The sequence below is a fragment of the Balaenoptera acutorostrata genome, chromosome 8 (genome assembly GCF_949987535.1).
Source record: "Balaenoptera acutorostrata chromosome 8, mBalAcu1.1, whole genome shotgun sequence".
NCBI classification, from domain to species: domain Eukaryota; kingdom Metazoa; phylum Chordata; class Mammalia; order Artiodactyla; family Balaenopteridae; genus Balaenoptera; species Balaenoptera acutorostrata.
In genome coordinates this window covers 88,756,920-88,829,008 of record NC_080071.1, presented here as the reverse complement: position 1 = coordinate 88,829,008, position 72,089 = coordinate 88,756,920, and the positions used below count along the sequence as shown (strand labels likewise).

Here is a 72,089-nt window from a genome sequence, read left to right as displayed (position 1 = left end):
ACAGGGATGCATCCATCAAGAATCTATGGCCTGGGCTTCCCTGGTAGCACAGTGGTTAAGAATCCGCCTGCCAATGCAGGGGACACGGGTTTAAGCCCTGGTCTGGAAAGATCCCACATGCCGCGGAGCAACTAAGCCCCGTGTGCTACAACTACTGAGCCTGTGTGCTGCAACTACTGAAGCCTGCGCTCTAGAGCCCGTGAGCCACAACAAGAGAAGCCACCGCAATGAGAAGCTCGTGCACCACAACGAAGAGTAGCCCCCGCTCACCGCAACTAGAGGAAGCCCGCGTGCAGCAACGAAGACCCAACGCCGCCATAAATAAATAAATTTATTAAAAAAAAAAAAAGAAGAAGAAGAATCTATGGCCCAAGTGGTGTCCATTTGCAGCTCTGCCGTCCTGACGGGGAGGGAGTATTACTGAGCCAGGGTTAAAAGCACAGTTCAGCTGAGCTGCCTTCCTCTCCTGCAGGCTCTAGAACTCTCTCCTGCGTGGTCCGGCGTGCTCTGGCCCACCCTGTTAGTGCATGGATGTTTGATTGCCTTCTGCCAAGCCTTGGCATCCTCTTCCCCATCTGTCCGAACCTCAAGCTCTGAGTTCTGAGTCTTTATTAGCTGGTACATAAGAAAGACTCATGAATCCTCAGCAATCTCAGTGACCTTAACAACATGGTGCATCATCTTCCTGCGTCTAACTGGAGGCCCCATCTCTGCAACCTCTCACAGCTCTCGCCTCCCTATGAGGGATGAGGGTCCTTTCCTGGGAAGGGGTACTTCAGCTCCTGCCAGGCATTCACTGAAGATGACAACAGCCACGACATTCCCTGCTTAATACAGCTAAATATCTATTCAGCCAGCATGTTCCTCCAAAGCCATTGGGCATTGTGGCTTAATTACGTCTTAATCAAGGCTGCACAGTTACCTCAGGAAACTCAAGTGTTTCTAGTGGGTGTGGCTTAAAGATGACAGGTAGCTTCATCTTTAGACAGTCTATGAATTATACGGATTTTACTCAACGGGTTTCCAAAGTCGGTTTTTATGTATTCCTCTTATACACCTTTGCTGCAGAATCTTTACTTCCTGCTTCTGCCTGCATCCATGGACCACCGCCAGCTGATTTCTTCCACATGAAGCAGGTTCCGTGGTGCAGATCTGGACTCGGCTTTCACATGGGGGTGAGTGAGTTGCTACTCTTACAAGGATGGCGTTTCTTAGCAACAAAGGATTGTTTGCCCTGTTGCCTGTCAGTCGATTCTCTGCCTGCTGCTCTCAGCTCAGTTTTTTCAATCTAATCTTTGGCAAGAAGTATCGCTGATAACGCTGAAGCTAACACGTTCTTCGCGTCCCTGCCTCCCCCCCAAGAAAAACCAACTAACCAAAGTAACATGTTGTAAGACTATTCTAGTTGCAGTACTGATTCATAGAATTCATCAATATTATTTAATATTTTATACTGAACCCCAAATGTGCTTGTTGTTTAGTGCCTGGAACAATTATAGCCAAGAAAACTTAATATAATATAATATAATGTAATGTAATGTAACATAATATAATATAATACATATACTTTACTTTTCACTTCTTTCTTTTACATTTTATTTTACTTCGCATTTCTACTGGTGCAAGTAGAAAATTATATTTTTCTTGTGCTCATTGACTGTTCATATTTCTCATCCTATGATTTGTTCAGTTCAGGACATCTGCGACCTTTGTCAGTAGAGATAAATTGTCTTCTGGACCACCGTTAACCAGACAGGTAAGAAATTGTAATGTTTTACAATAAAAATATACTCATGCATTTCTTTAGGTAATTAAAAATTATATTTAAATACCCAATGTCACTAAGAAATCAAAAAATTCAAATTAAAAAGATAGCAGGATTTTTTTTTTTGTCCATCAGGGTGGCAAAATTGTAGAGATTTGTAATCTCCAGGGCTGGTAAGCAGTTGAAAAATGAGCATTCAAGTAGGCTCTAAAGTGATATAACTAGTGCAACCTTTTAAGAGAAAATTTGGCACTATCTATCCAAATTCAAGTGTGCTTGCAATGCAACCCTGACGTTTCTATTCTAGAAATCTATTCCACACAAACCCTCCCCCATGTACACAAAAGGTGGGTGTTCAAAGGTGTTCACTGCAGCATTTTTATTATACTGAAAAGTGGGAAAGACCCTAAATGTTCTTCAACAGAGAGTGAATGTCTAAGTAAACGCTGGTGCATTTGTAGCATGGCGTAGTTCCATGCAATAGAGTTTTTAGCAATGATGGAAATGTTCTATATTTGCTCTGTCCAGCACAGTATCTTTGTGATTGCTAAGCACTTGAAATGTGGTAAGCACAACTGAGGAACTGAATTTTAAATTTTATTTAATTTCAATTATCTTAAATTTAAATAGAAATAGATCCCAAGTGGCTAGTGGATACCATAGTGGACAGCATGGGTCTAGAAACAACCATTCAGCTACTAAAAAGGAGATAGATTTATAAGAATGACATGGGAAAAGACAAAACATATTGTTAAATTTTTTAAAAAGCCAAGGGCTGAACGATTTTGTACATAGTATAGGTCAATGTTTTCCCAAATATTTGCATAAGCACAAATATATGTAAATAAACACATAGAAAGTGTTCTGAATAATACACATTTGCAATATCTGGAGAAAGGAGTTGAAATGAGAGCCACAGTGAAGGAGACTTTCATACTCGACTCTGTGTTTGCATTTTATGGTAATGTAATTTGTGCCACTTGGTTAATTTTTTAAATAGTTTCAGAAAATCAAGAAAGATGTAAGCAAAATTGAATAAATAAACTATAAGGCATATGCAATATTTTGAGTATATTCACATGGTCCTGATTCAAGGTCTATTTCAAATGTCCCATCGCCCTGACATCTTCATTAACCCATTCAACCAAATCTATTCTCTCTCCTTCAAACCCCACAGCCCAGCACTTTCCCCAAGGCCCCTGGCATATTCTGTCTTAGTTGCCCTCAAGGCTACTTCCCCGCAATTAGTCTGTCAGTTTCTTGAGGGTAAGACTGCGTCTTCCCCGACTTAGTCACTGTACAATCTCCCTCATACCTAAGCACAGTGCCTTACATGTAAAACATATAACTTAATTATTCATTGAATTGGATTTTGAAACAGTCCTTTATGGAATCATTACTGATTCTCTCCTTTTAATAAATATTCTTTTATTTCTAGGATTATCATCAGTACCATTTTCCTGGGCAAATTTGTACATCTCTGGCTGATGAGCTCAGCTGGTTAGAGCTCTGTGCTAACGAGACCATGACCCTGGTTAGCACTGCCCTCTTAGTTCCATGGCCACAAACTGCATCCCTAATTCCAACCAGCTGTCACCAAATGGCAGTTGTGTATAATAATGAATATCAGATGGGAAGGCTGGAGAGATCAGTCTAAAACTGTCACTGCTATTGTAGGTAAAGAGATGTATTTACATTTACATGCTCTATTAGGGTTGTTTCTGCCTTGTCTGCCTCACTCATTTGACTGTAAACCTCATAAGGGAAGAAGATGTAGCCCATACATCTCTGTATCTGCTTCAATGCCTATCATTCCTTAGTGCATGTGTTCAGTAAGTGATTACTGAATTGAATTTTACTAAGAATGAGTGTTTTGCTAGTGGTGTATTATTTTAATACATGAGGTCAACTGGAAAAACAGCCAGGGAACTAATGCTTTCGTGTACTTTCTATGTTACAAGGGCCACAGTAGCCTTTTGAATCTTTACTCTCTTTAATCTGACAACAGCATGATAAATTATTCCATCACTATGTCATAAATAAGAAAAATGAGGCAAACAAAGTATAAGTTCAAAGACACCTAGATAATGAAAGAATGAAGTAATATTTAAACTAATTAATAATCTAAGCCTGTAAAAGTTATCATTATGATATAAAAACACTCAGTTTTCCAAATCCAGCTAACCCTAACTTATAACCAATGTACCTCTATTGGCAATGACCCAAAGTACCATAGTGGAGTCAACACAGCACGTGCAAGTCTTAAAAACAATCAACTGCATATGAGGTCATCGGATTTGAATTGTGCTATAATTCACTTTGACTTTGTATAACCATTGCCTGAAATTACAAGACTGTATAATTGAGAGGCTCTATATCCTTAAGATAGAAAAGGCAGACTCAAAGAGGAACGGGACCACCTTTAAGACCACCTTAATAAGTAGTGTTGGAATAGGATGGCTTCCTTTATAGGATTTAGCAAAACCAAATATGGGAAGACAAGTTTTGTCTTCCTTTTACATCGGTTTCAACAGAGGAATGTGATATGATCCATGTACACAGAAGGTCTTGAAAACTAAATTGACCTCTAGATCCAGATATCCAACAGCCTACTCTATATTTTCTCCAATTTCCACAGGCCTCTTAAATCTAAAATCAAATTTAACATCTTTCCTGAAAAATCTGTCATGGTAGGCAGGATAATGGCCTCCCAAAGATATCTACATCTTAATCTTCTTGGAACCTATGAATTTTACCTTACATGGCAAAGAGAACTTTGCAGATGTGGTTAAGTTAAAGATCTTGAGATGGAGGGATGATTCTGGATTATTGAGGTGGGTGGAACATAAGTATGAGGCTCCTTATAAGAGGAATGCAGGAGGGTCAGAGTCAGAGAAAGAGAAGTAATGATGGAAGGAAAGGGTAGAGTGATGTAGAGCCATGAGCCAAAGAATGTGGCAGCCTCCAGACACTGGAAACACCTGGAAATGGATTCTCCCCTAACATCTCCGTAAGGAATCCAGCCTTTTCATCCTATCTTCAACTTCTGACCTTCAGAACTACAAGAGAACAAATATGTGTTGCTTTAAGTCACTGAATTTGTGGTAGTTTGTTACAGCAGCCATAGGAAACTAATTTGTCGTACTCCTTACACAAGTCAGAAAAGCTGCGGGAAACAGACAACTCATTCAAAAAGGGTAATTGAGGACAGCTTAATAAAGAAGCCATTTTCAAGAGACGGGCACAGTAATAGAAGATCAACAAGGAAAGATGATGTACCCTTGCATGAGCAATGTCAGGGAGCCATAGCTCTGCCAGACTGAAGACGCAAGAGGTAGTTCCAGGCACCCAGAGTGCAGCAGGAAAGGGCTTGCAGCTGGTGTCAGCTTGCGGTCTGAAGTGGAGGGAGCCAAGGAATAAACACCCTCCGCGGCTTCCTCTTCCCACCCTCTGATCTCTGTTGGTGCTGCCCCAGGGCCAAACCCAACCAGATATCACAGGGTGATGGAGCCCAGTTGAAACATCCACAGAAATCAACCCTACCAGGCACAGATTGGAAAGGGAAAGAATGGGAGAAGGTACCCAGCCTTCTACATTCTGGATCTTGGTGAATGGTTCCACCATCACCCAGACATTCCCTCTGGCATCCAGGAGTCACCTTGGACTCCCCCTTTCCTCTCCTTCACCAAGTGCAGATTCAGCTCTTTCAGGAAGAGTCAAGGTCCACAGGATTTCTTTTATCTCCCATGTGGCTCTCCTCAATGAACTTCCCATCAGAGCTAACCACTGACATGGATAGACAGTTATGATTTGCCTCATGTATTTCTTTATGTCATTCCTACATCATCCCTAAATAATATAGAGCTCTTTTTTTTTGTATGCTTTACACTTTATAAATAAATGATAAAATAAAAAATAATATCTTACTGGATATAATATTCAGTAATTTGCTTATTTTTGTACACATTTTTGTTTTATATAATTGCATAAATCACATTTATGAAGTCCATCATAAATATATAAACATATATACACATATTCATATGAACATATTCCTAAGGGTCAGACCTAGCTATTTTCACTGCTGTACAGAATCTCTTTGTGAATTGTAAGGGGTGATATTTATCATGATGCCCTTAAAGGAAAGTGGCTTGACTTCTCAAAGCACTAAAAAAAAAAAAAAGAAAAAAGAAAAGCTGAGGTATTTGCAAAATCTATTGTAACCAGAAGCAAAAGGAAGAAAAACAAACACTGAACAGCAGGAGGTGTGAGTTGAGTTTTACCACTAAAAATCACTTTATCTCCCTTTGCACAATCCAATTGCATTCCTAAGATTCTGCATTTTCACTAAAGACACACTATAATTCTTCACTTGAGAAAACTCACATTTATCCCCACTGCTTGGAAAGTTTACAGGGTGATGAATTTGAAATATGGAAGCACTCTATAGCAGAAAATTAACTAGTAATGTTGCCAGAATTCAGAGAACTTTGAGCAATATAGCTAAGGCAAGGAAAATAATTTTATGAGGAAAATAAGCTGAATTTATAGGCCCCTTTCCTTACTTCCTTCAAGAACATAGTAATTTCAAACGATATATGTTTTTCATGATTATGAAACAAAATAATGCTTTGTGGGAATTTTAGAAAATATATTAAAATATTAAAGTAAAATACTCTCCCCAAAATAGCATTATATAATTCCTTCCAAAACTTTTCTATAAACACATTTGTTTGAGATAGGGGGCATTCTGTCAGTTACAACTTTGTTTCACTTGGATCTTTACACATGGCATTGTGATAAGCATGTTCCCGTGTCATCAAATACTCTGCATAATTTTAAGTCAATGGGGATAAGAGAGATGGCTTAATAAATGACATTGGGACAATATATTAACCAGTTGAAAAATAAAACTCGATCACTAGAATTCTCTCCTTAATTCAAAGTAAATTCTAGAGTATACAAAAATTAAGTATTAAAAAATAAAAACATCAAAGCACTAGAATACAGCTTTAGGTGAATATTCATAATTTTGAAGTGGGGAAGTATTTTCTAAGAATGTCATAAGACCAAAACCTTTAAATAAAGAATACAGTTTGAATATATAAACATTAGTCGCTTTGTGAAGAAATCATGAGCAAAGTCGAAAGAAAAAATGACAGAAAGATAAAATGTTTGCAACCTATCCGACAGCGAATGGGTCAAGATGCAAAGAACACTGACAATAAAAATTAGTTAGATGACTTGACGAGTCACCAAAGGATAACTACAAACTTTCAGCATGAAGTGGTTCAACTTCACTAAACAAAGAAAGGCAAGAAAAAAAGGGAAATACTTACCTGCTACCAGATCGCGTATGGTTGATAACACTGATTAAACGCAGCGTGACAAGGGTGCTGGGAAACGGGCGAGCTCATGGCTGCTCACCTTTCATTGGCCAAAGTGAGTCACATGATCACATCTAATTTGAGGTGGGCAGGCAAGTTCAATCCTACTACCTCTAGAATAAGAGAAGTCAGCAAGTTTATCAATAGCCCTAACGACTGCTGTATTAAGTGTTGGAATAGTTAGAGAATTTTTATGTTCATGTTTGTACTTTTTGTACTGTTATTTTATTTTTACAATTAAATCTATCTTAAAACAAAAAAGCTAGTGAAATAGCTTCATAAGCATAATTTTAAATATTTTTATAAGAACCCATTGTGTGGCTATATCAGAGTTAGTAACTCATTACCTTATCTCAGACATTTGTATTTTTCTAAAGGTTTTACTGTTATACATAACACTATGGTAAACATTTTATTGCAAAATAGCTTTACTTGTATTGCATTAGAATAAATTGCCATCAGCAGAACTAGTGGACCAAATAGCATGAACATTTTCTGACTTTCCTTGTTTTCTTATCTTTTGCACAACAAAATATAAACTTTGTGAAATAAAATGAAAAAGCAGTGTAGTTTTATGAACTTTAAGGGTAATTTTATAAGAACTGGGGGAGGGGCAAGTAAGACACACTTAACAGACTTCCATCTTAACTAAGAAATCAGATCATTCACGTGGGAAGCAGGCCACCCTGAGGTCCTATCTCCAGTCTGCCACCTCTTAGGTACTTACATTACTTTGGGCCATTTATTAAATCTCCTGGAGCCTCAATGTACTGACTACAAAAGAGAGATTAAAATGCCCACCATTCAGTGTCCTTCAAAAGATGAATGGATAAAGAAGATGTGGTACATATATACCATGGAATACTACTCAGCCATAAAAAAAGAATGAAATTTTGCCATTTGCAGCAACATGGATAGACCGGGAGGGCATTATGCTAAGTGAAATAATGGTTACCAGTTGGTGGGGTGGGTGGCAATATAGGGGTGGGGGAGTAGGAGGTACAAACTATTGGGTGTAAGACAGATTCAAGGATGTATTTATTGCACAACACAAGGAATATAGCCAACATCTTGTAACAACTGTAAATGGAAAGTGACCTTTCAAAATTGTATAAAAAATAAATAATAAATTAAAAGAAAAGAAATATTCCATTTAAAAATTAATTTTAAAAATGCCCACCATTCAGTGATGTAAAATAAATACTTCGGAGAACCTATTAACATGCATTACGGACCTGCTGTATAATTGCCTTATGGGAATTGTTCCAGCTACTTTTGTTGGTATTTTAATAATATTGGTTTAAGCTTCTGTTGCCAAGGATGGAGAGAAAAAGGTGCTATGAGCTCTCCTAGACAGAAGAAGAATTAATAAATTGATTAAAGCACATTACTGTGTGCTTTTCAAAGCAACCTCCGTCTCCACTCCCCTCTAAAGCCCAGGGGAGTGAGCCTGTGCTGGAGAAAGGATTTTGAAAGGGAAAAGGGTGGTGGGTTTAAGACCTGCAAGTGTCCAAATTCATCCTCCAGCAAAGATAGAAGTCATTTTCTCTAACTCAGTGGTTTTCACCTGGGGTGTTTTTACCTCTGGAAGGCAGCTTTCGGGGTTGATATTAACACCGGCATCCGGTGGGCGGAGACCAGCGCTACTGCTAAGCCTCCTACAAGCACAGGACAGCCTCCCTGAAGAGAATTATCCCGTCTAGATTGCCAGTAGTGTCAAGGTTAAGAAATCCTGCTCGAAATTGATGTATTCTAATATTTAATTTTATTTTTTCTGCTTAGCAACATCTCTTTTATCTACAAGTTTATACTCCCATCCTAATAATTTATAATTTTGATTAGATGTCAGTTGACTATATTTCTTCTAATTGGTTATAGAACTGAAGGTCTTTACTGGCAATGAAATTTTAGAAAAACTTTAGAAGTTAAACAAAAACCAAGTGAAAAAAATGTAAATGAGGCTTTGTTTAATAAAAGGGATCAACTTGTAGTTGCAACCTATTTAGAAAATAATACCCATGCAAACACGGTTAATCAAAAAACATATAATTTGGACAAATCTATTCTCAGATGAAATGTCTATGTTTTAAAAGCTTTTATCACTTGAGAAAAAAAGAAAAATGTCAATAAACTAAGGATTTATCTTAAAAATCTAGAAAAGGAGGGGAGTAAAAGCAAAACTCTGAGGGAAGAAATGATGAAGACAAAACCAGAAATATCTGAATTACAAAAACAGTAAAAGTGTTAAATAAATCAAAAATTAGTTATTTGAAAAGGGCATGGCAATATGTAAGTTACCCAAACTTAGATGATCTTAAGATAACGTCTTGTGCTGGATAAAATTTCCAGGTCCCCCTACCTCCTCAAATTCAAACCCTGAACATTTGAGGAAAGACCCTGAAATCTGTATTTTATCAAGCACTCCAGTTGATTCTTATAAATGGGCAACTTCAGGGAATCCTGAAAGTAACCACTCTTTAAAAAGGCTAATCAAGAAAAAAAGGAGAGGAAGCCCAAATAGAGAAGGTTATGAATGTAAGAGAAGTCAGAACCATATTTATGGAAAAGACTTTAAAAGTGTGAGTGAAATGTCATCTATTACAGGAAAATCTTTTTATTATGGCTCTGACCTTTGTTGCTATTTCCATTCTGATGATAGATATTTTGAATCTCCTGAATTTGTCCTCCATGACCTCTATTTATCTCTATATATTGTTCACTTATTTATTTATCTAGTTAATTTTGCTTTTCTTATTAATCTCTGCAGACTTTTCCTCTGAGAATTTTGGAGGCTCTGATCTAAACTTCCGCACTTCCAATGATTTTTTTCTTTGAATTCAGTGGTTGTACTTTTCATCAGAAAACCTTCTTTCCTGTTCTCACACCATTCTATTCACAGACACAATATCCACTGAGAACGCAAATTAGGGAATCTCCAAAGCTTTCTTTCTGGTTCAAGAAGCCTATTTCACACCCAAGAATTAGGGATCATGATGAAGAGGGTGTTTGCTCTGAGTCCCTAGATTGATCCCTTTTGGAACCAGCAACTCCTTGCAAATGTCCAGTTGTATTTCTCAGCTTGCTTATCATGCAGGGAGTTCTGTCTATATTTGGGAGCACTGGTAGTGGAGTGGCTTCTGGAAGAGTTGAGGACACACTGTGCAGGACACTGCTGGAAGTGTCTAAGTCCAGATAAGGGAGAAAGGAAAGCCATGACTTACCATGCTTTTTATATAGGTCAGAGGTTGCATTACCTATGGAGGCTTCATGGCTGCACCAAAGACTTTCTTTGCTGAGGAAGGCAGGTCACTGCCCACTTCTGCAGCTGCCATGAAGCCTCTTGATAGCAGCTGGGGGTGACAGCACCCGTGGTGTCAGGGTGTCCCTGCCTGCACCTGGAGACACTGTTGTGACGAGAGCCTCCAGTAGCCGTCTGCTCTGGAGCTGGACTACCTGTTCCAGGACACTCGCCAGGAGGGAGGCTGGCTCCCCATCACCGCGCATGCCCCCGCCCTTGCCTCTCTTCTCTGCAGCACGAGCCACAGGGTTAGGTGGAGCCCTGCCATTGCCTTCCCAACAACGGTGGGGCCCACAAGTCCAGCAACCTGCCCCATGCCCTCCATCTGGTTTCCATCGCGTGACATTTTGCAGAGATCCCATGAAGTTCCTGGCATACTTTTGAAATGCACAATTCCTGGTTTCTGGTGCTAATGCATTTTCTTCTCTTTTGGATTATTTTCTTTTTAAAAACAAAAATTATTTATTTATTTGTTTGTTTTTATTTTTGGCTGTGTTGTGTCATCGTTGCTGTGCGCCGGCTTTCTCTAGTTGCAGCGAGCGGGGGCTGCTCTTCGTTGCGGTGTGCGGGCTTCTTGCTGTCCTGGCTTCTCTTGTTGCGGAGCATGGGCTCTAGACACGCAGGCTTCAGTAGTTGTGGCACGTGGGCTCAGTAGTTGTGGCACGTGGGCTCAGTAGTTGTGGCTCGCGGGCTCAGTAGCTGTGGCTCGCGGGCTCTAGAGCACAGGCTCAGTAGTTGTGGTGCACAGGCTTAGTTGCTCCACGGCATGTGGGATCTTCCTGGACCAGGGCTCGAACCCGTGTCCCCTGCATTGGCAGGTGGATTCTTAACCACTGCACCACCAGGGAAGCCCTGGATTATTCTCTTGATTTAAAATTGGGGATGGAGGAAGGAGGAGGAGACATGTTAAATGCATATGCTTCGTTCAGTGTTTTAACTGAAAAGTCCACCGCACTCTACTCACAGGAAGTTTTCTTCTTTCTTGCTAAAAATTGAACAGAACAAGATAGAAATGGCGCAAACATGTTTCTAAGGAAGCAAGATCTGAAATGTCCTGTGCCTCAACCCCAGAGAAGCAGCATCCGGAGCTGTTGGAAGAAGCCAAGGACCAACAAGCCCGCCCCTCTGAGATGTGAAGCTCACTCTTCATGCTCCCACGAGCCTTCTTCCTACCTTTTTGAGGACAGTCAGTGGGAAGACTGTCTTCTCACAGTTAGACTCTTTAAACCAGACAGCTTTCCACTAATATTTCATTTTAGAAGGTTGAAATCTGGTTTCACAGGAAACTCATTCCACAGAGACTTTTCCCTTCCACTCAGATCCAATTATTGGAAACAAAGATGTACACAGCACCTCCTTTAAAAAAAGGAAAAATAGTTCAAACTCGGGGGCAGCAGAAAATGAAACCACAGCCATTTGTCAAAAGGCCCATTAAGCCCATTATTTTCTGAAAGGACATCTTTTGGCAGCCTTTTGTCAGTTCCAAATTTAGAGGTGCTCATTCAGGATGTGAGAGTGGAAATGATGAAGTTAAGAGAGGCTCCACTGATGCTCTTTTTAAGCCAACCCATGTGTCCTCATCAGGGGGATGCAAAATTCATTAGGAAAATGAGGTCTCCTTGGCTGAAAGCTGCTCCCTCTGTTCCCATTACCATCCGCACCTCTCAGAACCACTCGATGACCTGCCTGCCCCAGAACACCTTGTAGCCCCACAGCTGGATTCTGACTGTAGTAGCTGTAGTGACTCCTGAAGCACTGCCGGGGCCACTCCTGGCTTTTCCTCCTGGAGCTCCAAGGGATCCCTGTTCAGTGCCCTTCTCTTCTGTCCTCAGTCCCTGGCTCCTCCACCTTTCCTGAAGGAGAAAAATAAGGAGTGAGGTCATTGTAACTCACAGGGCTGGAGAATCTCTATCCTCTTGATGGGAAAGCCCTTCGCTTTTGCTCCTTCTCCCAGACTGTTGGTCTCTGATACACATAGCCCCTCCAGCATCATCGCTGGCGTTTGCAGGCGGGAGCCTTGGAGTTGGAGCCCACAGTTTTGAACACCTAATCCACAGCTTCCGCTCTGAAAGACCCTTGAAAAGATAACTGACTTCAGAATGTCTGACTTACTTATCCAAAGGGGCAATTGTGAGAATCAGAAAACATTATTCACGGAACACTGTACTGCGTTGAATAATATCCTCCAAAAATCCATGTCTACCTGGAATCTGTGAATGTGACCTTATTTGGAAACAAAGTCTTCGCAGGTGCATTCAAGTTCAGATGAGGTCACACTGGATTAGGGTGAGTCCTAACGCATTGACAGGTGTTGTTATAAGAAGAGGGAAATTTGGACACACACAGGGAGAAGAAGGTCATATGACAATGGAGACAGAGATTGGAGTGATGAGAGTCGCTATTCCATAGGTTCAAGGCCAGGGAATGCCAAGGATTGCTGACAACCATCAGAAGCTAGGAAGAGACAAGGAAGATTCTTCCCTAGATCTTTTGGAATGAGAACAGCCCTGCTGACACATTGATCTCAGACTTCTAGCCTTCAGAACCATGAGAGAATAATTTCTGTTGTTTAAGCCACCCGATTTGTAGTAATTTGTCATGGCAGCCTTAGCAAACTAACATAGACACCCTTAGCATTGTACCTGGCAAATATTCCGCACACAATAAACACACAAGTTTTTTCAGTAGCTAGCAATGTGTCTGAAACATAATAGGGGCTCAATAAAAACTTGTGGAATGAAATGAGTAAATGTTAAAGCATCTCTTTGAAGTATATTTTAAGAACATATATAAGAATCTCTTTCTAAATTTAAAGAGACTTTATGCAGAAAAAATGTTTATACTAATATGGTATTTAATGTTAGAAAAATTTTAAATAAAGTCCAAGATTAGCATAATAATTAAGCAAATTATGGTACACCCATATGGCAGAATTACGTATAGAAATTTAAAACATTAAAAAAGATTGTAATAATATTATGGAATATTATTGTAACATAAAATGTATTATTTTGATCTCATAAAAATTTTAGCATCATAGAAAATAAGTTATGGTGAAATAAAATGAATACTATAACTATGTTAACTTATATTAAAATATATATTAAAAGGCTGGAGTAGTTAGTTATCTATGGGTCATTGTAAGTGATTGTTTTTCTTTTTTGTATGTTTCTTTTCTATACACATTTGCTACAGTGAGTGTGTATTACATTTATGATAAAGAGAAACTTTACCTTTAAAAAAACAACTCAGGTAGCAAAATAAATATATAGATAAGTTATAGCATATAACCCCCTACTATTCCTTTTGTTGCAGCACGGATTTTGCAAACTACAATAACATGTGCTTCTGTCTGGTAACAGCATTTATAAAATGAATTACTTGGGACCAAGCTGGTATCTGCAGAGTGAAGAGTAATCGTCGATTGGTTTGAGAAGGCATGAGTCTTACAGAGAGCTGTGTTCCCGTGAAACGATGACCAAGGCTCTGCCTCAGCTGGAAAATATATTGATAAGTTGTGTGGAATCAATCAATCAGTAAGTCCCACGTTAATGGTCATCGTGTGCCTGTTATTGTACTAGGAAACCGTAAGTTGAAAATAAACTGAACCAGAGAATTCTAGAATTTAAAGAAGAATCAGTGGTCAGCCAATTCAACATCCTACCCAGAAAATGAATCTTCTCTACAATGAAGCTAGTGGGGCATTGTGATAGAACATAAATTTGGTGCCTCCAATAAAGTTAGTGTGTGCACATCCTTATGGGTTTCCTCCCCTTGAACTTGCTCTGGCCCAGTGACCTGTTTCAACCAGTAGAAGGTGGAGGAAGTGACACTATGCCAGTTCTAGACTTAAACCTTAACTTCTCTTTCGTCTAGGGGAAGGCAGACATGATGTAAGAAGTCTAACTACCCTGTGACCACCAATTTGGGAGAAGCCAGCCTAGCCATGTGTAGCAGCCACGTGGAGGAGAACCGAGGCCTCCAGCCAACAGCCCCAGCTGTGCTTCTAGCTGACGACCAGGACCAACCTGCCAGCCCTCAGTGAGGCCACCTTCAAAGTGGATCCTTTGATGCCCCATGAAATGTCCGTACCTAGCCCTGCTCAGATTACAGAATCCTGAGCAAATCAATAAAATGGTGGTTGTTTAAGCCACTAAGTTTGGGGATAATTTGTTACACTGCAGTAGATAACCAAACAGACATCTAGTCTCAGCTCAAACTCTTCTAGGAACAGGAGACTCTGTGCTTTATAAAGTAATTCATTCCATTTTTTAAAATAGCAATAATTGCTAGAACATTCTTTTCTACATTTAACCCAAATCTGCCTTCCTATCATTCACAACCTGTCTCTATGGAGAGTAAGTCTACGTCCTCTTGCATGGCAGCTCTTCCAGTGTCTACAGGTAATCATGACCGTCACTCCCTACACCTCCCACCCTCATGTTACTCCCATGCCTGAGGCATGCATACAAGCCTTCTCTTTTTAGAGATAAACATCACCAGCTCCTTCAAGTCCCATTCTTTCCTTAAAAGCTCAAACTCTTACAGGTATATCAGATGCCATCTAGAAGCGCACAAGGGAGTTTTCTTCACTTTTAAGAGAACACCAGTATTTCAGGCCATGGTTTGCTCAGAAATATTTTGTCAGAAAATTACTGGTTAGAAAAAATATATATGAATTATTATTTATGTTTGCTGCAAATGCAACCAGTAAAGAAGATGAGTGAGGTTGTTATCTATTTAAGGCAGAGAACTCTCTTTGAGTCGTTTGGGTTGCTCTCAAAAGGCTTCAAAACCCGACTGTCCTTATGCAGACAAAGATTTTCTTTGATATGGCAAGTCTGTTTCTAAGTTACTGCTGGAAACAGGCTGTGACGCTGGGAATTCAATTATTGACCCAACTTCATGGTCAGTCAGTGCTGGTGACTGTACCACAGCAGACATATGGAGCTCTACATTTGCGATGAGATGGCCAAGTGATGGATGGATGTAGCCAGTGTTTCTCTGGTCCTTGTTCAAGTAAGACTGTGTGTATTATAAGAAGATGACACCTTAGCCGTTTTAAAGAGTCAATATAAGATGGAATGGCATCTGGGGGCAAAGTGAATGCATATTATTGCTCCAGATATTTTTTCCCTAAAGCATCGCAGAATTTCCGTATTGTACAGAAGGGTCTATATGGGGAGGATTGCCTGGAGTCATACAGCTGGGTTTGTCCCTCCAGCTCTGTCACTCCTTGGCTTTCTTACAATGGACTAAATTATAATACAAAATCTCTCTGTGAATTAATTTCATCCTTTATGAAATTGAAATAAATACTTTACAGCATTGGTGGAAACACTGACAAACTCTCTATTAAACATGTTATAAATAATAAAGTGGCATATAAGTATAAAGGTCACTGCGTGTCCATGTAGACACCCTTTAACACACTAGACCTCTTCAAATTCCAACGACCTCACCAACCATAAATTTGTTTTCTACATCTGTGACTCTATTTCTGTTTTGTAAATAAGTTCATTTGTACCACTTTACATAGGGAACTCTACTCAATACTCTGTAATGATCTATATGGGAAAAGATTCTATATAAGAGTGGTTAACTGATTCACTTTGCTGTACATCTGAAACTAACACAACATTGTAAATCAACTATACTCCAATAAAATATTTTTTTAAAAAAAAGAATAACCCTAACAAAGTTGTAATCCTCTCAGCGTCAGTATTTTCTGGAGTGGCTCGTGGGGTAGTGAGTGTTCATGCGTTGCCTCTAGGTTTTGGCTTTTCCATCAGGCAGCATATGCATCTATAGCAGGCTTCTTCCACTCTTTATACTCTGATGAATCCCACAGTTTTACCTCTGTCCCAGGCTGAGCCCCTGGCCCTCACTCATTTGACTGGCCACCCCTCATCCCTACGTGGATGGCCCCCAGCATCTCAAACCCATCATGTCCCTGAACTCAGACTCCTGACCTTCCTTCCCAAACCTAGTCTCCTCCAGTCACGTTTGCCAGAAAAGACATAAGACACCCAGTTACATCTGACTTTTATATCAACCATGGTGAATATATTTTTAGTATAAGTAAGTCCAGTGTGCTATTTGGGACATACACTAAAAAATATTTATTGTATATCTGATTGCATGGGACATACTTATACTAAAAAATTATTTGCCAAATATCTATGCAATCTGATAGACAGGAATTTTTTAGTAAAAGTGCATCCCCAATATCATATGGCAAATACTTATAAAAATGATTCACTGTTCGTGTAAAATTCGAAGGTAACCGGGTATCGTGTATTTTTATTTGCTAAATCTGACAAGCCTACCTCCAGAGTTCTCAGCCAAGGGAGGGGCACCTTACCTACCTTACCGTAAATATTCCATTAGCTCCCCATTGTCCTCAGGACAAATCCTCAGTCTGGGCTAAGGTCCTCCACAATCGGCTTTCTTCTTTTTTTTTTTTTTTTTTTAACATCTTTATTGCAGTATAATTGCTTTACAATGGTGTGTTAGTTTCTGCTTTATAACAAAGTGAATCAGTTATACATATACATATGTTCCCATATCTCTTCCCTCTTGCATCTCCCTCCCTCCCACCCTCCCTATCCCACCCCTCTAGGTGGTCACAGAGCACAAGCTGATCTCCCTGTGCTATGCGATTAGAGAAATGCAAATCAAAACTACAATGAGATATCATCTCACACCGGTCAGAATGGCCATCATCAAAAAATCTAGAAACAATAAGTGCTGGAGAGGGTGTGGAGAAAAGGGAACACTCTTGCACTGTTGGTGGAAGTGTAAATTGATACAGCCACTATGGAGAACAGTATGGAGGGTCCTTAAAAAACTAAAAATAGAACTACCATACAACCCAGCAATCCCACTACTGGGCATATACCCTGAGAAAACCATAATTCAAAAAGAGTCATGTACCAAAATGTTCATTGCAGCTCTATTTACAATAGCCAGGACATGGAAGCAACCTAAGTGTCCATCATCGGATGAATGGATAAAGAAGACGTGGCACATATATACAATGGAATATTACTCGGCTTTCTTCTTATTCTGCTGTTTCTCCGCTGTGCTCCACCCCCAGCCCCCCACCATGCACCCACCAACCCCCAAGCCCACTGGACTCAGTGTCCCTCGGGCACAGAATTACTTCCAGGGTCTCTGAAATGCACACACACTCATCTCCATATTTGCATCTTGATAGTGGATAAAGTTTACCCATTTCCAGATCTTTGTTAAACTATCTTAGATAGTGGACTTCTTGGAGCCCCCAGGGCAGGGACTTCAGGCCCCTGGGAACTAGCAGCAGAGGGGTTCCTGTGTGATTGAGTTGCTACTGCATGCTCTGTAACTTTGTACATGACTCCAAGTGTGCATGTCTTCATCAGGATTGTGGGAGGCTAGGACCACCGTGGGAATGTGGCTGTGCAGCTGGATCTTGGCTGACTGTGGCCTGTGACTGTTCCTCCCTGACCCTTGGATTGTGGCTGTGTGATACTGCCATTAGCACTGGATGACTGTGAAGTGGTGAGAGCCAGCAAGAGGGAGCACGATGCAATGGCTGAGAACACTGGTTCTCAAATCCTGACTTTATAACGTACTAGCTGTGTGACCATGGGCAAGTCTCTTAACATCTCTGGGCCTCAGTGTTCCCATCTATAAAATCAGAAATGTTAGTTGTCTCTAATTCTTTTCTTTTTTTTTTTAAGGATCTGTTAACTAACTTTTATTGTGGTAATCATTTTGTAATATATACATATACCAAATTGTACACCTTAAACTTACACAATGTTTTATGTCAATTATATCTCAATAGAGCTGGAAAAATAAGTTTTTAAAATGAAAAGCAAGTTTTTCATTTTGATGAAAGCCATGTTATCACTTTTTTTTTCTTTCACGGTTTGGGTTTTTGTGCACTGAAAAATCACTGTCTAGACCATGATCACAAATATTTTCTCCAATAGTTTCTTCTAAAAATTTTATAGTTCTAACTTTAATATTTATGCCTATCATCTACTTCAATGAATTTTTATATATCGTGTGAAATGTACATGAGCTTATCTTTGGGAAGCAACAAGAATACTGCCGGGCATGCCGCAAATGGTAACTTTCATGTTTATATCACTTCTAATTTTTCTAGCTCTGATCACCATGTATTTTGTTTGGCTGTTAAATTTCTATCTCTCCCCACTTTGGAAAGATTTTGGTGAACAGAATTTCTTACTCACCTTTGTATCCCCAGGGTCTGGAGGAACTGAACACATAGAAAGTTCTCAGTAGATATTTATCCTAGCTGCTGAGATGGCTGCAGAAACTTGCCTTGCAGATTATAGAATTGCTTTTCAAAGAAAGAGATCTTTAAGCTGCATTTGTAGGGATGAAAGGAGCTTTCCAGACAGAAACGGGTGATTAGAAACTCAAGAAGAGGAAAAATCAGAGAAGGGCCCTGAGAAGAGCACGGTGGGTGCTGCTGTCCGTTTGGGATGGTTTCGGAAGCAGCGTCGGAAGCACGGGAGTGGTCCTCTGGGACTCGGATGTCCACCTGCCAGGAGTGGCCTTGGTTGTCCTGCAAGCATCAGCCAGTCCCTGCGGGATCTGAGGCAGACGTGAGTGTCAGGGGCGTTACCTGGCTGAGTGAGGAGATTGTACCGAGGGAGGCAAGTGTGCAAACAGGGAGAAGAGCTAGGAAGTTGCTGCAAAGGAAGAATTGAGAGATGTCGGGAATCAGAATCCCGCCGCCCAGGGCAGGGAAGGCCCCGTGCAGTACTGCACGTCACGGAGGGTGCAGTCCCCACACCCGGTGCCAGGAACGGTGCCCGCTGCAGGGAAGGGCCGGTCCTGGAGAGAAAGGGCACAGACAGGACAGTTAGAGCGACGGGGAGTGGTGGGTTTAAAAGGGGACTCCCGAAGGACCGAGAGCCTCGAGCTCTGGGCTGTGATCTCCTTGGGTCTCGGAGTCGCCTACATGTATTTATCTATCAGGGCAGAGTTGGCAACAAGATTCATAAAGCCTCATTCCCAGACTTCTCTAAGCTTCTGACTTGTGGGTTCTGGTTCAGGGGACCACAAGGAGAGTCACAAGGGAAAAATGAGTGAAGTCTGAGGAACAAAAAAGAAATGAGATCAATCCTAAGGGAGACTTAATGTCTTCTCCTCCTCTTATATCCAAACTGTGCGTGACAGCATCCCTCGAGAGGTGGCACTGCCTCCAAGAAGGAGGGACCCCCATGCTGCTGGGTGTGGACCCTGTGCTGGCCATCATTCTGGATGCTGTTATAACTCAGGGTCCCCTTCGTCTCAGTATTAGCCTCTGAGAGGAGTGCCATCAACCCATTTTACAGATGTGAAGGCAAAGGTGCAGAAAGGCCACGTGACTTGTCCAAGGCCACAGTGCTCATAAGTGGCAGAGTCACGATTCAAAATCAAGCCAACATTTGCACTACACCATCATATAAGGAACTGCCTTGATGACCCTCTGCTCAACATTTCAGAAGCTAGAGGTCTCGCCCAAGGCCATCTTTCCCTTAAGTAATCAAAGCCCCAGAGGCTTTCAAGGCTCCCAGGCTCCTTTGCATTTATAGTCACCTCCACAGAGAAAGTCACATAGACTCGGCCAAGGACGTGGCCAAGGTCATAAGAAGTTCACCATGTAGAGCCGCAGTGCACTCCTCACTGGTCACCAAGATCTGGCCCCTAGCTGATCTCATTCCTGGCGGAGGCGGGTGCCCCGTGAGATGCACAGCCTCCGCCCCCGCGGCTTCTATTCTGGCCCCTGTCGTGCTCTGTCTTGTCTCCTTCGGTCCTCTCCCCTTTTTTTCTGAGATTCCAGGGTTTCTGAAGTGGACTTCTAGGTGACGTGACCACTGTGATCAGAAGCTAGAGGTTTTAAATGAAACAAGAAAAGAAATGGGCTTCATAAAGCAGCCATTAGCCACCGTTCCTTGCATTATTTATATGAAAAATATGCACGTTTCTTCCTCTAATTCTGATGAAACCCAGTTTTAGTAAGAACCGGGAGAGCAGAATTCATAATAAAGCCAAATGAGGGTGTGCAAAGTCAGACGTTCCTTTTGTGTGTGTGGTTGTCAGTTGAGAGACAAAGAGCTTAAGGTATCAAGGAAAAAGAAGGAGAAACTATATAGAAATGAGCAGATGCAAATGTAAATAGTTACTCAGAGATAAATGGATATGCCAGACTCATAAGGCATAGAAGGTTTCAGGGGGGAAATTATAGCTCAGATCCAGGGAGATCACATAAGATATATGATATTGCAGGTAATTGTATTTTACTCTAATCCTCACTGGGAAAGAGACAGAAAGTTTGACTTCATGTCTCCTTCCCTGGTCTTTAGTTTCCTCCTGGCCAGCCTCAATTTTGGGTTATTTCTATGTTAATCTTGAAGTAACTGTGCACTTCTCAGTTATCCCATGAGGCTGTCCGTCATGGCCCTCACCTGGACCAGTGTAGCCAGTCTTCTGAGCTCAGCTGTTTACCTGGATCTGCTTCCCGAGTCCCTCCAGGACTGCCTGGCCGGACACAGATCACATCCCACCTCACTGGATCCTGTCCTCCTGACCTTGAGCTCAGTTTGCCGAATCTGCGTCTATGCCCTCCTCACACAAGTAGACATACATGTGTGCGTGGACACACACCCACAACACACACAGTAGACACCCACAATGTATACACAATGTATACACATATACGCACACCCACAATACATATGCAACACGCATATACACACACACAACACACATATACACACAACACACACCCACAACACATACACAACACATATACACACAACACATACACCCACAACATATACACAACATGTATATACACACAGCACATATACAACACATATACACCCAAAGCACACACACCCACAACACATACACAACACAACACACACACAGTATCCACAGCACACACACGACACATACAAAACACACCACACACACACATACACTGATCGTCGTCATCCTGCTTTGTGGGCTCTAGGACGTAAGCTGACCCGATGTCTCATTTCTCCCTCTACCTAGTTCTGATCCTGGGACCTGCTCTGACCCCCCTGCCTTGCAGGTCAGGTCAGCCGAAATTCTTCAGACCCACGGAGCTGATTCCTCACTCAGCTGTGACCTGGTCCTGCTACCATGGGGCACGTGGACAGCTGGTACTCAGGCCGTGTCTGAATGGTGGAGACGTTAATCTAGAGTGAGTCGAACCATCTGAACAGAGATCCCTTCCTGACCGAACCCCGCTCACCTAATGGATGCTACCGGGTCGGAGATTGTACCACTAAGGAGTCACTGCACTGAAATTTTAACTGAAGAGCAGCTCTACCTGTGCATAAGGTAAAATATGTAAAAGGAATTTTTAACATTTATCTGCAGGGATTACAACCTCGTGCTCTGGATCGTTCACTGGGATTCAGTGGTTGCATCGCTTGGTCGGCTCTCCACACCTGTTCATCGGGTGGAGCTGGCAGCACACCCGTGGGGCAGGTAGGGTGGCATCAGGGCCGCCCCCTCACTGATGCCAGCACATCCTTTACTGAACTCGGAAGCCAGTGCACTCTCCTGGCTACAGAGAGCATTAAAGTCTAGAACCCAGAAGAAGTTAATTCAGTCCACTGGAGGACATAACTGTATGACGTCTGGAAATACGCAGAAGTGGAGGTAATTTTTACCACGTGTACTCTTGTCATTTATAAGACATGTTCACAGGCCCCCAGAGGATACGAGCGAGTGGAGGATGGGGATTCTCAGAGGTTTCACCTGGGCGGAGGAGAGGGGGGAGGGCATGGGGTCTCCATTCTGTCGGAATAAGAGAGGGGACAGAACGCAGGATTCGGAGTCAGGACTTCTTTTGTATTCACTCAGCCTCTTGGTGCTGTGCCTTCTTGAATAAGTCACTCCCTCTCTCCACAGGTGCGGTGTTCTTGTCTGTAAAATAGGGGTAACAGCAGCCCCCTCACAGAGTCACTCTGTTAATTAACTGAGTTCTTGGGACGCAATCGGCAGCAGTGCCCAGGAAATGGTGCCGTTTCTCTCATCAGCAGTGCCAGTAGGTCACCATTCCTATTTCAGTTAGTAAGTTTCTGGAACCATTTTAATTAAAAACACTCCCCAGGTCTTCCCTGCTGGCGCAGTGGTTAAGAATCCGCCTGCCAATGCAGGGGACACGGGTTCGAGCCCTGGTCTGGGCAGATCCCACATGCCGTGGAGCGGCTGAGCCCATGAGCCACAACTGCTGAGCCTGTGTTCTAGAGTCCACGAGCCACAACTACTGAAGCCCGTGCACCTAGACCCCGAACTCTGCAACAAGAAAAGCCACCGCAATGAGAAGCCCGCGCACCGCAACTAGAGAAAGCCCGTGCGCAGCAACAAACACCCAATGCAGCCAAAAATAAATAATAAATAAATAAATAAATTTATTTTTTTAAAAAATCTCTCCCCAAATTGACCATCTTAGGGACTGGGTGACACTGAGTTGGCGGCTGGGCTGAGCTGGGGGGTCCCAGAGACCACACACACGTCCTGGCAACCCCCAAAGGCTGGCCTCAGCCAGGATCCTCTGCTGTAGAATCTCAGCGCCTCTCCGTGTGGTCTCTGCAGCTTTGGACGTGGTGACTAGGGCTCCGAGAACAAGTGGCCCTAAGACAGGAATCGGGAGCTGCCTGTTTCTTACGGCCTTAATGGGGAAACGAGTACCAAGTCACTTCTTCCAAGTTCTATTGGTCAAACCAATCCGCAGCACACCTGCGTTCAAGGGGAAGGGGCATGGACGCTGTGTCTCAAAGGGAAGCGTGTCAAAGAACCAGGGCTGTCTTTAATCCACCACTCTCCCTTCTTCCCTCAGGTCTGGTGGCTAAATGTCACTTCTCCACTGAGGCCTGCCCCACCCCCCATTTTAAATGGTTGTTGCCCCTCCCTCCGTTCGGGTTCCCATGCTCCGAAACCCTGCCATGATTTATTTCTCTCCAGGAAGTGGTAACCATCTAATATTGTGTATTTTACCTATTTACATCTTTATTGCCCACCTCACCATGTTGAAATACAGGCTAGTTCGGGATCCATATTTTTGTCCATTTTGTTCCACGCGATTGCCCCGTACCTACAAAGTGCCTGCTACAGGGTAGACATTCAATACAGAGTTGTGGAAAAGATGACTACCAGCTGCTTTCAGTACACCATCAAATGCCCTTTGTCTCCATGCAGACATCTGATGGAAGACCTCAGGCTCTGGGGCAGTTTTAAAAAGTGACCACATGTTCTTTGGCCTCCCTTCCATCAAGAGGCAGGATTGTGGCCCTTGGATCTGGGCAGCTTGTGACAATAGCATGTGGGAAGTGACGCTGTGTAACTTCTCAGGCTAGGCCAGAAAGGGAAGGCAACGTCTTCTCTTAGAAAGCTCCACCTGGAACCCAGCCACCATGCTGAGGAGCCCAAGCCACAGGGAGAGGCCACGTGTAGGGGTCTGGTCAGTAGACCCCGCCTTTCAGTGGTCCCAGCCCAGGACCCAGACACGTGTGGGATGGAGCCTCTGAAGATCCCAGCCCTTTACCTTTCACATCTTCCCAGGTGAGGCCCCAGACACCATGGAGCAGAGATGAGCCATTTCTGTCCAAATTCCGGATTCACAGAACCTGTGAGTATTAAAAAAAAAAAAAGGTTGATGCTTTAGGCCACTAAGTTTGGGGTGGTCTTTACACAGCAACGGGTAACCAGAACCCACATCTTTATTTTCTGAAATCAAATAAATGTGGTCAGACCCCCAACCCACTAAGCTTGTCAGGATATTCCATTTCAGTCGTGCTTTGGGAGGTCCTTTCCTGATACTCATCTTTGAGTGTGGAACAGTCATTGGAAAGAATCTTCCATCCTGATTGCTTGGTGAATCATCTCTCCCGAGCAGGAGGCCCATCTTCCCAGGCAAGCCCAGGGCGCGTCACACACCAATGTTCCCTGAACGGGGCTCTGTTCCAGGCTCTGGGACACAGCAGAGAAGAAAACGGAGCAAATCCCTGCCCTCTGGGAGCTTACATTTTAGACCAGCAGTAAATAGACAATCACTGACTAAGGTTTAAGCCTTTCCACTCGGTGGACCAGTTTTTTTTTGTTGTTTAATTTTCTTAAATTGAAGTGTAGTCGATTTACATGTTGTGTTAGTTTCTAGTGCAGCAAAGTGATTCAGTTATTTTTGTTGATGCAGTCTATTACTTAGCACATACTCTCTAATTCTGCAAACCATAGCCCTCGATATGCGTATCAACTCACAAAGTAAACCCAGAAAGAAAATGTGTGAGATCATCAAATTCTCATAAACTGAGCCACGTGTGGCCTTTGACTTAGATTTCCTGTTCAGTGAAGCTTGGCACTCACTTTGGAACTGTTCTTTTTGTTCCCCTGACACTTGCATTAGAAGTTTGTCTGACCCTTCACCTCTCTGTCGATTGGTTAATGATCTGAAAACCATCAGGACTGGAAATTCAGGCAGCCTCAGTGTCATTTAAAGAGCTGTCACTAATGTGTGTGTGTTTTTATTTTTTTGAATTTTATTTTGTTTATTTTTTTATACAGCAGGTTCTTATTAGTTATCTACTTTATACATATTAGTGTATGTATGTCAATCCCAACCTCTCAGTTCATCACACCACCACCACCCCCCTGCCACTTCCCTGCCTTGGTGTCCATATGTTTGTTCTCTACATCTGTGTCTCTATTTCTGCCATGCAAACCGGTTCATCTGTACCATTTTTCTAGGTTCCACATATATGCATTAATATACGATATTGTTTTTCTCTTTCTGACTTTGTGTGTGTGTTTTTCATTTCAGGCTTTAATTGCCCATATGATTATTATTTTGTAATGAACTGGCAATCAAAGACACACAACAAAATTTAAGTCAGTGCTAGATTAATTTGTGGAAGAAATGAAATTTCCTACATTTGGTCCCTGTCTCTTCACTTTCGTCTCCAACCCAAGTATCTGCATTTCCTCCATTGTATACTCTGGAAGCCCAGGGATCCCCAGCTGCCAACCTGCCCCACATTCCCTTTTGTCCCTCCTTCTTCCCTAACCACCCAAGCACCTCTTAGGAGCCTTTCCATTTTAATTAGGAAAATAGCTCATAGAATGTGAGACATGGGGGGGGGGCTTTAGGAACAAGTTGGTCCAGTCTCCTCATCTTGAGACTGGGAAGTCTAAGGACCAGAGAGGTAGCGTGACTTGCCCAAGGTCAGAATTATCTTGGAAGCTGGAGAGAAATCTTAGCGGGGCACAGAGTGTGGGGTAAGGGCAAAGGGGAAGGTGGGAGAAGGGGGGAGTGGAGGCAGGATTTCACGTCTGACAGCCCGGAAGAATTACGTTTTAGCCTTAAATCACACTCTGTAGGCAGTTCTAATCAAAATGCAAACTCTAAATATAATTCATATGAAGTATGTTCCAGAAATCCTTTTTCCTGAGTATGTGTTCAATTATTAAGACTCTTTCATTGGAGCTTGTATTCTCCTCAAATCGAGAAGAGAAGAGACTATTTCTCAGGGGCAGAAATTTGGGTGAGTTTTCTCTTTAACCTCCCTCTCTGAACTCTTTCTGCCTTGCTTGAATTCTTCAAAGTAAGCATACATAATTTTTACAAAAACTAAAAAGGACCTTTCTAAACAAAAATTGGAACACTTTAATGATATATTTTATTACCTTAATTATACAGGTAATTACAGCTTTGCAGACCTGACCTTACAGAATTGGGTTAAAAACTAAATATGCAAGATACAGAAAAGCAGTTTAAAAAATTCATAGTATAGATCATGATTAATGTGAATGCCCCTTGGAGCAATTATAATTGTCCACAGGTATATTTTCACCTGAGCACACCCTAGCGTGGTCAGTTCTAGAATCATCCCAGAATGGAAAGAGCTCTTTTTTTTTTTTTTAAAGGATTTTCTTATTTATTTATTTATTTATTTATTTATTTTTGGCTGTGTTGGGTCTTCGGTTCGTGCGAGGGCTTTCTCCAGTTGCGGCAAGCGGGGGCCACTCTTCATCGCGGTGCGGGGACCGCTCTTCATCGCGGTGCGCGGGCCTCTCTCCATCGCGGCCCCTCCCGTCGCGGGGCACAGGCTCCAGACGCGCAGGCTCAGCAATTGTGGCTCACGGGCCCAGCTGCTCCGCGGCATGTGGGATCCTCCCAGACCAGGGCTCGAACCCGTGTCCCCTGCATTAGCAGGCAGACTCTCAACCACTGCGCCACCAGGGAAGCCCGGAAAGAGCTCTTTTGGAGAGCAGCACAAATCTGCTAGGATTGATATGTTGTTGACCTGTAATTTTCAAGGACTTCTAGATTTATCCAGAAAGATGCATAAGAACTGTTTGGAATAGGGGAAGGGGGGAATCCAGATAACTCCCAATAGTAAAGCAATAAAATTAATTAAGAGCAGCTACTGCTGGGAAGTGGAAAGTAGAAATTTAATATTATTTTCCTGAATAATTTATGCTAAGCACTCAATACAATGCCTAATGTATAGGCAGCACTCCGTAGATATTGTTTATCATTATTATTATACGTTCCTGAGGACTACAATTTCCAAAATGCACTACTCCTCTTCCATTCTGCCTACAACTCCCAAAATGAACTGCTCCTCTTCCATCCAGCCCCACTGCCTACTCATCACCATTCTGGGAAAAGTGGAGACGAGAGCTGGTGGGGAAAGGAGAATGTAGCCTCCAAGGGGGGAGAAGTAGCTGACCACACAATTCCCTTGATGGTGTAGACCCTAGATCCCTAAATTAGGAGATAGAATGATTTTTTTAAAAAAGTCATCCTGATTTTGTTCAGGCAAAGCCTTGGAGTACCACCATTAGTTGAATCCCCAGAATTGTCTGTTTATTTGTTTGCCTGTTCAATTTTACCTAGCTCTGTTTTATGTTACAATTGATGTCAATTCCTGCATGATCATGGCATTAAGATGTCTGCTAGTTATCAGTGTTCCACGTGGTAATGAGTTTTAGTATTTTGCTGTTTTTATGGTTGTGTTAGTGAGAAGTTAGAGGAGGGGCTGCACGATTTCAGACTGGAAATGAGACCAAATTTCTGAGTGATTCTTTGAGTTATTTTACATTTAGAACAAGAAAGGCACCAAGCGTTGCATCAAAAGACATTACACAGTGTAAAAATTACATATGGTAGAGTCTTTCTCACGCCTTAAAATTATACATAGATTATTCAGGAAAAGAATAAAATGGCTCCGACTAAGAAGAGGCCAAGTCCCAAATTTTCGGGTAACCATACTTTATCTTAGGAACAATTTTGAGAGGTAATAAGAATAATGTACATTACAATTTTAATGAGATGAATATTGCTATATCTATAAATTAAGTCAAATCATATGAAATTGTCATTTTTGTAGGTCAGAAAATAGTTACATATTGGCAATTTCAAATGGTTCATCCTAGAAGCTGGATTTTTCACCAAACATTTATTGAGCACTTACTATGTGCAGGACTCTGCTGTGGGGCTCATACTTTTGAGGAAGACCTAGCACTAGCTCTCCAAAAGGCAACTTTTCAGAGATCCCACTGAGCTACTCTTAGATAGAGGTGCGGCTGACAGTTCAACAGGCAAGATGGACACACTGAAAAGCTTTTGTGTTGTTTTTAATGTAGACATAACAGTATCGAAGCTCAAGGACACAACAAAAGGTGCTGATGTCAAGAGCTACCGTACATCACAAGGAACAGCCAGAGTTGCTTTGGGGACACATTGCTAGCAGCTGTTTACTCTTGCATGGCATCACTGGATATGGGCTGCTGGTCGAGCAGCTACTGATGTGGATGCCAGGAAGATTCACCTTCAACTGACAGCAGTTTGGTTATAAAACCCACACCAAGAGCTGGTCTCATAAGAGGCTATGATATCAAGTTACGCCGTGGAAAGCCACCATCATTAGCCGTTGCCAACGGAAACCACCACCGGCAGAAGAGAGAGAATTCAGCTGGGAAGATGGGGCCTCCCCTTATCCTACTGTGACCCACTGGAACGGGACATCCAGGGAAAGCAAGAAAATGTTCTTTTATGACAACTTTCACTCTGGAAAAAAAAGACGAACAATTTGCCAAGGAAATCTATTGAGTTTGAAGACCCCCATTTTTTTTTTAAAGCAAGTCTGCTCTTTTATTTTTTATTTTTATTATTTTTTTAATGTTTTAATTTTTTGGCTATGTTGGGTCTTTGTTGCTGCACGCGGGCTTTCACTAGTTGCGGTGAGCGGGGACTACATTCCATTGCGGTGCGCGGGCTTAGTGGCTCCGCGGCATGGGGGATCTTCCCAGACGAGGGATCAAACCCGTGTCCTCTGCACTGGCAGGCGGATTCTTTGTCACTGTCCCACCAGGGAAGTCCCGAAGACCCCAAATTTTAAGGTGAAGGCTCAGATCAGCTACTGAGAGTTGAAGTGTAACCAGCCTTAGGATTCCCAAGGAAGACTGTGGGCAGACTCTATACAGTGTATGTTCCCTCATTGATAGGAAGCTTGCATCTGATGTAAACCTTTGCATCTGATGTAAACCTTCTCGAGGAAAAGACAGGCATTTGGAAATGCTTGCATTTTCTCAGTGAGTCTGTGCATTTTAATTTATCCTTAATTGTGCTCTGTGTGGCAAAGGTCAACAAACATCAAAAACCTTAAAAATGTTTAAATATCAAAGTGAGGTCGAGTAACCCATTGTGGTACAAGTAGGTGTAAAACAGATTAATTAAATACAATTAAGGAAATGTTATGGTAATTTAAGCTAACGAAAAAGGAAGAGGAGATGCTCTTTATTCAACCGTAAAATTATCAATGAAGAAAGTTTCATGAGCACCATCTGTTGAGATATTTAATATTAAACTAGATAATAAGTCAAAAATACTTTGTCCTCTAATTAGAGGAAGATTCCAAACTGAGTCACAGAAAATCCTGAGATAATACAATCATTACTTTTTTACTTGGGAACATGAGATCTTCAAAACTTGGAATTGTCATTAATTCATGGAGAGCAGCTATGAGGTCCCCTTCATAATACGGGGATAAGAGAAGTGTTTTTTTCTGATATCTCTCAAAAATAATCAAGGAAACCACTGTGCTTCCACAAATCTCACAAAAAAATAAGAAGAAACCTCACTGAAATTGATCATGGCATTGATCATTGATGATTATAGATAACAGCTATAGATATATAGATATAGATATATACACACACATATGCATATACATACATACACACAAACTATGTCTATGTCTGTCTATTTATCCACACATGTGATACAAAGATAAAGTAATAATTGGATCTATTACATAAAGTAATAAATGGATCTATCCAGATCTTTTACATAAAGCAGCGTGCTTCCAAAAATAAATGGGTATAGGAAACACTGTTTCTAATGGCCACAAATCATCTGACCTTCAAACTGAATTGACAGAAGAGCAAAGAAGGCTCATCAGACTCATCATAACAGTCAACATGACACAACTTGCAACCTAAATGTCCATTGACAGGTGAATGGATGAAGAAGATGTGGTATATATATATATATATACACAATGGACCATTACTCAGCTATAAAAAGAATGAAATAATGCCATTTGCAGCAATGTGGATGGACCTAGAGATTATCATACTAAGTGAAGTAAGTCAGATAAATACAAATATGATATCACTTACATGTGGAATCTAAAAAAAAAAAAATACAAATGAACTTATTTACAAAGCAGAAATAGACTCACAGACATAGAAAACAAACTTACGGTTACCAAAGGGGAAAGGGAGGGGAGGGATAAATTAAGAGTTTGGGATTAACAGATACACACTACTATATATAAAATAGATAAACAACAAGGACCTACTGTATAGCACAGGGAACTATATTCAATATCTTATAATAACCTATGATGGAAAAGGATCTGAAAAAAATGTGTTCGTGTGTGTGTGTGTGTGTGTGATAACTAAATCACTTTGCTGTACACCTGAAACATTATAAATCAACTATACTTCAATAAAAAAATTACACATCCTATGACATAACATATATAAAGAAGGCATAACAATGTTAGCTATTATTAATGGATTTTAGCTATTACTGTAAAAACAATTGCACATCCAGCTCCTACTGTGCCGTTTGGGGCCACTGACCTCTGCCTGGTAACCCCATTTCTTAGGTGCTTTACCACCTGGAGGGAACACAGGCGTGGGGATTCCAGGTGTCAGAAAGGTAGGTCCCTCTGGGGGCATCAATGTTCCTTTCCAACATTTCCAGTTCTTTCCTTCCAGGCAGTCCAAGAATTGTTCTTCCCTGCTCCTTGAAGTCCAGATGTGGTTGCATGACTTGCTTTGGCAGTTGTGAGTGGCGGTGGCATGTGTTATTTCGGGGGGAAACATTTAAGTGGCAGCAGGGAGACCCTCCAGTGCACTCGCTCTCCCTGTCTCACCAGTCGAAGAAATGCAGTGACTGCGGAGGTGACACCAAGCCACCGCATGGAGGAGGCCTGCAGTGGTCTTTGCACCAACAAGAACAACAGCTCTGTTGCTTTAAGCGTCCGAGGTTTGAAGCCATCACAGCAACGTTGCCAAGCCTATTCTGACCGATACAAACCCCAACAGTAAATTAACCAAATTACAGGCTTTAAATCCATCTCCTGTAAGTGTAGTGAGGATAGATCAGTTTCCCCAGGCCTCATCAATCTTGGGGCAATTGACAACATGAAATGTCTAAATCTTTCAAGTTAAAGAACAGTAACTGAAACTGCAAAGACCCTGTTGGGGTCAAATCCCAGAAGTATCAGCCTTGTCTTGTTAACATTCTTCAAAAAGAAGATCAGGAAAGGGCTGCAGACCTCAGCTCAGGGAAGGCTCCTGACCACGAATGGAGGAGAAGCCACACGCCTTCTGTCCGCAGCAACTACACACAACACAAAGCAACATCACTGCAACTCCTGGCTGGCTCTGGGCAGAGTTTGACCCCAGTCACAAAACTGGTTGACATCCAGATTACCTTTGACAGCCTTTAAATAGCCCACAAAGTACGATAGACTCAGGTTGGGTGTTTTTGTTTGTTTTGCATTTGTTTATATACATCCCTGTGCACCAACTGTTGTGCAATTGGAAGTGTGAAAATCTGAGCTAAACCATAGGAAGGAAAAATGGGACTTGTATGTGCAAATGTCCAGCTATTAAATCATTTTGCCCGTAAAAAACTACCAAACCCTGAACAATGGAAGGGAGACGGGGGCACGAATACCTGCTAGTAGCTGGGTTTGTTGTTTCAAGGACTAACACCCCCAACCCAAGGCCTGATCATGCCGTGACATAGAACTTGAAAACTTATGCTCAGTGAAGGAAGCCAGACATAAAAGACCCCCTATGTGTGAACCTTTATATGAAATGTCCAGAATATGGAAATCCATAGAGAAGAAAGCAGACACGTGGTTTATGGTGAGAATGAGTGCTGGCTGGATTTGCGTCTCAGCCTGACCCACATTCCTGGACCTCCCACCCCTCCGAGTCAGTATTTTCTGCTGTGGTCTCAGGGGCCACCTCTCCCTCCCAGGCCCCTGGTCACTGCTGCCCCAGATCTGGGGATGGAGTGTCGCATTTCGTGAGGGCGAGGGTCTGAGTCCTTGCACAGACACAACTGCGGTGCAGCTGTGGGGTTGTCTGCCAATCTCCGCGCTCTTCGGAGACTGCATCACAGCCTTACATGAGAGGAGGAGAGTTTGGCCTTATTCTTGGCCTGAATTTCCTCCCCTCGTGAGCTGATTCTGCCAGCGCCATTAATCTGTCCCTAAACCATGTGTTGGCCCAAGGACGATGTTCATCTATCTTCACCCATGACACACAGTTCCTTCCTCTATTAAAACTATACTCTAATTGCAAAGGGGCTCTGCCTGGAAGTCCTCCAGTGCTCCAAGGCTCTGCCTGCGTTCTTAATTTGGCAGGACTTGTCTGAACACAAGAAACACTTGGAGCCTCAGGAAAGCCGAGCAGGTCTAACGGAGGCAGCAAACAAGAATACTGCTCTAAGTAAGCCATCGGAAGGTCCCCTGCCCAGAAGGGATTCTGCCTCCCCTGAAACATTGATGCCAGCCGTTAGCCCAGTGCAAGTGAAGTTCATGACCAGAGCGTTCCGCTAGACTCATGCTGGCCGATCTGTTACCTACAAGCTCTGGAAATCAGCCTCCGGGTGAGAGGAGATGGTGCCTGTCTGTGGCCGGCTAGTTCCCAGTCTTCTGGGACTTCCGACCCAGTCCCACAAAACAGCATGGTGGCCTTCAGTGAACACATGGACGGACAGACAGAGGAAGGCCTGCCCGGGCCTGTGTCCAGCATTCTGGGGCTCAGGATGGGCAGGAAGTGGGTTTTCCCATCATTTCCCTGTATTTTATGTGGTCTTCATCTCCCAGGAAGTCCCCCATGGGGCCCCAGGGTCATCACACGGCCACGGATGGCAGAAAGAGGACAGCCCCGAGGTGTGGGGAGAACTGGGTAATACGGGGCTGTGCTGGGAGCTTGGGGAACGGGTCAGACGAATCCTACTGACTTTGAAGGAAAGAAGACACTCAGAAGGTCAAGAGAGCAATGCCCAGATCTCCCAAGTTGAGTTGGGGTGGCTTCACCTCTCCTCCCTCCCACGTCTTGGCCTCCCAGGGCCACGCGCCTGGGTGGAGCCCCGGAAACCAGGGCAAGTGAGGTTCAGAATGGACATCAGCACGTCTGGGTCCGGCCCTTCTTCCCACGTTCTCCTCTCTTTTTCCTCACAAACTTGCCCTTGTGGGGAGTCCGTGTGGAATAGTCTCCTCCGGCGTGGAGTCTTCATGGCTGGGACCCTCTTGAAGAGTTCCCCTGAAACCTAGATGTAGGGAAAGCGGAAAGGCTGGGGCCGTGCACCCGAGGCTGACGGCAGGCTGCCCAACACTCAGCATAACTCAAGGAACTTGGGCTCGAGTTTAGTATCGGGGAAACCACGGGGCTACCTCTTTTTTTTTTCTATTTTATTTATTTATTTGCTTGTTTATTTTACATATACATGTATCTATTCTTTTTCAAATTCTTTTCCCAGTTAGGTTGTTAATAATATCGAGCAGAGTTCCCTGTGCTCTACAGTAGGTCCTTGTTGGACGGACCTAGGGCTACCTCTTAATAGCTGTAGCCTCCTGTCTGTGCACCCAAACTCAGACCATCGTATTGAATTGACCTGAAAATTGTTTCATTTAATCACTAATCTGGCAGCAGAGTTGTATTTTAGCTTCCAGAGAGAATCGCCAGCCTTATTCTAAACACAGATTCATCCACAGAATTTTCCAGGCTTTGTGATGGAGGGCAGAATCCACCTTCACGCTGGTCACTCTATAATTAAGTTTTCCCACCTATCAGAGCAGAAACTCTGAAAAGGCTTTCTGCAGAGTTTAGGACTCTATTCTAACTTGACTCGTTGGGAAAGCAGTATCAGGAGTTATGACTTCCTGTCCGTTTGATCTCATTGTCTGAGTCTATAATCGAAAGGTGCCAATGTACGTTTACTCTGAGTGGTTAGATGCCCTGGAAACGCTTCACTGGGCATCTCCATGAACCCGTGTTAATTATTTACTAGTCTTAATAGGTTCCTCTTTAACAGTTTACTTGTTAGAGGTCATTGCCAACTCGGAGCCCCCGGATCTGGGTTAAGCCACTTGTTCCCACAGAGCTCACCTGGGAAGAAGGAATCACGAAAGCCTTGCCAGCCGTTCGCAAGGCCTCTGGCTTCGTCTAGTTTGTCTGGCCACTGAACAGAGAGCAGAAGGTCCTCATGTCTTCTCCAGCCACAGAGGAAACTTGACCCTCATTTCTTCATGGCGGCAGCTCACCGAGTCTTCTCATCGTGGGTCATCCAGCCAGATGCAACCCACTGTACATAGTAGCCAGGAGGCCTGAGCACTGCCCCCAAATGAAAGAAAAGAAAACACGCAAGAACTTGAACAAGCAGCATTGCACACAACTCACAAGTACGACACTGGACATTTTGCTAGAACTTTCTCTCCCAACAGTCCTTCCTCCCCACAACAGTCCTGGGAGAGAAACAGTGCAACCCTTGGAGGCCAAGTGCACGTGCTCCCTGGTAAAGGTGGCGATGCACACGCCCTCTGTGCCCAGGCCAACACTGGGGACATCTCCTTCCCCCGGACAGCATGGCTGCCTCTTCCTTTAGCACTGACCTTCTGGCTGACCTTTGCTGACCTCAGGGACGGCACACACTCTTCTGCATTAGAAAGTCTCCTTCGGTGTTTGTGGAGGTGATTAATGTCCATAGAACTCTGAACACACACGACCGCCTGTTAATGAAAAGCAGAAATGAGAGAGAGGATGTGGTCTTCTCCGTCCTGAGTGAGTCAAGTTCTGGGCCGGGTGCCTCATCCTGAGTCACTGGGCTGCTTCCTGCTGCTTTCTCATCAGCTATGGGTCCTGGAAAACACATTGATGGTTTCCTTTCCTAAGCTCAGCAGAGGGTCTAGCTCAGCTCTTCACAGTTTAATAGAAAAGAATTCAATGTTTGTCGAATGAATCCAGTATATAAAATTTCTCTTTTTATAGATGATCTGGCAGATAGTAAGATCTCTTAAGGAGAAGGCAAAATAAGAATTGCTGTAACGTGCTTTGCTGATCCTGTGTTCTTCTGAGCTTCAGCCAACAAAGTAGCTAAGTAGGTGCTGCTGGTAAATGCGTTAACACCCTTGCTGTAGGTCAGCTGATCATCCTCGATGTCTCCACGCTGACTAGGCACCTTCCTGCTCCGCCCACCTCCTTGCAGAAACCAAATTAATCTACTATCACAGGGACCACACCACAACTCTCATGGGCCCTTTGCCTTTGTAGGTACCCCCCATTCTGATAGAATTTTTGTGGGCCCAGTTATGGACTGAAGTGTATGGCCCACCCCCAGCCCCACAAATTCACCTGTTGCAGTCCTAACCCCCAGGACCTCAGAATGTGACTGTTTTTGGAGACAGAGCTTTTAATGAAGTAATTAAGATAAAATGAGGCCATGAGCATGTCTCTAGTCCTATCTGACTGGAGTCCCTATAAGAAAAGATTAGGACACACAGAGACATCAGGGGTGAGCTCACAGAGGAAAGACCATGTGAAGAGGCAGCGAGAAGACGGCCGTCTACAAGCCAAGGAGAGAGGCCTCCGAGAAACCAATCCTGCTGACACCTTGATCTTGGACTTGCAGCCTAAGAACGGTGAGGAAATAAATGTCTGTTGAGTAAGCCACCTAGACTACGGCATTCTGTTATGACATTCCAGGCAAACTAATCCAGGCCCTAAAAAATTTCATTTATTTCTGATGGGACAAAAACACTTAAAATGTCTTTGACCCTAAACGTTGATCTTTTTCTGGTTTTAAAAGAAATTGGAACATTTCTGTGGGCCCCTTGAAGTATGGTGGGCTTTGAGCACAGTGCCCCTCGTGCCTGATGGAGAAGTCAGCCCCACCATCACGGAGAGCACCTGGACCATTTTGCACTGAGACTGGTTTTCCCACTGATGCTGGTTTCCATCCCTGTGTTCCACCCAGGGTGCCCTGCACAGCAGCTCTCATTTCATTATGACCCAAAGCCAGATCGCTGGGATAAACAAGTTTTGCCATTTTGTAATCCAGCCTCCTCCGAGAACCTTTGAGGGCTGAGGCAATTTAGAAATACTTTGATAAACGCCGATTTAATAATCAGCAAGTAGGCCTCAGATAATGATTCATAGTCAGAACAATGTCGCCTCCAGGTGACTGTGCCCCAGCAGTGGGCAAAATCTCTCAGGCCCCTTGATTAAACTCATTGATGCATTTGAAATCCAAGTAAGATTCCAGAGGCGGAAAGGACTCATAAGAGGTCACAGAGAGTGTTTCACTTAGCATGAAGCAATTATACAAATTTTATGTGCGACTTTGATGAGACAGAGGGGTTATTCATTAGATCAAGAAGCCACTTGAGTTCTCTTTATTACCTTGCCATTGTCCCCCAATTCGGCAGGGCTTGGGCAGGGCTGGGGCCCAAAGCAAGAGGATTCAGTGGGAAAATGTGGGCCCATCCAGTGTAGAAGGGGGCTGGACGTGTCAGCCGGGGGACGCATCTACAAGAACACAGAGGCATGAAAGAGGCTGGCACGCTCAAGGCAGGCAAGTGGGTGGGACTGAGTCAGGGATGCAAAAAGAGAAGAGAGGACCTAAAGGCAGAAGGGGCTAGACTGGTCCTGGGGGGCTCTTAAGCATCCCATGGGGCTGAGCTTCACAGAGCCCATTCCCAGGAGATCCTGATGTTTCCAGAACAGGAGATGTGAAGCTGTGTGTAGTGGACTGAATAATAACCACCTCCCCCCAAAAGATGTCCATGGCCTGATCCCCCAAATCTGTAACTATGTGACCTTAAATGGCAAAAAGGGAATTTGCAGATGTGATTAAGACAAAGGTTTTGAGATGAAGGGATTAACCTGGATTATTGGGTGGGATCAAGACTCAGAGGAGGAGATGTGAAAAACAGAGGCAAAGATAAGAGAGAGACAGAGAGACAGAGAAAAAGAGAGAGAGAGAAAATCAAAAATTCTTTGCTGCTGGAAGATGGAGGAAGGGGTCGTGAGCCAAGAAATGCCAGTGGGCTCTAAAAACTGGAAAGGCAAGAAAGCAGAGCCTCTTCTAGAGCCTCCAGAAGGAACACAGTCCCGCTGACCTATTTTAGGATGGCCCTCCAGAACTGTAGTAGAATACGTTTGTGAGGTTTTTTTAAGGCCACTCAGTTTGTGGTCATTTGTTACAGCAGCCACAGGAAACTAATACATGTGTAAGAAATGGCATCACATCCGACCCTGAGCAAGCACAGCTGTCCCCTCTGGAAATATGATCATTCTGCCCAAGGGTCCCCATGACCAGCCAGCCCACAGCCAAATCACTGTACTAGTTTTTCATCTTTAACAGGAATCTTAGTAGTAAGTTGGGAAAGGCTGTCTCAGGGGCTGCTAGCCCCATACAATTTTAAACCAGAAGTCCACTACTGCAACTTGATAGATTTTTAATAATATTCAAAACAAGAGTAGTTGCCATGGCAAATACCATAAATATCACTTCAGCAACTTAGAGATGCTATTGCTTAAATAATTAATTGAGGTGTTGGCTGTTTTTGCTGCCCTATAGGTAAACACTGGTTGTACGTGATCTTTTTTTAAGACAATTGACTCTAGATGTTTACTTCTGTTCCTTTTAAATATAATAGCCAAAGCTTCCAAGGAAATGCTTTTAGTCATAAGTGAGTTCTGTATTCTTCACTTAATCAAGTAATTCATGTTGCCCCAGGGTCACTGGGGAGAAGCTAAAAGATGAGAGTCTTCAGCTCGGTTCATAGAAGGAATTTCTCTGAATTAGATTTGGGGAATGGAAGCCACAGACTGGACCATTCTGTGGATTAAGCAGGATGGTGTGAGATATTGACAAGATCTTTCCTTGCCCTCAGAAGTTACTCAAGAATGAAGCGCTTGCCATGAAGATGACACACCTCTCCAGGCTTCACCTCTCCAGGGCCACCATCAGAGAGGAGCCAATGTGCAGCATGAAACTCTCTGCTGTCCCCATGGAACGAGAGGCCAAACTGGTCAGAGGCTCCTGCCATTGAGAGCGGGGCCAGGAGAGTCAAGGTTGATTGCCTTTTGTGCAGAAAACGCTGATGCTGAAGGGCCAAAACCAGACTTTCCTCCTAATCTCTCCATGGGACCTTCCCCTTAAACCGCCTTTCCTTTGAGAACCAGGAGAGCATCACTAAAGTCAGAGAATGGTGAACAGCCGCATGTCTATACTCGAAATTCAAGAAAGAAAAGGGTTGACTGTTCTTGGCCAGAGTAACCACCACAGTCAGTTTTTATTTTTTTCATTGAAGTATAGTTGATTTACAATATTTCAGGCGTACAGCAAAGTGATTCAGTTATGTGTGTGTGTTCTTTTTCAGATTCTTTTCCATTATAGGGTATTATAAGACACTGAATATAGTTCCCTGTGCTATGCAGTAGGTCCTTGTTGCTTATCTATTTTATATACAGCAGTGTGTATCTGTTAATCTCAAATTCCTAATTCATCCCTCCCCTCACTTCCCCCTTTGGTAACCATAAGTTTGTTTTCTATGTCTGTGGGTCGATTTCTGTGTTGTAAATAAGTTCATTTGTATCATATTTTTAGATTCCACATATAAGTGATATCACATGATATTTGTCTTTCTCTGTCTGGCTTACTTCACTTAGTACGATAATCTCTGGGCCCATCCATGTTGCTGCAAATGACATTATTTCATTCCTTTTTGCGGTTGAGTAGTATTCCATTGTATATATGCACCACATCTTCTTTATCCATTCAATGGACATTTAGGTTGTTTCCGTGTCTTGGCTATGGTAAATAGTGCTGCTAGGAACATCGGGGTGCATGTATCTTTTCGAGTTAGAGTTTTCTCCGGATATATGACCAGGAGTGGGATTGCTGCATCATCTGTTAACTCTATTTTTAGTTATTTAAGGAACCTCCACAGTCAGGTTTTAAACTTGTCTCCATCGGTGAAAAACATCTTCCTCCCATCGGTGGGTACACTTTAAGAGCCAGTCAATCAGTAACAGCTAAATCCCAATCAGTAACCACCGTTCCACACTTAAAGGACAACCATTCCTTTGAAGAAAGTCTTTCGATCCCCGAATCCATGCTTCTCAAATCCTATATAAGATCAGCAGCTTGCTTTTTTACAGACTCATGGGTCCAACAAGCATATCTCTCCCTTCTTAGAGAGCAATGCTCTCAACTTTGGTTTCAGATATCAACAGTAGAGGTTGCCTCTTGCTTGAAAGTAGCTGAACCACTAACCCCACAAAGTCAGTGGTATGCTGGTAAATTTTTAACAACCAGCTCTCCAGATGGAAAAAAAAAGTTCTGATATGTGGCTTTTGCCAATTCCCGTGGTATAAATACTCCCACCAAGGCTATTTCAAGATGCCAAGGCAGCATCGATCTGCTCACAAAATTCCTGAAAATTTAATAATCGGCTCTTATGAGGTGGTTCTTGCCATCTCCATCATATGCCACTGACTTAGTGCTGGGGATGGAAAGGCTCCATCATTGTCCGGTGGTAGAGTGGGTATCACGGAAGGTGGATGCGCTTAAGCTACACTGTTGGCAGCACCTAAGAGGACTGCCTACTTGACAAGAGAGCCCAGAAGCAGGAGGTCAGGAGATGGACCACAGTGGTGGGAGCTGAGGGGTAGATGAGGCTATCAAGTCTTAGCTTGATCTCCCGTCCCTGGGCACGTGGATGCCTGCCGCAGAAAGAGAACTCATGGCTGCTCCAAGCAGACAGAGGACCATCCATCAACAGTCACAGGTCCAGCACCTTGCTTCCACAGAGAGGGGGTTGCCAGATATGGGAGCCATGGTTCCACCAAACCAGGAGGGGACAGCCGATCCACACACAGAGATAGAGAAGGGGACAGATTTTCTCCTTTCCCTCCTTAGTGCCCCAACCCCAGGCCAGGAAGAAGGAGGCCAGACCCAACAGCCTCCATTCCAAGCCATTAAAGCCTGCCCAGAACTTTAAGTCAAATATGAGATTGAAACTAGTGAACAAGACTGAATCTCAATAATAAAATGAGATTTCTTCAGTAGGTGAGCAAGCCTGGAAGGTTATGAGATCCAAGTAAAGTTGTGAGAAGGGAGCCTGCTTTTCCTGCAGGGAAAGGCAGATGGGGCTCGACAGAGCCCAGATACAATCAGATCCTGTGGAAAGAGTAAGGTCCCTGTCACAGCACTGCACAGGGAAAGGCCCCCAAAGACGAGTCGCTGAGACACCCAGCCGTCCCCAAGATCCCTGCCTCCATTCGAGGTCCAACCTCATTGAAAATGCCCTACAGACATTGCTCAGAGGGTTCCGGTTGGTGTGCGTGTTGGCGCCATGAAGAGTCCTCCCTCCTCACGGCACCAACAGTGGAGCCATTCAGGAATTGAGGCTGCTGACAACTCTGCCACCTTCCCCGCGTGGCTTTCAAAGCCAGAGTCACCCTCAGCATTGACGTCAGCAGATGGTCCAAGAGCATGGAAGTTAGGACATGGGGAGCTTCACCAGGCCAGACATGGTACACATCAATTCTGCCCAGATCACATTGGCGAGATGCAGTTACGGACACATTCCTCTGCAAAGGCTGGGAAATGTGACCTTGCTGAGAACTCAGAAGACAAGGAGATGGTTCAGGTTCTCAGCCGGCAGTGTGTGTCACATCTGCATGCCTACAGATGCAATCACTCCTAATACTCTAGAGTTTACACTTCCACACTTTGTCTTATGCACATTTTTGTCCTTTTTAACGGACTCCTGGACTGCTTTATAAACTGCTTATTTCACAAGGCAGATTATAAACATCTTTTGTAGTCCACTGATACTTCTATATCATGAATTTAATGATTACACAGTAGGCCATTGGATGTAGATGCCATAATGTAATTAATCAGCCTATCATGTGACAAGGCCTGACTTGTGTGGGTAATTTTTTCTTCTTCTCTAATTAAAAGTCTCATTTATTTTTATTCTTCTTTTAGTAATTCAAGTGCTTGATGTTTTGAGGTTCAACAGTATTTCCTAACCACTCAGACTGCAAACACAAGCATGGCGTTTAGTGTATTGTGGGCAGGTGGGAGGGGGTGAAGCACAGATCAAATAATCACACACTTCAGTATACGATGACAAACTAAGATGTTATTTAACTAGTTTTGTTTTTGTTTTTTGTTTTTTTTTAATTTTTATTTATTTATTTATTTATTTTTGGCTGTGTTAGGTCTTCATTTCTGTGCGAGGGCTTTCTCTAGTTGTGGCGAGTGGGGGCCACTCTTCATCGCGGTGCGCGGGCTTCTCACTATGGTGGCCTCTCTTGTTGCGGAGCACAGGCTCCAGACGCGCAGGCTCAGTAGTTGTGGCTCACCGGCCTAGTTGCTCCGTGGCATGTGGGATCTTCCCAGACCAGGGCTCGAACCCGTGTCCCCTGCATTAGCAGGCAGATTCTCAACCACTGCGCCACCAGGGAAGCCCTAAGATGTTATTAAAGGGAAAGAACACAGTGCTGGGAGGGGATCACAGAACTTGACTGAATGATGGACGGGCTGGGAGGGCTTGGTCATAGGAGGCTTCCCTAAGAAAGTGGCATTTAGCTAAAATCTGAGGACTGTCTCAAACCTCTTAAATCCCTGGTCTCGAATCATCTTGCCAGGGGTTTAAAATTTGATGCTTACAACACTTAATTTGAAAGAGAATATATTTTGAATCATAGCACCAACAGCGAAAGAAACATGAGTTTAAATTCTGCTTTCAAGGTCAAGTCTCCTAGCAGAGGCCAGGCATGTAGGAAGGTGTCCCCAAGCTGCCTTATGCCTGCCTGCCATTCTTGGAAAGAACTAAGAGGGGAGAAAATTCCATCCATGCCAGCCAGGGGCCTTTGAGCCCAGAAACCAGACTGAGTCTTGAATGTCCCAGTGTGTGACCAGTGCCTCTGGGTGGTGTGACTTTGCTGCTGAGCTGGCCCAGTAGGGCTACAGAGACATATTCAACCTGTCACTTGGTAAAGTTTTACCAGAATTAAAAGGCTTTAAGTGGCTAATAGTACTGGGCTGTGGAATTCTTTTTAGTTCCCATTCAATATTCACACCAAGACCCAACTAGTGTCCAAAACCTGACACCATTATGTAGGAAAGAATTCACTTCAATGAAATGAATCACTGATTGCAAACATAACCTTCAGGCACTTGGGGCGGTGGTGTTTCTAATTTCTCAAGAACAAAGGCATGGCAGTTCGACAGCTTTGTTGACTGTCACAGAAACTTCCCATGAAAGGGGGTCAGTTGCTTCATCCCCGGGAGGTCTGAAGAAGGTTTATTCTGGCCTTAAATGGTACATGAGAGGTGGAGCCTTAGCAAAAAATGAGTCCTTCCTTATAGTAACTTTATCTTCTGCCTTCAAAGTGTTCACAAAAGAAAGATCTTGCTGATCTTAAGACCGCTCAGAAATTTCTGGAACACTCTCCTTAATGTGCAGGAATCTTCTAGAAAATGGTCTGATTGACTCATGCAAAGCAGGCAAAGCCTGGGGAAGCAGCTGTGTGGGTCCCACTAGCACGTGTGTCAGCGGCCTCACTCACAGGCCCTGTCCCCCACTCTCCCAGGTGGGTCCACTCTGATGCTATAACTTCAAGGCCATGGAAAGAACCCTCTGGTCCATAAATGAATGGAGTTGAACAAATCTGTCCACACTGGTCATTTCAAAAGCAACACCAAATGATATAGAGTAATGACCCTAGACCAGGAGCCCTGGGTCGGAATCCCAGCTCTGTCACCTACTAACAGTGTGGTGTGACTTTGGACAAGCTCCCTAATCTCTCAGCCTCAGTGTCCTCATCTGTAAAATGGTAATGATGACAAGATCTAACCCACAGTCTTAGAGGGAGGATTAAAGACGTTGCTATATGGAAAGTACTCAAAATAGTGCTCGGTCGGTGGTAAGAGCTTAATAGGTGTCGTTACTATTAAAGCATCCTTAAAAACCGTCTGGGCGGATGCAGGGCCGCCCTGGACAGCAGGCTTGGAGCACAGGGTCTCATCAGGCTTCACAAGCCCTTCATCTCCCAGGCTAGTGGAACAGATTCCAAAACGGCTGCAGAGACGGGCTTCCCCATCCCTGGCTGCACACAGAGCCCCTGCCCTCACCCGCTTCCCGGCCCTGCAGCCTCAGCTGTGGCCCTGACCCACCGTCGGGGGATGTGGTGTCAGAACCGTGTGGTCCTCAGGCAAAGTCCTTGGCCCCACTGACCCTCTCTGGTGTCCTGCCCACGGCCAGGAAGACAATGCCCACCTTCCGGGCCGCTGTGGGGACGGCACCTGCCAAACCCAGGCTGCAGCGCCCAGGCCCTGGTTGCTGAGCCCGTATCCATGCCAGGTGGCCATCTAGTGCCCGAGAAGAGGAACTGAACGGCCCCCATCTCAGGAGGCTGGGGATTCCGGGAAAGTAGGACTGGAAGATTCCACGGCAATTGTTTAATCCCAGGGGCCACTCATTTTAAGAATCCCTTCTAAAGAATCCCAGATCCGGCCTCTCGGGGACTCGATGTGCATTTTTGAACAACTCGAGATGCTAGGGCCCTATTCCACAGTTGTCCCTTTCCTTATATTTTTAAAATTGCTCCTTTACCCCAGCGTTTCCAAAACTGAATAGCAGTTGGAGGTAGAGAGGATAGGGCTGGGCTGGGCCTGACTCTTGGTGCATGTATCCTTGTTGCCAAGCTTCCATTTTATTTTCATTTCTTTTCCCTGGTTATTAAGCACCTCCATCGTTCCCTACGTGGTACTAAGGTCTGGGAATAGAAAGTAACAAAAGGCTCACAGTCTCTGCCCTCGTGGGGTGAGGCAAGGCCGGAGAGGAGCAAAATGCAGTCATTGGACGGGAAGCGAGGAGGGCTTGGACCGGGGTCCTCATCCCCCCTGCACATCACCATCACCCGGCAGGCCTGGAAACTCATGACCAGGCCGCCACACAGACTCTCAAATTCAACTCTTCTGGGCCAGACACAGTGCTTTAAAGGTCCATGGTGCATGATTGCCCCACGGAGGGCGGGCTTAACTCCCATTCCAAACTGGTTAGGATAATAAGACTGGGTCCCAAGAGGACAGGGAAAAGTTTATTGCTCACATCCCAGGACTTCGGGGAGATCGGGTTGGCTGCAAGCCAGTCCAGGAGCTTGAGGGGGTGATGGGGGTGGCTCTGGTAGGGGTAGACAGCAGGTTGGGGTTCCGGCACGTGGGCCAGGATTTGAACTTCCCACTGTGCCAAGGGAGGAGGGTCCCTCAGCCTTCTTACCAGCCTGCCCAAATGTGGGCAGATGGGGAGGGAGTGGATGGCATCTGAAGACTCTCAGTGGCCAAATATCACGAATGGAGGCTTCCTTTATTTCATTTCCCCAGGCAGCCAAGGCTGAGAACCACTGCCTGAGACCACTAGAGTTTCCACACCCCCCAAAGAGAAGATCCATCGAGGGAACTTGTTAAAACACTGATTCCTAGGCCCCCACCCAGCCCCACTGGATGAGAATTTCCAGGAAAGAGGCTGGGAATCTGTGCCTCGGTCCAGAGGATGGTCACCCTCTGGGAGGTGTGAGGAAGCTGGGCTAGATGCTGGCCCCGGGAATGCTGACGGTCACTTCCGCTCTGAGTCTCTTCCCAGTTGACAAAGGGTTTTACACAAGCTGTGTCACTTGACTTTCACGCCATCTAGGAGGCAGGGAGGCAAGATGTTCACGTTCATTTTCAGAAGAGGAGCCAGGAGCTCAGGGACGTCAAAGGACTCAGGAATCCACGACACTTGTTGAAGGCCTGGAGACTCCCCTCTCAAGTGACACTCCCATGGGTACCAGCGGCTCTGTCCTGGGGTGGGGGGTCCCAGGGGAGACTCCCTTTAGCCTTCTGAGCTTGCGTCTCCCACTGGAGATGTCCACGTCCTCTGCGTTTCAGATTTCGCCTTTTTTTTTTAATTAATTAATTAATTTATTTATTTTTGGCTGTGTTGGGTCTTCGTTTCTGTACGAGGCCTTTCTCTAGTTGCGGTAAGCGGGGGCCACTCTTCATCGCGGTGCACGGGCCTCTCACTGTCGCAACCTCTCTTGCTGCGGAGCACAGGCTCCAGACGCACAGGCTCAGTAGTTGTGGCTCACGGGCCTAGTTGCTCCATGGCATGTGGGATCCTCCCAGACCAGGGCTTGAACCCGTGTCCCCTGCATTGGCAGGCAGAGTCTCAACCACTGTGCCACCAGGGAAGCCCAGATCTCACCATTTTTGAGCTGATAGACACAACTACAAAAGCTTGGGAGTGTCTCCTATGGTCATGAGCCAGGGAGGTGAACAATCTCAGAATGAGCCTCCTAGCCACTCGGCCCCCCGTGGTCACCAGCCCTGTCACATGAGGAGTCAATTGGATTTGAAGAACTTATGGGTATAATTCACCACTCTTCAGATAGAGTGTGTCCGGCACTAAGTCAATGACTTCACACACATTCTTCTGTAGCAGAAAACCTCGGATGGGACCATTCTTGTTCAGCCCAGGAAGTAAGCTACCTACTTGTAAGAAGTTCGTTAATTTGGTCAGTTGAGAGGTTTGTGAGTTCCTGCTGACCTACCACGTGGTCCTGGGCACTGGGCGGAGGGAAGGGTTGACTGTAAAATGACCAGAGCATGCTTTGTGTTTGGAAGGAATCAAAATCTCATTGGGTTAGAACAGCCACTTTTGAAAACAGTTTGGCAGCTTCTTAAAAAGTTAAGCACACACTTATCATATAACCCAGCAATTCCACTCCTACGTATTTACAAGAGAAATGAAAACACGTGTCCACACAAAAACTTGAACATGAATGGTTAACAGCATTATTCACAATAGCCAAAAAGCAGAAACAACACAAATTTCCACCACGTGATGAATGGATAAGCAAAGTGCAGTATGTTCATCCAATGGGAAAGTTCTTGACACTGAAAAGGACCAGACTCCTAATAGGTGCAAAAACATGGATGAACTCCCAAAACATGGTGCTAAGCCAGACACAAAAGACTACATGTAGAATGATTTCATGTCTTCAAAATTTCTAGAAAAGGCAGAACAGTGGCAGCAGAAAGCAGATCAGTGGCCGCCTCGGTGGGGCTGGGAGTAGGGATGGACCGACATTTTGGACTGGTGATGGAAATGTTTCTAAACTAGATTGTGGTGATGGTTACATGACTGTATAAATGTACTAAAAGTCACTGAACTGTACACGTTAAAAGGGTATGTAAATAATACCTCAATAAAGCTGTCTGAAAAATCTGGTTGAGTAAAGCAAAATACAACTTAGGAAACACCTGGTGACGATATAGACGGCCTCGTATTTCAAGGTATTGCTTGATTTTGGATTCATCTTTCTATTCCCCAAAGCAGATCGCGCATGGCCTGTGCCAACGAGAAGCTCAGCACAATCTGAAAACGAGGAAGAGACGCACCGAGCTGGCTGCTTCCTCAGTGCCGCGCATGTCCTAAGCGCTCCTTGCATTATCTCATTCAATCCCCAAGGTGCACCTAGGCGGGCACTGCGTCATCATCATTATCCCCGGTTTACAGTTGGGGATGGAGAAGATACATAGCCCGTCCCAGGTCCCAGACTGGGAAGCAGGGGGCTGGAACTGGCATCCAGAACCACCGTTCTAATCTGGGCCTGTGCTTTGGCCCATTTTCTCATTTGCCCCCGGCATCGGCCTCCTTTTCCTGTGGGGAGACATCATAGCACACAGGGCTCATTTTGGACAGAGGCCACGTCCAGAGTCTCCTGTGTGGCTCTGGTGGGCTCTTTATTATTATTATTTTTAACATCTTTATTGGAGTATAATTGCTTTACAATGGTTAATTTCTGCCGTATAACAAAGTGAGTCAGCTATACGTATACATATATCCCCATGTCCCCTCCCTCTTGCGTCTCCCTCCCACCCTCCTTATCCCACCCCTCTAGGTGGTCACAAAGCACCGAGCCGATCTCCCTGTGCTATGAGGCTGCTTCCCACTAGCTATCTACTTTACATTTGGTAGTGTATATATGTCCATGCCACTCTCTCACTTTGTCCCAGCTTACCCTTCCCCCTCCCCATGTCCTCAAGTCCATTCTCTACGTCTGCCTCTTTATTCCTGTCCTGCCCCTAGGTTCTTCAGAACCTTTTTCCTTTTTTTAGATTCCATAAATATGTGTCAGCATACGGTATTTGTTTTTCTTTTTCTGACTTACTTCACTCTGTATGACAGACTCTAGGTCCATCCGCCTCACTACATACAAATAACTCAATTTTGTTTCTTTTTAATGGCTGAGTAATATTCCATTGCATATATGTACCACATCTTCTTTATCCTTTCATCTGTCGATGGACACTTAGGTTGCTTCCATGTTCTGGCTATTGTTAATAGTGCTACAATGAACATTCTGGTACATGACTCTTTTTGAAGTATGGTTTTCTCAGGGTATATGCCCAGTAGTGGGATTGCTGGGTTGTATGGTAGCTCCATTTTTAGTTTTTTAAGGAACCTCCATACTGTTCTCCATAGTGGCTGTATCAATTTACATTCCCACCAACAGTGCAAGAGGGTTCCCTTTCCTCCACACCCTCTCCAGCATTTATTGTTTGTAGATTTTTTGATGATGGCCATTCTGACCGGTGTGAGGGGATACCTCATTGTACTTTTGATTTGCATTTCTCTAATGATTAGTGATGTTGAGCATTCTTTCATGTGTTTGTTGGCAATCTGTATATCTTCTTTGGAGAAATGTCTATTTAGGTCTTCTGCCCATTTTTGGATTGGGTTGTTTGTTTTTTTTGATACTGAGCTGCATGAGCTGCTTGTATACTTTGGAGATTAATCCTTTGTCCGTTGCTCCGTTTGCAAATATTTTCTCCGGTTCTGAGGGTTGACTCCCAAGTTGGCCCCTCCAGGCACAACCTCACTCCTCACAGTGCAAGGACGTTTCCAGCTGTGTGGAGGCAGCCCTGTAGGGGCACCTTGGTAGCTTCTCACACACATGGGGGCCCAAAATCAAGCTGACTGCCTCCTTTTCTGCTCTTCCTCCAGGTCTGTGTGTTTTAGTTTGCTAGGGCTGCCATAGCAAAGTACGGCAGACTGGGTGGCCTGAACAACAGGAAGTTATTTTCTCATAGTTCTGGAGGCCAGCAGTCTGAAATCAGGCCATCAGCAGGGTTGGTTTCTTCTGAGGCCTCTCGCCTTGTCTTGTACACGGCTGTCCTCACATGGGCATCCTTTGCACTGTGTGTCATCTGAGTCCTGATCGCCTCCTCCTGTAAGGATACCAATCCTCTTGGATTAGGGGCCACCCCAATGACCTCATTTTCACTTAATCACCTCTTTAAAGATCCTATCTCCAAATACAGACACCTTCTGAGGTAATAGGGGTTAGCCCTTCAACACATGAATTCTGGGGGAACACAGTTTGGCTCATAACCACCATGTCTCAGCAGGGGCCTTGTCTTGCCTGCTCCCCTGGTTACTCCAAACCTGCAGGTCCTGTCTGTCCCACTTCCTCCCTCCATGGCCCCTTTAAATTCTGAGTAGCTCGTTCATCTCACTGACAATCAGGCCCACCCAGAGCCAGTTAAAGAGCTGTTCAGTGATGGTCATGGAAGATAAGAAGGGAAAGAGAGTAGCTGACGGGAAACTAGGAGGTATCCAAAGGGAGGAAGAAAATGTGAAACGATCCGGGAAAGATGCTGCTAAGAAGGGCTAGAGGACATCTGTGCGCTTCCAGCCAAGGAGACGATGGGGCGGAAGAAGGCTGTGAGCAGGCGCCGAGCAGCAAAAGCTCGCCTGAGCTCTGCGCTCATGAGGACGAAGAACCAGCCCAGGGTCTGCAAGTGACCAGTTCTCTGCAGAAGAGCACGGAATTGATGGAGGCCATGCAGAGTCTTACGAAGATCCCAGAAATCCAGGCCACCCTGAGGGAGCCGTGGAGTTATGACAGAGACGGGGATCCTGGAAGAGTGTTCCAGGACACTTTTGAAAGCATAAATAGGAAGAAGTGGAAGAAGAGGAAATGGAAATTGACAGAATTGTGTTTGACATTATAGGAGGGCCTTAGGCAAAGCTCCTGGTAAAGGGACTGACACCCTTCCAGAGCCTGGACCCGCAGGAGCGATAGGGACTCAGAAGGGGGAGGGGGAGGGGGGGCAGAGGTGCTGTAGGCCATGCAGCGTCCCGCCCCCCACCACGCTCCGCAGTGAGGGGCCAGCAGCTGTGCCCACCCACAGTCACTCTCTGAAGCAGCCACCCTTCCCTGCACCTCTGTCACGAGGCATTGCATTCTGGAGAAGGTGCTCTGCTAATATATCTCCTCTGTCCACAGAGGTTGTGAGAGGCTGTCTTAGGTCTCAGAGGGATTGTCCTTGTGAGGGGTGATGTAATTAAGTGCATTATTTTTATGGGGATAAACGGAAGTCTCTTGCTGTGGGAAGGGCAAAGAATTCTGTCTCAACACAAAATACTTCTGAGAATAGAGTTGATTGCCTGAAAGTTGAGAACGCTGTACCTAGTTCCAATCCATTAAACACTATATAAATGGATTTTAATACTTTTCTGCTTTACAAAAAAGCAGTGGTCCCCAGGAGTAGCTGTGCTCTACCTGAATCTGGTCATAGCATGAATATTCCAGGTGCCCAGCATATAGTAAACAGTAAAGAATGATAACGATATTAGCAGTGATAGTAAGAGTTGATGTTGTTATTGCTCTGCTTTTACCTGCAGTCTAGGACCACTCTGTTTTCTTTGACCTCCTTCTACTCCTGATGCAGGATGCCCTTGCCTGTTTGCACCCCCCTTTAGGTTTCTATCTCCACCTGACTTCTGTTTTACGGTCTTAGCTGATGAATCTCTGGATTCTCCACCTAGAAAGTTCTGTTTCTTTTTCAATTCCTATCTCTGCCCCAGTCCTACTTTTTTTTTTTTCACTATTTCACCCTCAATTTCTCTTCTATGTTCCAAAATCCTCACCTTGAGACTTTTGGTTTAAGTACCCATGAATTCTAATTCATTTATACTGGACATAATTAGAAAAAGAAGGGGCTGAGAACCGAGAATGTGGTAGAGTTGATGGCTCAGACGTGGTGAAGAGGTTTACAAAGAGCCTTGGAGAAGATGAAGAAAATGAACCCAAGCTTTGGGCACATACCTGGGCAGTCTATAGATGGGGTCCATAGCCCGGCTTTGGCACGAAGCTCTCTCATGGGCACAATGGGAGCATATGACCCTTTGTCTATTGGGCAGGGCTGAGAAATAACAAATGGGAACCAGAAAAACTCATTTTTGGGCTGTTCACCTCAGTGGGGACCTTAACACCTATCAGTGCCTAGTTATTTTGGAATTCTAACAGTTAACTACACCCTCTTGCTTTGCACTCCTCTTCTTCTTGGTCCCATTTGAGCTGGAAGTGCCACTGCCATCTCTCTCTACCAAACTCATTCCCATAATTTCTGTTCTTCATCTCCCCTCACTCAACGTTTTACCCTTCCTCTGCCCCCAAAATATTCCATATCCTCCAGGATGGGGGGAACAATTTCATGGTTAATACACCAACCAAAGAATGATACACTTCACCAAATGTTCCTTCTCCATTCTTGCCTTAACACAAGCCTGGCATACCCTGGGGTTAATGTTCCCCAAGACTCTTCTGGTGGAGACTGATGGGTTTCCGACACCACCATACTCCCCCTCCTCACTACTACATCCAGGATCTAACCCCTCCTTCTTTATAGCCAGGTGCCCACCAGACATCTCCACCTGGATGTCCTATCTCAACTCACCGTGGCCAACCTTAGCTCATATTCTCACTCCCAAACCTGCCTCTCCCACTGTGGTCCCCATCTCAGTGCATGACTCACCACCAGCCCAGTTGCCAAGCACAGAACCCACAGCCCATCCTTGACTCCCCTCTTGCCCTTACGTGCAGCCAGTCATTGAATCCCACTGGGTCTGCTCTCCAGATGTCTAGCATCTTTTCCACCTCTCTCTACCCACCCTATGATCACTGCATTCATTCAGGGTCCCATTACCTTTCTCCTGGATAAACCCCCCAACTCCGTAATTGCTTTCCCAGCCTCCCCTCTCCCCCTCAAGATCCATTCTCCACCCAGCCAAAGATTTCTAAAATGCAAATCTGATCATGTCATTTCTCTACTTAAAACATTTTAATGACTCTCATTGCCTAGAGTAAAATTCAAATTCTTTACCGTGCATTATAAGGTCATTCATAATGGAACAGGGATAAAATAAAATCTGCTTGGTAAGTATTTACATTCCTTCTCCTCTGTGAGCCCGCCCACTGCCCTCCACACACATGTACACCTTCTAATGAAGGAGGCTACCGTGATCTGAGCTTTAATTCACTGCTCAGGGTGATGAGTGAGCCACAGAACTAGAAGAAACCCAGGATGCCTAGATTGATTTGCTTCAAAAACGAACAAGAGCAAGTTGTTAAAGAATTCAAAGACATGCTCCTGGTACCCAGGGAAGCTGGGTTTGGACCTCCGGCTTTAGGCTGCCCAGGAAGGGCAGCCCATCTGGTTGCAGGGCCTTTGGTCCAGGGGCAGTGCTGAAAGAGACAACGTTCCAATGGGAACACATTACCATACATATCAAAAACAAGCCAAAGCCTCTGCCTAGAGAGCTTGCATAATTATTTTAGATGTGAAGGGAAGCACATATGTGGGGCTTAAATGTTTAATAAACTATTTGCTTGAAAAGTGTGTCTATATTCTCAACTCTTCTTTTGGAAATAATAAAAATAGCTAAATATCTCAGGCATTTTCTCTATGATGTGCATTTTACACATCCTCTCTCTTTAATTCTCTTACCTGTATAATGTCTCTTTTACTCGTAGGGAAATTGAGACTTAGAGAGGTTATGTAAAAAGTACACAGCTAGTGAGTGGCAGAGCCAGAACAAACTCCAGCCTGCCGGGTGCCAAAATCCAGGCAGGTGATGGGTGTGCTGGAGCACCTGACATCTCTTTTGAAGCAAGGCAGATACCTTGTGTTGGATTCTCTAGGAGCAAAGCCTGAATCAGGGACTCGGGTGCAGGTGATATATTGAGAAGATGCTCTTTAAGAGACACTTGTAAGGAAGGAAGCAGCAGAGGAGGGAAGGCGAAGGAACAAAGGAAGAACATGCCCTCGGGTGAAGTCTAGCCATGGGTTAATCCATGGAGTGAGGGGAAGGGTGTCTCTGGAACATAAAATGCTGCTTAGAATTGTGCCAGCTGGAAGCAAGGGAAGCTGGCTCTTATACTCTCTGTATTAGTCAGCCATTGAGGGATGGCTATCCCAGAAGGTAAAGAGAATCTAGCAGATTCTACTACTCCAAAAATAATTAAACAAACAAACAGTGGAATTTCTCAAATCCTCTAAATCTAAGTTGGGGATAAAAATGCCATTCTTCCCTGCCCATCAAAACAAGTCTGTGAGCCCCTTAGGAGTTCCTAAAGCACTACACTGCAATCACAAAGAAGTGGCCAGTGATAGGCAGAATCCTAAGACGGTCCCCAGGATCCCTGTCCCAGCATTGACGCCCTGAGTAATCCCTCCTCTGGGTGCCAGCAGGAAGAAGCAGGCAGCTGTGCTGTAAAATGGTGATGGGGAGGGCCATGGAGCAGAAGACTGCAGGAGGTATCTGGAAGCTGTTGAGAGCAGTCCCCTGCTGACAGCCAGGGAAAAAAGAAAGCAGAAGCCTCTATCCCACAGGCATAAGATCAGTCCTACTAATAGCAGGAGGGGGCTTGGTTGCAGACTCTTCCCCTGTCAAGCCCCCAGATGAGAACACAGCCTAATCAACACCTTGACTGCAACCTTGTGAGGTCCTGGGCAGCAGACTCACCTAAGCCATTTCCAAATTCCTGTCCCATGGAAACTGAGATGATAAATGTGTTGCTTTAAGCTGCTAAATTTGTGATGATTTTATAGGCAGCAACTGAAAATTAACATAGGGCAACATTAAGTAATGGACTAAATTTGTGATTCATGTGATAACTAGCATTTATACGTGCTTAAATATATTCCAGAAATACAAGGACTCTTATTATACCTGTAGGAAAAGGAATTAGAAAACTATTATCGGGGCTTCCCTGGTGGCGCAGTGGTTGAGAATCTGCCTGCTAATGCAGGAGATGCGGGTTCGAGCCCTGGTCTGGGAGGATCCCACGTGCCGCGGAGCGGCTGGGCCCGTGAGCCACGGCTGCTGAGCCTGCGCTTCTGGAGCCTGTGCCCCGCGACGGGAGGGGCCGCGATAGTGAAAGGCCCGCGCACCGCGATGAAGAGTGGCCCCCACTTGCCGCAACTGGAGAAAGCCCTCGCACGAACCAAAGACCCAGCACAGCCAAAAATAAATAAATAAAAAAAAAAAAAAAAAGAAAACTATTATCAAGTGTGGCATGATATGTTCACCAAGCAACATGTAGTTAAATGCTGCAAAGTTCATTTTGGGACTCTTTACAAAGCTTTATACAGATCAGCTCAAGCACATCAGCACACAACACATCATAATTTAGCAAGCCACAAAGATTTCGATTCTCTAATTTGTTAATAAAATCCCACAGTTCACATCTCAAATAATTGCTCTATATTGCTTACAATATAATTATAATAGCTTTATATTTGTTAACAGTAGAAAGTTTCCCATTTATTTAGTTTTATTTATTTATTGTAAAGAAATAACACTTAAACATCAGGGTTAGAATAACAAAGTTAAACTAGCTGTATTTTAAATGGCTTCGTCCTACTTCTTATTTTAAAAACCCATAAAGATCGTCAAATATAGAGAGAAAAAGCCAGAGATCAATTTCGAGGTGAAGTTTCTGCCATAGTATAGACTATGTAGATGGACTGGAAATATACACTCCGTCTTCTGAACTTAAAAAAAAATAATTGATTATCTACAATTTCTCACTCCTTTTTCTTTAAACCAGAAAAACAAAACAAAACAAAAACCCTGGAAGCCAAAAAGCCAGATAGGCATCAGTCAGCTCTGCAGACACTGTCTCCTGGAATAGGTAGGTCCAGAGCCCATCATTCTCCCATCAAGTCCTCTCCCCATCACCTACTCTCTCCCACTTCTGTTCTCAGACTAGATCTCACAGCAGGCAGCAGGGAAGGCAAGGGAGGGGATGTGCTTCCTCGGATGTTCCAAACGGCAAGTAAGGGTAGCTTCATGCCAGGAGCCCTGTCTGCAGGGGAAGCCAGGCCTTACACCAACCTCACTAGTCAAAGAACTTCAACTCACCACCAATTTAGTTAAGAAAAATAAAACGACTGATGGAGCAGGACAGGAGTCAATGTTACTCCTGCACTGGCAGGGATCGGAATTTATATTTACTGAAGCTTATTCTAGACCTGGAGCTGTGTTCATCTGGCTGAGTCAGGATCTGACTCCACAGCCTGGGCATCTAACCATAGTGCTCCAAGAACTGGGAGTGCCTAAAAGGCTTTGCAAATTGGCCATGGGGATAGATAGATAGATAGACAGACAGATAGATAGATAGATAGATAGATAGATAGATAGATAGATGATAGATAGATAGGTAGATAGACAAGACATAGATCAAGCTGCCTTTATGTTTATATCTGAGAGCTGGAAGCTGCCAGCCTCCCAGAGGACAAGGAGAGGGGCAAATCCTGCTCCAGCCATCCTGTTTGTTGGCAAATGCTTAGCCTGGATGGAAGTCTTCTCATTCCTGAATGAATAAGAGGGAAAAAAACCCAACAGCCTCAGCCCTCTGTAGCGTCTGCCTCATGAATATGCAAATGAGGATGCAAGTAATTAGCATCAGTAATTAGAAAATGTGTTGGAGGTACTGACGACCTCTCCCAGAGACGCAGTTCCCATCCAGAGAAGCAGAAAGATTTGTTCGCAAATTACTTCCCACCAACTCTATTAGAAATTCATTTCTGGGACATTTATTTATTTATTTATTTATGCTGCACAGGATATTCAAGAATCAATTTATTGCTATCTGGAGATGACTTTCACTGATGAGGACAAAGACATTTCCCTGTCATTCTTCACACGTTCATTAACATCTGCTCATTTTCCCCAGGGGCTCTAGGGAGCTGCCTTTTTTGACTCCCTGTTGTGTGATTTGCAAATGTAACCTTTGCATCTAAGATCTCATATCCTCTCCTTAGGAAGGGCCTGGGTGTCTTGCCGGGAGACCCGCTGGTACCAGGACACGTCTCTTGCCATCTTCACCTGTGGCATCAGGGAATCTTGACCCCATCTTTGCAGCCACCATGCCCCTCCATTCCTGGGGGACCCGGGGAACAGCTCTGGGTATCAGGACAGTTTTCTTTTCGATTATCAATGTTCCGGCCCCGCCCCATTAACTCATGCCCTGGAATCCTAGTTCTGGGGCCTTGCACAACATGCCTGGGCAACCCCTGGAGTAGAGAAAAGGAAATACAACTTTGATTCAGAAGCCAGTTGAATTATTTGGTACAAGGCATGTTCTCCCTGAACTCATTTCTTTATCTGTGAAGACACTGTCTAGTCTACATCACAAATATTTTAGAAAATGCTGTCTCCCAATTTTACAAAAATACTATCCCTTCTAAAAGAGTTGAATCACACTGCTTTTGTTATAATATTTTTTTAAAATATGCAAGCAGAAAGGCCCCAGAGGGAGGGTCAGTGAGCCTCAGAGCCAGGTGTTGGTGGGGGGAGACTGAGGCTGACAGCTGGACTTGGTATGTTTAGTGCCTTTCTATCCTCTACAACAAAAACAAATTGACAAAATGATTAAGGGAGTGCCCGGGAAAGCTGGTCACACAGCTTGGTGTGGAGGCTGGAGGAGAGGGACAGGGAAAGCAGCAAGTGACTGGCAGGGTGAAGAGCCTTCCTGAGCTCAGGGACCCCAGCCAAGGACAGGGGGCGCGGCACGTGGTGGACACCCACCCAAGACTCTAAGCGCAGCAGCAGGATCATGGGAGAACCGTGCTCTCTTCCCACCATGGACTCCCACCATGGAGGAATCACTGAGCAAGAAAACACCAGGAAGAGACTGTTAAGCCAGCAGGTGGGTGTGCAGAGCGTAGATATTGTTGGCATTCCCATAAAGTGGTCCATTTGATGGGTGCAGCTGAAAAACCCATGGCCTGCCTTCTTACCAATTACTCTTATTTTCAAAAAGATATGCCTTCAAGTATGGAAAAGTTAGTTTTGATTCCTATGACCTTGGTTTTATAGAATGATCTAACATATACTATTTTTTGTTTGTTTTGTTTAATGTTTGCTGTGTTTCTTTTTTTTAATTTTTATTGGAGTATAGTTGATTTACACCGTTGTGTTAGTTTCAGGTGTACACACTACTATATATATAATAGATAACTGATAAGGACCTACTGTATAGCACAGGGAACTCTATTCAATACCGTGTAATGGCCTACATGGGAAAAGAATCTAAAAAAGAGTGGATATATGTATATGTATAACTGATTCACTTTACCATACACCTAACATATACTATTATTTAAAGAGAGAACTAAAATATTGCCTGCCATATCAGTAAACAAAGGATGTTTGCAGCCATCAAGCCATCACATTACAGCCACTGCAGCCACCCCGGATGGTGCACCTGAGGAAACTCAAGATGAGAAAACACAGGACACTGGCCCCAGACAGCTGAGGTGCATATCAAAGGAATGATTTCAGTAAGCCCAGACTCTTGCATCTTCCCATACAGAGAAAAGCACTAAAATCCTTAAAATATCTGGTTTTCTTCTATTAACAGTAATCTTTTGATGTTCCAACTACCTGGCTTTTGTTGCAAAAACTCCTATATATCCTGGCTTATATCCGCTATCTGAGATGCCGTCTCCCGAACTTGAAGTCCTACGAATGTCCCCGAATAAAACATAACTCTCAACTTTTAGGTTGTGAATTTTTTTCCGTCAACAAAAGTCTTTTAAATTTTATTATTAATTTTCCTTCCCCCTCCTAACTGAATCAAAAAAGGCGGTCTTCACTCCTTTCTACTTCTCACCCAGAGGAACACATGTCCTTGGCAAATATGTTTTCAATGGATAAATGAGGTATTTAATAAAACTCCAGGATTGCAAATAAAAATATAAAATCCAGTTAGCTCAAATTACCTCTTCATAGACCTTTATATTAATCAGATTTGACTATAAAAGTCTGCATCCTCGCTGATAGGGAGAAGATGGCGGAAGAGTAAGACGCGGAGATCACCTTCCTTCCCACAGATACAGTAGAAATACATCTACACGTGGAACTGCTCCTACAGAACACCCACTGAACGCTGGCAGAAAACGTCCGACCTCCAAAAAGGCAAGAAACTCCCCCCGTACTTGGGTAGGGCAAAAGAAAAAAGAAATAACAGAGACAAAAGAATAGGGACGGCACCTGCACCAGTGGGAGGGAGCCGTGAAGGAGGAAAGGTTTCCACGCACTAGGAGCCCCTTCGCGGGCGGAGACTGCGGGGGGCAGAGGGGGGAAGCTTTGGAGCCACGGAGGAGAGCGCAGCCACAGAGGTGCGGAGGGCAAAGCGGAGAGGTTCCCGCACAGAGGCTCGGCGCCGAGCAGCACTCACCAGCCCGAGAGGCTTGTCTGCTTAGCCGCCGGGACGGGCGGGGCTGGGAGCTGAGGCTCCGGCTTCGGTCGGACGCAGGGAGAGGACTGGGGCTGGCGGCGTGAACACAGCCTGAAAGGGTTAGCGCACCACAGCTAGCCCGGAGGGAGTCCGGGAAAAAGTCTGCGGCTGCCGAAGAGGCAAGAGACTTTTTCTTGCCTCTTTGTTTCGCGGCGGGCAAGGAGAGGGGATTCAGAGCGCCGCCTAAACGAACTCCAGAGAAGGGCGCGAGCCGCGGCTATCAGCGCGGATCCCACAGCAACAGGGGCGCAGAGGGAAAATCGGAGAGACTCCCGCACAGAGGCTCGGCGCCGAGCGGCGCTCACCAGCCCGAGAGGCTTGTCTGCTCCCCCGCCGGGGCGGGCGGGGCTGGGAGCTGAGGCTCGGGCTGCGGTCGGATCGCAGGGAGAGGACTGGGGCTGGCGGCGTGAACACAGCCTGAAGGGGTTGGCGCACCACAGCTAGCCGGGAGGGAGACAGGGAAAAGGTCTGCAGCTGCCGAAGAGGCAAGAGACTTTTTCTTGCCTCTTTGTTTCGCTGCGCGCAAGGAGAGGGGATTCAGAGCGCCGCCTAAACGAGCTCCAGAGAAGGGCGCGAGCCGCGGCGATCAGCGCGGACCCCAGAGACGGGCGTGAGACGCTGGGGCTGCTGCTGCCGCCTCCAAAAAGCCTGTGTGTGAGCACAGGTCACTCTCCACACCTCCCCTCCCGGGAGCCTGTGCAGCCCGCCACTGCCAGGGTCCCGGGATCCGGGGACAACATCCCCGGGAGAACGCACTGCGCGCCTCGAGCTGGTGCAACGTCACGCCGGCCTCGGCCGCCGCAGGCTCGCCCCGCCTCCTCTGTACCCCTCCCTCCCCGCGGCCTGGGTGAGCCAGAGCCCCCGAAGCAGCTGCTCCTTTAACCCCGTCCTGTCTGGGCGGGGAACAGACGCCCTCAGGCGACCTACACGCAGAGGAGGGTCCAAATCCAAAGCTGAACCCCAGGAGCTGTGCGAACAGGGAAGAGAAGGGGAAATCTCTCCCAGCAGCCTCAGAAGCAGCGGATTAAAGCTCCACAAACAACTTGATGAGCCTGCATCTGCTGAATACCTGAATAGACAACGAATCATCCCAAGTTCAGGAGGTGGACTTTGGGAGCAGGAGATATTAATTTTTCCCCTTTTCCTTTTTTTTGTGAGTGTATATGTATATGCTTCTGGGTGAGATTTTGTCTGTATAGCTTTGCTTTACAATAGCTTTATTTTACTTCACTATATTATAGCCTCTTTCTTTCTTTCTTTCTATTTTTTCTCCCTTTCACTCTGAGCCGTGTGGACGAAAGGCTCTTGGTGCTCCAGCCAGGCATCAGGGCCGTGCCTCTGAGGTGGGAGAGCCAACTTCAGAACACTGGTCCACAAGAGAGCTCCCAGCTCCACGTAATACCAAACGGCAAAAATCTCCCAGAGATCTCCATCTCAACATCAAGACCCAGCTTCACTCAACGACCAGCAAGCTACAGTGCTGGACACCCTATGCCAAACAACTAGCTAGACAGGAACACAACCCCATCCATTAGCAGAGAGGCTGCCTAAAATCAAAATAAGGCCACAGACACCCCAAAATACACCACCAGACGTGGACGTGCCCACCAGAAAGACAAGATCTAGCCTCATCCACCAGAACTCAGGCACTAGTTCCCTCCACCAGGAAGCCTACACAACCCACTGAACCAACCTTAGCCACTGGGGACAGATACCAAAAACAACGGGAACTACGAACCTGCAGCCTGTGAAAAGGAGACCCCAAACACAGTAAGATAGGCAAAATGAGACGACAGAAAAACACACAGCAGATGAAGGAGCAGGCTCAAAACACACTGGACTTAACAAATGAAGAGGAAATAGGTAGTCTACCTGAAAAAGAATTCAGAATAATGATAGTAAGGATGATCCAAAATCTTGGAAATAGAATAGACAAAATGCAAGAAACATTTAACAAGGATGTAGAAGAACTAAAGAGGAACCAAGCAATGATGAAAAACACAATAAATGAAATTAAAAATACTCTAGATGGGATCAATAGTAGAATAACTGAGGCAGAAGAAAGGATAAGTGACCTGGAAGATAAAATGGTGGAAATAACTACTACAGAGCAGGATAAAGAAAAAAGAATGAAAAGAACTGAGGACAGTCTCAGGGACCTCTGGGACAACATTAAACGTGCCAACATTCGAATTATAGGGGTACCAGAAGAAGAAGAGAAAAAGAAAGGGACTGAGAAAATTTTTGAAGAGATTATAGTTGAAAACTTCCCTAATTTGGGAAAGGAAATAGTTAATCAAGTCCTGGAAGCACAGAGAGTCCCATACAGGATAAACCCAAGGAGGAACACGCCAAGACACATATTAATCAAACTGTCAAAAATTAAATATAAGGAAAACATATTAAAGGCAGCAAGGGAAAAAAAACAAATAACACACAAGGGAATCCCCATAAGGTTAACATCCGATCTCTCAGCAGAAACTCTGCAAGCCAGAAGGGAGTGGCAGGATATACTTAAAGTCATGAAGGAGAAAAACCTACAACCAAGATTACTCTACCCAGCAAGGATCTCATTCAGATTCGATGGAGAAATTAAAACCTTTACAGACAAGCAAAAGCTGAGAGAGTTCAGCACCACCAAACCAGCTTTACAACAAATGCTAAAGGAAATTCTCTAGGCAAGAAACACAAGAGAAGGAAAACACCTACAATAACAAACCCAATACATTTAAGAAAATGGGAATAGGAACATACATATCGATAATTACCTTGAATGTAAATGGATTAAATGCTCCCACCAAAAGACACAGGCTGGCTGAATGGATACAAAAACAAGACCCATACATATGCTGTCTACAAGAGACCCACTTCAGACCTAGGGACACATACAGACTGAAAGTGAGGGGATGGAAAAAGATATTCCATGCAAATGGAAATCAAAAGAAAGCTGGAGTAGCAATTCTCATATCAGACAAAATAGACTTTAAAATAAAGACTATTACAATAGACAAAGAAGGACACTATATAATGATCAAGGGATCGATCCAAGAGGAAGGTATAACAATTGTAAATATTTATGCACCCAACATAGGAGCACCTCAATACATAAGGCAAATACTAACAGCCATAAAAGGGGAAATTGACAGCAACACAATCATAGTAGGGGACTTTAACACCCCACTTTCACCAATGGACAGATCATCCAAAATGAAGATAAATAAGGAAACACAAGCTTTAAATGATACATTAAACAATATGGACTTAATTGATATTTATAGGACATTCCACCCAAAAACAACAGAATACACATTTTTCTCAAGTGCTCATGGAACATTCTCCAGGATAGATCATATCTTGGGTCACAAATCAAGCCTAGGTCAATTTAAGAAAATTGAAATCGTATCAAGTATCTTTTCCGACCACAACGCTATGAGACTAGATATCAATTACAGGAAAAGATCTGTAAAAAATACAAACACATGGAGGCTACACAATACATTACTTAATAACGAAGTGATTACTGAAGAAATCAAAGGGGAAATCAAAAAATACCTAGAAACAAATGACAATGGAGACACGACGACCCAAAACCTATGGGACACAGCAAAAGCAGTGCTAAGAGGGAAGTTTATAGCAATACAAGCCTACCTCAAGAAACAGGAAACATCTCGAATAAACAACCTAACCTTGCACCTAAAGCAATTAGAGAAAGAAGAACAAAAAAACCCCAAAGCCAGCAGAAGGAAAGAAATTATAAAGATCAGGTCAGAAATAAATGAAAAAGAAATGAAGGAAACAATAGCAAAAATCAATGAAACTAAAAGCTGGTTCTTTGAGAAGATAAACAAAATTGATAAACCATTAGCCAGACTCATCAAGAGAAAAAGGGAGAAGACTCAGATCAATAGAATTAGAAATGAAAAAGGAGAAGTAACCACTGACACTGCAGAAATACAAAAGATCATGAGAGATTACTACAAGCAACTATATGCCAATAAAATGGACAACCTGGAAGAAATGGACAAATTCTTAGAAATGCACAAACTGCCGAGACTGAACCAGGAAGAAATAGAAAATATGAACAGACCAATCACAAGCACTGAAATTGAAACTGTGATTAAAAACCTTCCAACAAACAAAAGCCCAGGACCAGATGGCTTCACAGGCGAATTCTATCAAACATTTAGAGAAGAGCTAACACCTATCCTTCTCAAACTCTTCCAAAATATTGCAGAGGGAGGAACACTCCCAAACTCATTCTACGAGGCCACCATCACCCTGATACCAAAACCAGACAAAGATGTCACAAAGAAAGAAAACTACAGGCCAATATCACTGATGAACATAGATGCAAAAATCCTCAACAAAATACTAGCAAACAGAATCCAACAGCACATTAAAAGGATCATACACCATGATCAAGTGGGGTTTATCCCAGGAATGCAAGGATTCTTCAATATACGCAAATCAATCAATGTGATACACCATATTAACAAATTGAAGGAGAAAAACCATATGATCATCTCAATAGATGCAGAGAAAGCTTTTGACAAAATTCAACACCCATTTATGATAAAAGCCCTACAGAAAGTAGGCATAGAGGGAACTTTCCTCAACATAATAAAGGCCATATATGACAAACCCACAGCCAACATTGTCCTCAATGGTGAAAAACTGAAACCATTTCCACTAAGATCAGGAACAAGACAAGGTTGCCCACTCTCACCACTATTATTCAACATAGTTTTGGAAGTGTTAGCCACAGCAATCAGAGAAGACAAAGAAATAAAAGGAATCCAAATCGGAAAAGAAGAAGTAAAGCTGTCACTATTTGCAGACGACATGATACTATACATAGAGAATCCTAAAGAGGCTACCAGAAAACTCCTAGAGCTAATCAATGAATTTGGTAAAGTAGCAGGATACAAAATTAATGCACAGAAATCTCTTGCATTTCTATACACTAATGACGAAAAATCTGAAAGTGAAATTAAGAAAACACTCCCATTTACCATTGCAACAAAAAGAATAAAATATCCAGGAATAAACCTACCTAAGGAGACAAAAGACCTGTATGCAGAAAATTATAAGACACTGATGAAAGAAATTAAAGATGATACAAATAGATGGAGAGATATACCATGTTCCTGGATTGGAAGAATCAACATTGTGAAAATGTCTCTACTACCCAAAGCAATCTACAGATTCAATGCAATCCCTATCAAACTACCACTGGCATTTTTCACAGAACTAGAACAAAAAATTTCACAATTTGTATGGAAACACAAAAGACCCCGAATAGCCAAAGCAATCTTGAGAACGAAAAATGGAGCTGGGGGAATCAGGCTCCCTGACTTCAGACTATATTACAAAGCTTCAGTAATCAAGACAGTTTTGTATTGGCACAAAAACAGAAATATAGATCAATGGAACAGGATAGAAAGCCCAGAGATAAACCCACACACATATGGTCAGCTTATCTTTGATAAAGGAGGCAAGCATATACAGTGGAGAAAAGACAGCCTCTTCAATAAGTGGTGCTGGGAAAATTGGACAGGAACATGTAAAAGTATGAAATTAGAACACTCCCTGACACCATGCACAAAAATAAACTCAAAATGGATTAAAGACCTAAGTGTAAGGGCAGACACTATCAAACTCTTAGAGGAAAACATAGGCAGAACACTCTATGACATACATCACAGCAAGATTCTTTTTGACCCAGCTCCCAGAGAAATGGAAATAAGAACACAAATAAACAAATGGGACCTAATGAAACTGAAAAGCTTTTGCACAGCAAAGGAAACCATAAACAAGACCAAAAGACAACCCTCAGAATGGGAGAAAATATTTGCAAATGAAGCAACTGACAAAGGATTAATCTCCAAGATTTACAAGCAGCTCATGCAGCTCAATAACAAAAAAACGAACAACCCAATCCAAAAATGGGCAGAAGATCTAAATAGACATTTCTCCAAAGAAGATATACAGATGGCCTACAGACACATGAAAGAATACTCAACATCATTAATCATTAGAGAAATGCAAATCAAAACTACAATGAGATATCATCTCACACTGGTCAGAATGGCCATCATCAAAAAATCTAGAAACAGTAAATGCTGGAGAGGGTGTGGAGGAAAGGGAACACTCTTGCACTGTTGGTGGGAATGTAAATTGATACAGCCACTATGGAGAACAGTATGGAGGTTCCTTAAAAAACTACAAATAGAACTACCATACGACCCAGCAATCCCACTACTGGGCATATACCCTGAGAAAACCATAGGTCAAAAAGAGTCATGTACCAAAATGTTCATTGCAGCTCTATTTACAATAGCCAGGACATGGAAGCAACCTAAGTGTCCATCGACAGATGAATGGATAAAGAAGACGTGGCACATATATACAATGGAATATTACTCAGCCATAAAAAGAAATGAAATGGAGGTATTTGTAATGAGGTGGATGGAGTTAGAGTCTGTCATACAGAGTGAAGTAAGTCAGAAAGAGAAAAACAAATACAGTATGCTAACACATATATATGGAATCTAAGGGAAAAAAAAAAAAAAAAAGGCCATGAAGAACCTAGTGGCAAGACAGGAATAAAGACACAGACCTACTAGAGAATGGACTTGAGGATATGGGGAGGGGGTGGGGTGAGATGTGACAGGGTAAGAGAGTGTCATGGACATATATACACTACCAAATGTAAAATAGATAGCTAGTGGGAAGCAGCCGCATAGCACAGGGAGATCAGCTCGGTGCTTTGTGACCACCTAGAGGGGTGGGATGGGGAGGGTGGGAGGGAGGGAGATGCAAGAGGGAAGAGAAATGGGAACATATTGTATATGTATAACTGATTCACTTTGTTATAAAGCAGATGCTAACACACTATTGTAAGGCAATTATACTTCAATAAAGATGTTTGAGAAAAAAAAAAAAAAAAAAGTCTGCATCCTCCAATCAGGAAACTAAAGAAATGAGATTGTGATAGGGCTCAGGGGGGTGCTTTAGATGTTTCATTTCTCCTCCTCTTTTCTGGTTCCAGCTTTTCCCAGGCTCTTGCTGTTTATTGTTTGTTTGTTTTTTTAGCAGTCTGATACAATCAACCAAATGGTACCAGGAGGAATTCCTTTATGATGAAGGATGGACGCTATATTTTCCGCACCAATCAGAGTTTGCCCTCCATCACAACACAGATGAGGTTTCTCAGCTACAGCCTCATTCTTTTTCCCATTTTTCAACTGCCTGGTTTTCTCTCTCTCCCTTTCTCCAAAGATTCCCTAATCAATTATATAATTCCAGGATATCTTTGCGATATTCACATTATTGAACATTACAGGGAGGGGTGGTCTCCAAGGGAGGTCTGCCATCAGAGCTGTGAATTTTGATCTTTTTTTTCCTGACTTGTAAATCATGGAGATGTGCTCACTTGCATAAATCGATAGGAATGTATATCTGATCTTTTATTTCATGATATTGTGTACCTAATTCATTAGAGAGTACCCATGTCTTCAGCATTTCATATAGATGTTACAGAAAATATTTCATGTCTCCATCATTTTAATATTCAAAACAAGCTTAACATGGGCACTTTTACACTTTGAGATTTAAGCCGAAAGTCGGGATAAAAGCAGAAGAAGGCTAAAAGTGAGAAATAGAACGGAATTTGCTTTATTGGTCACCCTTTGTTGAGGGGCTGTGTGTAGGACTGGGAGCTGGAGGCAGGACGCACAGCGTCCACGTCAACCTCTCCAGGGACTCTGTCCAAACGCAATCTGTGTCTCATACAATCATCTCCCCATTTTGCGTGGAAAGGGGTGGGGTGTGTGGGGAGGAGGGAAAAAGTTACAGACACCTCAAAATCACCCTTCACATAATAACCCAGATGACTCCAGAAAATCCAGGCCAGATTAACCTCCTTTAAAGCCCAGCAGGGAGGGAGTAAGCTCATCTCCCCTCCAGACTCTGTCATCAGGCAGCGCCTGCTTAGGACTGATTTCTGCGCAAAGCCTGAAGATCAAGCACTGGGAGGTCAAGGAGTGACTACACTGGTGGAGTCAGACCCCTCACTTGGTTCAACTAAGGCAACTGTAAAACATGTTCTAGATCACTCGGAAACTTGGTAGAAACGAGGACCTCTACTTGGGCAAGCGTGAGTACGTTATGGATATTATTGATAGTGCCTAAAGCTAGCTGAAGCAATATATTGACTTAGTAGAAAACAGTAATTCCTGGATAAACAAGGCAGTTGTTGATGGTCTAAAACTAAAATAATGAAAAACAGCCATTGCTGCCATTTCTAACCCCTTTCCTCACTCTGGACACTACGCTAAATGCTAAATGCTTTGCAGCTCTTAATTTATCCTCTATTTGGTGAGCATATATACTCCGTGTTACCCAGCAGGAAACTGTGACCCAGGGAAGCCACCCAGTTCTCCTGAGGTCACGAAGACACTAGCACCAAAGCGCAGAGGCCAGAGAGGCGTATGGGACCCCTGTGCCAGTGCCCATGGGAAAGGCGGCTCCAGGCTGGCGGATGCTCAGAGGTTCCCACTCCAGCCCCAGGCACGGGCCGGCTCCACTGACTCAGGAGAGGGTCTTGACACTGTTAATTGTGAAGAAAACCAAACTTCTTCAACTAAAAGAATGCTCCTTTATTCTGATATTGCCCTTCTGAAATTGTCTTTTATGATAGAATGTCCTTTCTTTGGTCAACTGATGGTGCTAAGACAAAGTGGTTTGTTTCTTTTAATGTCATTTTTAAGAAATGAATATCTGTCAACATATATGGTCTCCCAAATACATATCGATAAGCCATTGTGAGCCACGTTCTCCAAGGGTCTGTGAGGGACCCAACCAGCATCTGCCTCTATCATGTGTCAGCAAAGGTAGGATGGAGTCATGGGCCCGGGACAGGGCTAGGAGGAGATGTCCACCATTGTCCTGGCCTCAGGGCTGTTCTCAGCCAATCCTTCCCCATTGTCACCTAGTCAGAGGGTGAGGTTTACATTTCACATCCCATTCCTGGGGCCAGGAGCCCAGGTCCCACCCTCTACTCAGAGGTGGGATTACAGAGGCCTTACCTGTGAGACCAGAGGACCTATCAGTGGGGTCCATCCCCAAGGAAGCTATGTGGTCACTGCATGCCTTCCACTCTGCCTTCAGGATGCCCATAGGTCCTCCTTCATCTGCACAGGGAGGATTCTGCTCCTTCCTTCTCTTTCTACCCAGTGACCCCTTTCCATCATCTTCCCTTCCCCCCAGCTGACTTTTCTAGTCCTCGAAGTGGAAAACTGGTTCTACAAAAACCCCATGGCTTTGTGCTTGGGTTACTTTCTTCAGAAGTTTCTTTGAGTCTTTACCTCAGTTTGGTGTAGACTGGGGTGGCCTGGGGATTGGGGAAAGAGCGGAGGAGAGGATTAATAATAGTCCAGCTGTGCTATGGACTAAATGTTTGTGTTCCCCAACTCCAAGTTCATTTGTTGAAGCTTAAATCTCCAATCTCCAATGTGATGGTATTTGGAGGTGGGGACTTTGGGAGGTGATTAGGTCATGAGGATGGAACCCTCATGAATGGGATTAGTGCCCTTGTGGAAAGAGGAAGAGACTTGGGATCACTCTCTTTTTGCTCTCTGCCATGTGAGGACACAATGAGAAGACTGCAAACCAGGAAGCAATTCCTCACCAGACACCAGATCTGGGGACTTGATCTTGAACTTCCAGCCTCCAGAACTGTGAGAAGTAAATGTCTGTGTCTAAGCCCCCTCGTCCACGGTAATTCATTATAGCAGCGTGGTAATTCATTATAGCAAATACTCAATATAGAGTATTTGCTGGCAGATTCTGAGCCTTGCCTAGCACTGAGTGAAGCACTGGACTTCCACTCCTCCATTTAGTCCTGACAATAACTCTTTGTGGGAAGTTCTATTACCCTGACTTTGTAGATGAGAAGGCTGAAATATAATGACCTTTGGTAAATTTGTCCATAGGGTCATAGTCATAGTTGGTGCAACAGGATCATGTCCCAGGTCCGTCTAACTGCAAAGCCAGTTGGCCTCCATCCATGCAAACAGCAGGTGCCAACACCTGTGCAGTGCAGGGTACTGGGTCAACCCTCCTCCTTCTACCTGGAGGCACTTCCCTTATGCGTAACAAGGTGCCTCTCTTCAAGGCTAGCTGAGCAAGTTTAACTGTGCCCCATCCTACACAGAGCCCCTCCAGAGAGGATGTTTCCATGATGAGAAAATAGAAGGTTTTCTCTCTCTTCCTTAAAAGAAAGTCAGGGCTCAGCAGTCCAGGCTGGTACTACAGCTTCGTGATGATCAAGGGCCCAGGCGCCTTCTCTATTCCTGTTCTACCTGACTAATACCTGGCTTCCATTTTATGTTTGCTTCATAGTCCAAGATAGACAGCTACTAGAGCTCCATCAGTCTGAATTCCAGACTATAAGGAAGAAGGAGGACAAGGAGTAGCAAAAAGGGGGCATACCTCTCAGTGGAGCTTCTTGTAAGTCCCCTGCGATTCTTCTGCTTATACCACATTGACCAGGACTTAATTACCTAGCCACGTCTACCTGCAAAAAGAGTTGGGAAATGTCATCTTTATTCCAAGTGGCTAAAATCAGGGTTATTTCTCTGATTTTCTAAAGAAAGGCAGTAGAATCAATATTGCACAGGAAAATAGCAATCTCTATCACAATTGGCAATCTTTATAAGATCTGATTTATGCATTTACAAAAAAGATTGGCAAATTAAAAATATCAACAAAGCAAAGAAAGCTGTATCATACTAGAAGCTACCTAATATTCCCAAACATGTTGGTTTATCTGTTATAGCAGGGATTGGGGAAACTTTTTAACAGTTGAAATATTTTAGTTTATTAAACAATTTTTCAACAATGCAAGTGAGCATTGTGACAAGTAGTTTGTAAATATTAGTATAAACTTAGATTGTCATGTTTTACCAAACACTGAGTGTTACAGACTTTGAAAATACAGTTCAAAGGGAAATGAGAGATATTTTTATTGTTTTTGAAAGGAAAAGAAATACTGTGTTTATGATGTGAGAGAAACAATAAAAGTTTCAAAGCAACTTGGAGAGAAAAAAGGAGTTATGCCAAAATTAATTTCTGAAGGTTTTTGAAGTCATAAAACCTTCTCTTTAGACGGGAAGAAATATTGGAGAGGCAAGGAGAAGTGTAACTGAGGATTGTGGTATAACTGTGGTTAGTGGATTAAGAGAACAGGATGAAATCAGTACACATTACCAATGTTTGGATACTTACTACAAGACTACATTTTAATTTTTAAGGTAACTGTTACTGAAAAAAGAAAAAATATATATATATAATTATATTTAAACAGAAGGGACCATTAGATAAGGTATAAAAAATTACATGTGTGCAATAATTTTACAAATTCATTGCAAAACACAATGCCAGAAATTCAATATACCTAGAACTCTCAAATCACTTCTCTGTTGCTATCTATCTAAGTGATCTTGGCTGTTTGTAACACGGTCTTCAAAAGTAAGTTACTGTGTTGTCAGCACGATTAGATTTGGGGTTGACCTAGCCAATCATTACAGTGAGGGCAGAGGGCTTATTTTTAATTCTACTGCCTAAAAATAAACTTACACAGCTCAAGGAGGAACAGAGGCTAGAAGCTCACTGACCTGACAGATTCCTATGGAGTGGAAATTGTAACCAAATTCATGGATCCTGAAGGATTCACTGCTGGTGTACAAAACTTGGCTGCTGAAACTGAGGAAAGGTGATGGTTTATTAGCTTAATTTCCCCATGAGAATTTTATACTTCAGTTACTGCGAGTTAAAGTTAGAAATGTAAACTAGAACTCCAAGATCGCTCCTGTGGTTACAATTGTGTCTCTTTCCTTATTTCTATGAAGTAAAATTTTTTAAATTAAAAGTTTATTTTATGAAAATATTTTATACTATCCAAAACAAATACTGGATGTTTCTAGCCAAGATGGGTTAACAGAGACACTCCTGCCTTAAACAACCAGAAGATGATCAAAATATATGACATAATGTATTTTAGAAAGTGGATAATTGGAAGCACAGGCTCCCTGAAAGGAAAGAAACAAAAAAAGCCCTAAGATTTCCCCAGCTTATGGACTTGAAACAGTTTCCAGTCTGCAGGACAGAAAAGGGAACCCAAACAGAGCCCAGTGGTCTCCCTGAGTTGAGGAAAAGGAGACTGAAGTTTGGAAAGGCAAAAGTGGCTAGAATTTTCCTGGTAAAATACTAGAAGGGAAAGAGCTACCAAGAAAGAGTGAGAATTCTGGAGACTGCCAAAGAAGAGCCTTCAAATCTTGGGCTGAGTGTTCACCTGTGAATATGTGAGAGGAAGCTGAGTCCAGGAAAGAATCACCAAGAAGTGAAGGCAGAAGGAGTCCCTGAATTCAAGTAGGGTTGGGAATAGCTTGTGTTCCCACCATGCAGAATGGAAAGACCTTGAGACATATGGGGCATTGGGTAAAATCCTCAAAGAGTATTGCTTTAGTAGTGGGGCTACTTGTCTGGGCATTAGCTCTAGACTAAAAGTTGCACTGGATGATCCCTAACAAAGCTTAAAAGCAGGCTCAGAAATATCTAACCAATTCCAACTAATTTAACCAAGTGATAGAATAAAATTCGACACTAGTAATGGAATACAAAAAAATCTAGCACTCAAGAACAAAAAATCGACAATGTCCTGTGTTCATCAGAAGCTAGTAGACAAACAAGGAAGCACGAGAAAAATTAATCAATAGAAACTGAGCCAGAAATGAGAGGGATAATAAAACTAGTGAAAAAGGATGATGAAATGGCTATCATAAATAGTCTACATATGTTCAAGAAGGTATAAGAAAACATGAGCGTGATGAGGCAAGAACTATAATATATCAAAAGACCAAAATAGAACACCTGGAGGTGAAACATAAAATATCTGAAATGAAAAATGCACTAGATGCAATTAACATCAAATAGGTGCTACAGAAAAAAAGACAAATGTGAATACAAAGCAACAGAAACTATCCAAAATGAAACAGAAAGAAAAAGGACAAGAAAAAAAAGTTCAGACTATCAATTACTATGGGACAAAGTCAGCTGGTCTGAGATACATACTTGGAATCCCAAGAGAAAAGGGCAGAGGACAGAAAAGATATTTGAAGAAAAAATGGCTAACTCTAAGGTTCTCCAGATTTGATGAAAACTATAAACTTCCAAATCAAAGAAGGTCAAGCAAAATTAACTTGAAGAAAACCGTAACAAGGTACATAATAATAAAATTTCTAAAACCTAGTGACAAAGAAAAAATATATATTAAAATCTGCCTAAGAGGAAGGATACTTCATGATCAGAGAGAAACAGATAATAATGACAGCAGAATTCCCATCTGAAGTTATGCAAGCCAGATGACAGTGAGGCAATATTTTTTCTAAAACACTGAAAGAAAAAAAACTATTAACCCAGAATTCTTCACTCAGTGAAAAAAAAAGAATTATTTTTTAAATAAAGACTTTTTCAGAAAAACAAATGCTAAGTGAATATATTTCTATCAGAACTCCATTGCAAGAAATATTAAAGGAAGTTGATTGTGCAGAAGGTACCAGATGAAAACTTGGTTTTATCAAAAGGAAGAAAGAGCACTGAAAATGATCAATACTTGAGTAAACATAAAAGACATTTTTCTATCTTTAAAATCTTTTAAAATATAATTACCTGTTTATTAAAAATTAATAACATTGTTGGCTTGATAACATATTTTAAAGTAAAATATATGAAAATGACAACACAAAGTGTAAGAGAGAGAGAACAGAAATATACTGTTGTAAATTCTTACATTATATATAAAGTGATATAATATTATTTGAAAGTAGATTCTGATGCTGTGTAACAGGAAATAATGTAGTGTTGCAGGTCAATTACACTTCAAAAACAAACAAACAAACAAACTCATAGAAAAAAAGACCAGAGGTGGGGAGGGTAGGGAGAGGGGGAATTTGATAAACATGGTCACAAGGTACAAACTTCCAGTTACAAGTTAAATAAGCACTAAGGCTGTGACGTACAGCATGACAAACATAATTAACACTGTTTTACGTTATCTATGAAAGATGATAAGAGAGTAAATCCTAAGAGTTCTCATCACAAAGAAAGAAATATTTTTTCTATTTCTTTAATGTATCTGTATGAGATGATGGTTGTCCACTAAACTTATTTTAATAATCGTTTCATGATGTATGTAGGTCAAATCATTATGCTGTACACCTTAAATGTATACAGTGCTGTATGTCAGTTATATTTCAATCGAACTGGAATGAATGAATAGAGA

General features: G+C 43.5%; 2 long non-coding RNA genes and 1 pseudogene across 2 annotated transcripts; 2 read left to right on the top strand and 1 right to left on the bottom strand.

Moving 5' to 3' along the window:
• Positions 1 to 127: 127 nt before the first annotated feature.
• Positions 128 to 16,140, top strand: LOC103013467 (uncharacterized). The gene is made up of 5 exons (XR_451235.3): positions 128 to 1,175; positions 1,691 to 1,756; positions 11,451 to 12,736; positions 13,813 to 13,986; positions 14,327 to 16,140. It is a non-coding gene; the product is annotated as an uncharacterized LOC103013467 (long non-coding RNA).
• Positions 16,141 to 30,643: 14,503 nt separating this feature from the next.
• LOC130708721 (uncharacterized) lies at positions 30,644 to 34,877 on the bottom strand. The gene is made up of 3 exons (XR_009009074.1): positions 34,696 to 34,877; positions 34,193 to 34,417; positions 30,644 to 33,353 (listed from the first exon to the last, which is right to left on the bottom strand). It is a non-coding gene; the product is annotated as an uncharacterized LOC130708721 (long non-coding RNA).
• A 13,842-nt stretch (positions 34,878 to 48,719) lies between these two features.
• Positions 48,720 to 49,955, top strand: LOC103009052 (charged multivesicular body protein 3-like; annotated as a pseudogene).
• Positions 49,956 to 72,089: the final 22,134 nt, after the last annotated feature.